This window comes from Armigeres subalbatus, chromosome 3 (assembly GCF_024139115.2).
Source record: "Armigeres subalbatus isolate Guangzhou_Male chromosome 3, GZ_Asu_2, whole genome shotgun sequence".
In the NCBI taxonomy this organism is placed as follows: Eukaryota; Metazoa; Arthropoda; class Insecta; order Diptera; family Culicidae; genus Armigeres; species Armigeres subalbatus.
In genome coordinates, this window is record NC_085141.1 from 308,529,592 (window position 1) to 308,582,265 (window position 52,674).

General features: G+C 38.9%; 1 protein-coding gene and 2 long non-coding RNA genes across 3 annotated transcripts; 2 read left to right on the forward strand and 1 right to left on the reverse strand.

Annotated features, from left to right (window-relative positions):
• Window positions 1–1,102: 1,102 nt before the first annotated feature.
• Window positions 1,103–37,738, reverse strand: LOC134225208 (uncharacterized). Its single transcript, XM_062705083.1, has 6 exons — window positions 37,057–37,738; window positions 35,370–35,771; window positions 22,024–22,262; window positions 20,759–20,999; window positions 1,906–2,194; window positions 1,103–1,840 (listed from the first exon to the last, which is right to left on the reverse strand). Exons 1-6 carry the CDS (start codon window positions 37,228–37,230, stop codon window positions 1,749–1,751), a joined length of 1,437 nt encoding a protein of 478 aa, XP_062561067.1. The 5' UTR covers window positions 37,231–37,738; the 3' UTR covers window positions 1,103–1,748.
• A 147-nt stretch (window positions 37,739–37,885) lies between these two features.
• On the forward strand, window positions 37,886–38,759 carry LOC134221031 (uncharacterized). Its single transcript, XR_009982175.1, has 3 exons — window positions 37,886–37,979; window positions 38,056–38,124; window positions 38,611–38,759. It is a non-coding gene; the product is annotated as an uncharacterized LOC134221031 (long non-coding RNA).
• A 1,469-nt stretch (window positions 38,760–40,228) lies between these two features.
• Window positions 40,229–40,977, forward strand: LOC134220701 (uncharacterized). The gene is made up of 3 exons (XR_009982009.1): window positions 40,229–40,358; window positions 40,414–40,520; window positions 40,586–40,977. It is a non-coding gene; the product is annotated as an uncharacterized LOC134220701 (long non-coding RNA).
• The last annotated feature ends 11,697 nt before the right edge of the window (window positions 40,978–52,674 follow it).

Below are 52,674 nucleotides of genomic sequence, written 5' to 3' on the forward strand. Positions count from 1 at the left end.
ACAAGAACTCAAGAACCTGCTCCAGGAGCTTGGAGTTGCATTCATTCAACCAATACCACTGTTCGAGGACAATCAAGCTTGCATCCGGATTGCTGAAGCACCAAGGGATCACAAACTAATGAACCATATCGACATTCGATCCAACTTTGTTCGAGAGAAAATTCATGAAGGTTTCTTCAAAATACTCTACAAGCCAACATCCGAGCAAGTCGCTGATCTTTTCACAAAGGGCTTAGCTAAAGGACCATTCGAATATCTACGGAACAAGCTGGGACTGGGACCAAACAAACAAAAAAGATCATTAGATATAAGGTTCAAGGAACATATGGCGGAAGTGAGTAAGGCGAAAAGAGAAAACGATAAGGGATTACATTACGAATTTAGATCTAAGGTAGCAGATGTGTATAAGGAAAATCACCCAATTACGGCATCAAATATTGAAATCTTAAGAAATGTCTCTTCCCCATGGAAACTCGATGTAGCTGAGAGTTTGGAAATCCACCGACAGGTACAAACAGCGCTGTTGAATAAGGATCAGGGAAATGGCAGCTCTTGGCTCTTCAAGTTTCTACCTAAACAATAAAGTAATTTACTGTATAGGTAAATAAAGTGGGCAAATAAGATTAGATTAGGTACCTAGCGTAGTATAAATAGTGTAAGTTGCGATTGTTTTCTTCAAGTCGAGTCAAGTACGAGACACTGAAGACGACCACACAGTTGTGGTCGAAATACGTATCTGCAAAGATAACGATAATTAACTGGTGGAATTAAATGGACAGTACTTAATTCGTCTTAGACGGTTTAATACATTCCACTAAAAGAGCTTAATATATTTTTCGGAAGCTGGGACTATTCGGTTGAGCGGAGGTATTGAGTTGGCAACCGATCATGTTTCTAATAGCAACTTAATTGTTATAAACGCAATATGCCATGATTAATAAAATTATAATTTCTGTTACTTCTACCTAATCTTCCGTACCGAGAATCGAACTCGTCCTCTCCGGATTGGCAATCCTACGCTTTTGTTCGCAGGGCTTACTGGAGATTTTCTGTTCATACATTTACTAAAGAAATTTCGGATAATTCAATGTTTGCACCGTGCTTGTTCAGTTGTGAGTAGAATTTATTCTAATTATTTTTTTCTAATCAAAGTAGCATAATACATACTCAGTGTATTCAGAGTTTCCCGTTAAACCATATCGCTCCTGTTATCTGTACACAAAATCGGATCAATTCGCGCATACGCACGACTGAATCACTTTCTCATCTGATGTCAATTTTGACTTGCAATTGGAATCCAATCAACAACATTCTCTTTTTCAATCATATACAAATGCGAAGCAGATGAAACCCAAAATCTTCTACTTTTGAAGCAAAAATTCTAACATCCATTATTCAACACTTTCGTAATGATATTTGATTGATTCTCGTACACAAACAGCCAGATTGTAGGATATAGAAAACTTTTTCAATTACATTTTGCGAGTTAATTTTTTACACAGTTGAGACCTAACCTTTCCTAAAGTTAAACTGATCAAAAAACCTAATATCATTTCTTACTTTCGGCTCGAAGATGGACTATTCACATTGAGGGTCTGGTGGATGAAAATAAACTTATCGCATAGAGGTACACTGTTGGTATGACGGTGGTTGTAAAAAAAAGTCCTAACTAAAGTAAATACATAGGCTAAGAATGGTCACAATCCTGTTTCCTTATGCGGGGGAGGTCGGGGGTCCTGATTTCCATTTTAAGGCGATACGTTGACAGGTTCTTCCTCCGGACTGAAGAACAATGCACTGACAGCGAATATTAGGAATACGACACCACCAATAAGGGTAACTGAAAAAAGAAAATAGAATTAGTCGAAAAGACAAAGCACAAATGGGTACCGTCGGTGCACCTACCAGTTCTGACGGAGATTTTCTGCGCGATCATACGGCCTCCTATCACGGCAAGCCCGGTGCAGATGGCGTGGCCAATCACGCCACCGATGATCACACCGTACACGTTTTCGCGGGCACTCAGGATGATGGTGGTCAGCTGGGACCGGTCGCCCCACTCAGCCAGGAATGTCATCGTGAAGGCCTGCATGAAGATTCTGAACAGAAGATTCCACGCACTGCGCTGTTTGTTCTTGCGGATGACGCCCGTTTCGGCGTCCTGGACGACGCTGGCCGTCGTTTCCCGCTCCAGCTGCGGCACGGAAATGGTGGGGGAAAAATTCAAGATTAGACGAGTAAGGAAATAAACAGCGGATGTTTATGGGACATTATTGGAAGCACTACGTGAAGCTTGCGGTTTTATAAAAAGCAAAAGCTAAAAACAAAAGGCAATTTACAACTAGTATAACACAGGACACAATACTAAGAATAGACGGAAAAAAGCACAGTTAAGAACAGTAACAGTATCCCCAACCGAATTGAAACCTGTGTTGTGTATTTGTGTCTGTGGACCATAAGAATGATTTAGACTGATAACATAATTTGTTTCAACATGGTAAAAATAAACCATTACACAATTATAAAAAAAATAAAACAATATTCTGATGATAGGAAAGATTTAATTAAAAAAAAAAACAAATTTAAAGGTAATATAAAGAGGATACTCATTCTTAATTTCATCGGACGTTTGCCAATTGTTTTCGGTTTAGTTAAAGTTAAATTATGATTGCGATGCTTGACACATTTGAAAACAGTGCACCGTCAAAATTCGGTGTCAATTTCTAGCTGAAGTTTCAATATGCAGGTTAATCGGAATAGGTTGCTCAAATTTATAAGAAAACTTATCTGATTTTTTCTTAGAAAATAATCATGAATTGCCATCGGAAATTATTCAGAGTTGCCATGGAAATTCTATTAATTTTCACGGAAGAATCTTCTGAATAGGTAATTTCGACAGAAATGGAAAGTAAACTATTTGAGGTCTCATACCTTGCGATTCAGAATGAAACTTTTTGAACCTCATTCTGAAATCTTGTTATTTTGAGAGACAAATCTTGGCATTCCAATAAAAAAAATATAGGTACAAGTCTAAAAAATAATACAAATAAAGATGATTTCATTTGCATGTGGCAAAAACGAAAACTTTGACCAAGGCCATACATAAGTTCGCCATGGATGTATTGTCGTATAACCGAAGGTATTTTATATTCATCCTTATGTATTGATCCAGGATTTAGAAGTAAAACCTACTATTAGGCCAAGGCTATGTGGATCATTATCGGTATAGGGTAACTGTCCTATTTTGGACCCCTAGAGGAAATGCATCTCAATATATGCTTATATGCCCAGTGGATTAAAATGTACTGTCTTGAACTGTAAATCTGTTGATGGTCACGTGCTGCATGTGTGACGGTCATGTAACACAAATTATTGTAGCATGACAGAAAAAAAAGTCATGAGCTACCGTGACATTTTTCTATGCGACATAATATGTGTCACAAATGAAACGAATGGAATATAATTTTGAAGGTGATGAATGCATTACCAATGGAGTTAAATATTTGAAAATAATACAGTTAATTATACGCTGAGCTCGCTGTTTGTGCTTTTTTTACGCGGATTGTGGGATTTATAAGTTTAATTTCCTATTTTCCGGGTATTGGCCACCCGAAATGAACAATAATTACAATATTATGAAAACTTGATTTGCATATACACCGCAAGTGAAAGATTTAAGAAAGATGAACGGTTTATGCTAATTAATTCGTTGAGCCATTTATTACGATTATTTTAAAATTCATTTTTCGGTGTGCATCTTTTTCAAAATCAATTAGGACCATTTGAAAAAAAAATCCAAGAAATATGACCATAAAATGTGTCCTCGAAAGTGTTTATGTTGATATTTTTTCAAGAAGTATGCTGTTTGTGCTGACGACGTTCGTTCTCACATTAAAAATTCTAAGCTGACATCCAGCGTTGACTACGACTTCAGCATATGTGACTACCATATTATCAATAAACGGATCGTTATCCTGAACTGCAATCAGGTTACCAATTATGCTTATATCAATCATTCCGTTATCACGATCTATTGTGCCGTGATCCGGGGGAACATTGATATTTTTTTAATTGTTTTGTACATATTTCCTCCGTAAGTGGCTTTTCTCATATTTTCAAAACGAGTACTGCTCTACATGTAGGGTATCTGTTCCCATATTAATAACAGCCCGTATATTAATCCCAACCGTCGATAAACCAAATAAAAAATCAATTTATTTACAATTTCTCACATCGTATGTACACAATAATGGATGGAACACGTTCTTGAATGTTTGGAATATTATTCAAGATTTTGTTTGAGTAATGTTTTAATTCACAAGAATCAAATTATTAAAATATAAAATTAGAAAGCACTTTTATTTGCATTTTCCTACCTTTGAACTGATGGTTTGATGCACTGCTCGATTGCTACTAGCAGATTCATCTGTTTTCACGCCGGTGTTTTCCACTCAATTTCGGGCTAAAACAATTCTATCCCTTCAAAATTCACTTCCCAGCACATAAAGCACATCACACTTTCACTATGAATATAATTATATTTTAAAAACCAACGCGATTTCCTATAGTTTGATATAGGTTTCTTTCGAACAACGTCTCATTTATCCTTGTCCGTATTCCAAACTGTTTACATGGCTGGCAGTATCTGCAAGGGTTGCCGACTAACATTTTTATTTAAAAAAACTTTCATTGTGAAATTCAACTCTTATGTTTGTGAAATAAATTATATTGAAAAGATAAATTATGACCAACACAAAATTGAACTGATAAGATATTAAACTGCAACAAAAACAGCAATTTTGTAATTATATTTCAACTCAAATACAAAATATTGAATAATTCGGCATCACTGCAATCATATCGTTACGTATACACACATGTAATAGTGTGCGTATTTTATGTTGGAAACAGTATTATTGATATAGGTACAGGCATAGGATTAACTGTTTTTGAATGTTATTGAAATAGGTGCATGGCGGTAATGATGTTTTTTAGCTAAATACTTCTACAATGTGATGAAAATTTCATTTTTGAAGCTACCAAATTGTTTTCAATTAAAAATTACATGAGCCGAGCATAATTATTCACATGTTTCTTGATTATTGGGTGAGAAATCAATGCATTTCATATGCGCATTGCCTTATTGTTATTGATATAGGAACAGATACCCTATAACGTATTAGGCAGTTGTTCTTGATTATTTTATAATTTTAAACTTGTTTTAAAAATCTTTTTTGTGGAGTTTTTTGACTCTATTGACTCTTGAAAGACTTGACTCTTGATTAACTTTGATCATCAAACGTTTCAATCATTTATCTATGTATAAAGCAAGCGTCGGTAAACGCCTTAAGGTAGGCAATTATAGTTGGAATGCATCGATTGTTTGTACAAATGCATCATCACCGCTAGTGGAATTAGGGGTAACTGGGGTATTATGCACCCCCGGGGCAAAACGACTTTATGGCATATTCGGCGATGTTCCAGGAATATTTTCATTAATGTTTACTACTGGATCGCTAGTTCGAGATCCGAACTACATGCGCTGTAGTAAATACTCTGGAAAAACTGCTGAAAATGTATTCAAAAATGCAAATGGGTCGTTTTGCCCCGAGGGTGCATATTACCCCAGTTTCCCCAACCTGGGTTTTCAAAAATAAAAATCAAAATTTTGAAATAAAAAATGTGGATCAACCAAGAAAAATCACTTATCACACTACTTATCAATTATAGATACGAGCCTATTTTTTTGGCCCCAAAGCAGCCAAACGAAACAAATTGTTTATTAATTTACTTTTTTCTATAAGCATCATAGCTTTTATGACTGCTCAGAACATTCATTTTGCACTACCATCATAATAGATAGCGATACATTCACAAGCGGCACGAATATTGTCACATGATACGAACGACTCGCGGGTAATACATTCATTGCCATGAATGGCATGTGTCTACAACACTATAATTTTTACAAGAAAATATTGTGCAACATTCTGTCCGGTACAAACAATGTGACATGATAATAGCAACAAAAATGTACTGTACGAATCACTGCTTATATCCATTGAAATATAGGTTTAATATGGGCGAAAATGACACCATTTCAAAGATGAAAGTCTTATTTATGAAATAGAAATTCGAAATGAGCTTCAGTTATTGATAAATCAGTGAAATTTTCCATTTTCCGAAATGAAAATATTCTTCGTTTTGGACAGTGCAACATATTTTGGACCCCCACCCCAAATGTACACATTTTAGACACCCAATTTCTCTTCAAAGTCAAATATCTAATTTACCCTGGTCAATTGAGTCGTAGCCAAGTCTTATATTTCTATTGGCATGCATCAATGAGAAGATTCCTACGTTTTGAATTCACAATTTCGACAAAAACTTATTGTATACGTTCTGAGATTTTCAGTGATGTATACTTTTAAGCGTAAAGCATTGTAACGCTCACCTTCTTGAACAAACTAATTTCTTTGAAATTTCATCTAAATATCGCTTTTTCGTACGGGAAACCAGTGAAATAGATGCTGAACAATGTTAATTTCCTGAAGCCAATGGAGGAATTAGCAGCGGCATTGTTTTTATTTCCGAAATCAGAAAAATGTCGCCAGGAGGGTCCAAAATGTGTAGGGGTCCAAATTATCTTTGAAATGGTGTCATTTTCGCCCATATCGAACCTATATTTGAATGGATATAAGCATATATTGAGATGCACTTCCTCTAGGGGTCCAAAATAGGACAGTTACCCTAATAGGCGTTGCTCGAATATTGATTGGCACAGGGTGGCCAACAAACGACGTAGGGGAGAATGTTCCCAAACCGACCCCCTAAATGGCAGAGGCCACGAAATTGCGAAAAATGAGTTTTTGGGCAAGTTAGTAAGTCCATATTGTAACGGGGACATTATTCTGTATTTCTGAGGCTTTATTGTGGGTGCAAATATGGAAAGTTAGGAGATACAGAGGGTAAAGTGGAAGTTTACGTTTTCGGCATTCTCAAAAATGGTGGTCCGAAACCGACCCCTCCTCATGCTCCGAAACCGACCCCTTTCCTGTAGTCCAGAACTGACCTATATTTCGCAAACAAACAGTTTGAGTAACGAAAAACGAGAGTGCAGACAGATTAACCGACAGCACCTCCTGCGAGAAAAACTGGAGAATCGGTACACTCCCCCCACAATTATGGAACACTTTTGCCAAAAAGTATTGTACGTGGATTTCCCTATTGGACCCGACCGTTCGAAATAGTCGCTCCTTGAACGGTCGTTGAAATCGCCGTTTTCACCTTCACACCCGTCTTCATAGTAAAATCTGTCAAAATTGACAAGTCTGCCACGTGCTTTTTGCTGTTTCCCTCGGACTTCTCTTTCTTTTTCCGATGTTTTGACATCTATTTTGATAGACAAGGAGCAAAAAACAAGGTAATCTACCAAACATTTATTGAGTTTGGCAAACCTTGCTGGAAAAGGGAACGTTGAAAATAGGCAAGTGAACCGACCTTCGAATCCATTAGTTTATTTTCAATGATTATTTTCAATGAAAAATGCTGATGGTAATATTAGATATCTAACTAGCAACCCATTATAATGTGAACTGCTTAAAATGCTTAAAAAGCTTTACAATCGATTTATTTTGTTCCATAGTGCTCCATAATTGTGACCACGACAAAATTTTACCACATTATGGAACAGCTTAGTTCTTCTTCTTCGTTGGCATTACATCCCTCACTGGGACAGAGCCAGTATTTCCTGTATAAATCGCTTCTTAATCATTTTTTTGTGTCGACATCCACACTCAAAACCAATATTTGTAGGTTATTTTTACATATTTGCATTAAAACGGCATTGTTTACATTCGCCGCAATCTTGGACACAAAGTGTTCCATAATAATGTTATTTGCAATCGATTGGATGTTCAGTAATTTTGTTCTAATTAAACCTATTTTACGAAATAACTCTTGGCGACTGTGGAATTTATAGGTAAATTAAATGACCGAAACCGTCGGATGCAGAAGTAAACTTCTTTTTGCTGCTTTACAAGACTGCAACGGCCGAAAACGACTTGATTTTCAATCGGACAGAAAGTTTAGATCCTAACGTTGGTTTTCATGTATTAATATCTACAACTGGTTGGTTTTATGGCGTGATACAAGTAATTGAATGTTGAAAAAGGCATTCAATAACTGTGGGGGTAGTATATAGGACCAACATTATTTCCTACTCACAATTGAATTGCACGTATGACGGACGATAATGTTCGTGGATCTGTTGTAGGGTAGGACTAGGGATCCTATAATGAGAGATATGCGAAAGCGGCCATTGTAAGCCAATCGAGCATTGAGAACTGTCAAAACGTGAGCCAAATGAACGTTGTTATTGTTGCAGATTGAGACGAGGTTGAGAGGTATTGAGATAGATTAAGAAAAATTTCATCGAATAAACAATTTGTTTTACTTTCGCGAGTAGAAGTAATCTATTTTATTTATCTTGTTTCGCCTATTTGTATTGCACTTTTATTTTAGAGATAATGCTTACTTAAACACTGTTAGTGGACAGACAAAAATATTCCAAATTGTTATCAAATACAGAGTCATATACAAGCTTCAACATTTTGCGCTGCGGCAAGTGCTGGAAGCGTTTGCTAACAAAAGTAACAGCGTTGCTAAATCGTCTGGAAAAGTATTTGCATATCTCTCATTATAGGATCCCTAGGTAGGATGGTATAATTGACGATGCCCCCTAGCCAAGACGCCCCTGTGAGATTTCTAGAAAACTAATACTAAGGTTTATTGAAGAAGGAACCCAATTCCCATGTGCCTTATTACAAATACGAATTAAGATGGAATAAGCAATCATTCACGTTCTGCATGATGCCAATAAAAGATCAACTCAACTTGCCTAAACGATTGGTTCGGGCATTTGATACAATTGGGCCAATGGTCTATTTGGGCGATTGATTTTTTCGAGCATCTAGTCTATTCGGGCGAAAGAAATTCGAGCGTTTGTCATTCGGCCGATTGGAATTCGGGCGTTTGTGATAGAACCACTCAAAATGCATGAATTGTCCGGAGTAACACACTTGTTGTGTTTCTGTTGATAATATATAACCAAATTTGGTTATACATTTGAGTTGCTCTAACCAAATTGATGGGAATAGTGCTGCTTATGGGGTCTTCGGTTTGATCACGGAACTCGGAAACCACGGTGTCGATGGATGCAAAAAGGCATCCACCAGATACTGTCCAAGCAGGAGTTCTCCCCGCTTAACGAGCGTAACTTTTCGGCAATTTTGCGTTCTCGAAAGAAAATGGTGGTCCCATGCCGCTATCTCGGCCAATCCCCAAGTTAGCTTCCATCAGTGAATAACTGTCGGCTCCTTCCCCTGGATTTCGCCGGCATAAAGACGAGAGACCTGCCCTCGGAGGATTCTCATCGCTCTACGCATCGGAGCAGTGAGCTTCGATTTCTAGCCAACTGGCGGCTCGTCTACGCAGCTGCAAATCCCATTTTGACCAGATCTATACTCTGGGCCGTCGATAAAAATATCAACTTACTAGGATGAGTCTGCCCTCCTTTGCCGTGCGGTAAAACGCGCGGCTATAAAGCAAGACCATGCTGAGGGTGGCTGGGTTCGATTCCCGGTGCCGGTCTAGGCAATTTTCAGATTGGAAATTGTCTCGACTTTCTTGGGCAGAAAAGTATCATCGTATTAGCCTCATGATATACGAATGCAGAAATGGTAACCTAGCTTAGAAACCTCGCAGTTAATAACTGTGGAAGTGCTTAATGAATACTAAGCTGCGAGGCGGCTCTGTCCCAATGTGGGGATGTAATGCCAATAAGAAGAAGAAGAAGAAGAAGAAGGATGAGTCTGGTCGATTGGAGCGATTGCTCTCTAAAGAACAAAATAATCGAGCTAATCAATTTTTTCAAGAAGAAGAAGATCTACGTGGCGTTCATCAACGAAACCCACCTAAATACCGAGGTAAGTGCAACAATTCTGGATTTCTGGCTGGTGAGGTTGGATTGGAGAAACTTCAGAGCGGGGAGAGGACATCGCTCTACACACTTAATTTTTTTAAACTGAGATCTCAGAAAAATGTTAAACTTTTACCGAGATCCGCATAGCCGTGCCCCAGCAAACGTATTTTTTGCCGAGATTTCTGTCACAGTTGCTGAAAATCAGCAAATAATTTGCCAAAAATCAGCCAAAAAGCGTCCTTTTTGCCGGAATATTCGTTTTTTGTTCTGCTGGCGCACGGCTGTGCGGATTTTTGCCGAGCTGCTGAAATTAAAACTAAGTGTGTACGAAGCAACATCACCAGCTGCCCAGCATCAAACTAAAGTTGAGAGGAAGTCGTCTTCACGTTCAATATGACTTATTTCACCATGCAAGCCAAAGTCGGCGATGGAAAAGCGGATGGTATGAGAAGATACATCGTCAAGCTTACCCGGCGGCGGGGCCGTTTATCATTGCAGAAACGCCAAACGTCAAGCGGGGGGCAACTCTCGCTCCAATCAAAATGTCGTGATCTGGTGCAACGATGAGCTGGAGGGCCATTTCACCATCCTGAGCCCTGATAGTACCACCTGGTTGACACGTCCGGGGCCCACGCTACACTTGACATCTTCATAACCAACAAGAACAACAACAGTAAGCTAGTCGATAATCCACCAGGAACTCAGCATGGACCTCTACCCTGTGGTGGCCGACGTTGGAACTTCGGTGAGTCGACGCCAGCTATCCCGGCGAAACTATCATCGAGTCGACTGGAGTCAGCTCCATAAGTGCGTGGACGACAACCTCGACTACCAGCGGCTCCCGGTCACACCTGAAGATGTCGACGATCAGCTCCTCGTCATCTAACAGGCACTTTCTCAGGCCCGTAAACAACATGTACCAACGGCTCGTCAGGTGAGTAACACCCGAATCGTTGATTCGGTTTTCAAAGCTTTGATTCGTTTGCGAAACATCACTCACAGGTAGTATCAACGTACTGTGAGCTGTCTGCGCTTACAACGCGTTACAATCGCATTGCTAAAATTATCTAGGTATGAGTAGTGGACCTCAAAAAAAGTGATAACATCCGCACTCTCCTAGATTATGATAAGCCGTTCTGGAAATTGATCAAAATTGTAAAACCCAAGCCTCTGCCCATTCCACCTTTGATATCAGTTATCATCAATGGCTCTACGAATCATCTCATAACTCCTGCGGAGAAGGTCGCCGAAATAGGTCGTCATTTCGTCAGCTCACACAATCTTGGACAAAACATCGTCAGTCCACATGAGGCAGCCATTATCGATCATTCGAACAACATCCATCTGGTTCTTAACAACTTCTCGGAGGAGTTGGAAATCTCAGCTGACGAACTGTCAAACTGTATCAAATCATCAAAAAACATAAAGACCCCAAGCTTAAGTGGACGATCACATCTCGATGTGAATACACCCGTTTATGTTCATTCGTCCGTTTTTGGTATTTCGTTCGATCGTAATAGGAGATCGTCAGTTGCATTCTACCAAAAAATCCGCTTGAGGCCCTTTCAAAACATGTTAACAACAGCCACTACACCTGATGGTATAATTGCAATATTTCCATTATCAGGCGACAGGTGGTGTTGCTGCGTGTTTGTATTAATGTAATATTGCATATACACTAGTGACATCTGCTGTTCGATATCGTAAGCTTCAATGTTCCTTCCACACACACGAGGTGGAGAACAGTCTTGAAGAAATTGAAAGTATACAGCTAGAATTTAGTATGGAAGTACAATGAAATCTCTTTTATTGTTTAGAACTGCAAAACAAGTCGTGGGTACAAAAAATCTAAAAATTATTTGTTGCTTTTTGACCTAGCTTTCATATTGATGCGATGCGTTGTTGATGAGAACAGATGATTTGTCCATACAAGGAAATTCATTTTACTTTAAATGTTGTGGCGCCATCTCGTTCAAACAGCACCTTTGTCTTTGCCCTATAGTTGCAACCGATGCGCTTCCCTACAGGGCTACAGATGTGGGCCAAACCCTAAAGTAGTATTTATTCGCTCTCTGAGAGAGAAACTCTCAACTGGGTTGCCGAAGATGGCCGATGGCGTTCGAATGTTTTTTATAACATTCATACACGCTAACTTTCATCTACTCAGTGACTGAGTAAAATTGTATTGCTCTCTCTTTCTATCCCACGGAAATTTTATTCAATTTCCGTCAAAAGCAGGACAACTCAAAACTATGAGTAATCCTGGTTTTGACGGAAATTGAGTAAAATTTCCGTGGGAAGAAAAGAGATGGCAATACAATTTTACTCAGTCACTGAGTATAGGTAAAAGTTAATGTGTAACGTTTCATTCCGCCGGCCACTGTGGGTGGCAATGTTTAAATTATTTTTTCGACTAATACAGACTTAAAGAATTTTGGCCCACTCATTTACTGAAGCACACAATGCAACGTTCAAGATGTGCAGTGAAACAACAGTTAAAAGTACGTTAGCTTTCCATTTCCTGAAAATGCCGTTGAGCCCACTCTGACCGATATGGTCCGCTATATCAAAGCGATAAATGGCAACCAAACGCAAATGGAAACTGCTTTTAAAATCTCAGATGAGAAATCTGTTTTTTATCCGTTTCAAAACTGAGGATGCCATGTCGTTTTCGCTAGAAAACGAAAACAAGTTTATTCTGTTCTATTACACCAATGAGAAAAAAGTAATGGTCCGCAAGGCCGAGGCTGGCGGGAATATTCGTTATGTTCGGATAAATGATCTTCAACCAGAGATATTTGAACAAGATGTTTCTGCCGTTATGTTAAAGTACGGTAAAATTAAACAAACCGTGCGCGAAAAAAGTCGAAAATTTTCACCAAAGTAGACGGACTCTATATGGATATGGGGAAGGAAATCCCAGAGTATCTGTACTTTCATCACCGCAAAGGAAGAATTCATTAGGATGGAATGAAAGCAACGGTTATCCAGAGCAGCATGAGCGGCGCAGTGGTAACCAACAAGAAGGTAACGATGGAGGTCGATACACAAACGCTGGGTGAAACAAAAGAAACGACAGCACCTCAAATCTCGAAGACAAACACATGACTGCTCCATTCTTCGAGCACCTTTCGCTGATCTTTAATCAACGCCTTTGTTTAAACATGCGATCTATCCTCGACTGCGACAACATCTTGCTCGAGGCATAGTTTGTTTTCCGACGCGGTCTATCAACCGTACATCAAATGACTCGAGTTACCAACATCTTCAGACGGGACAAGCTTGTCTCTAGCAGGCATTCATTCGACAATAATACATACATCGCTACAATATTCTCAGCTACCTGGTGAAAATCATCAACAACTATCTGTCACCGAGGACATTCCGGATCTCCAGTCAGCGGAGAAAGTTTCAATGCGCACAACATCATCGCAGGCGTCCCTCAGGGCAGTATCTTCGGGCCTCTGCTTCACTTTTTCACTTCTGACATGCAAGAGCCTCCAGAATCCTTCACTCTGTGTCTGTTCGCAGATGACACCTCTCTCATCTACAAAGGGGTAGTGTGATCAGAGCGTTAGTGGTCAAACTCCACCGAGGTCTGGATGTCTTGACAGAGAGTTTTAACAGATACCAGCTTTGCTGGTAACAACACAGCAAAGACCCAAACCATCATTTTCTACCACTCGAAATCTTCCAAACATGTTTCGCCTGAGGATTATAAATTCACCCTAAATCGTAGGACAGTGGAATAGGCCAATGAGACCGACTTCCACTACCTTGGATTGACTTTGGACAGCTAGTGGATCATGATCTGAAACAACTTCAACGAGTTCAAAACAAGTTCCTGAGGATGATACTCGACACCCTTCTCAGGACACGAACTTCTGAGGTACACCGTCTGGCCGGGATTAGTACATTACAAGAGCAGGGCTGGTAGCGACCGAAGCCACTCAAAATAGTGACTTTAGTGACCAAAGCTGACGAAAAAAGGGACCAAATAGTGACTTTCAGTTGCAGAAAAAGTGAACAAATAGTAACTTCCAATTTCAATTGCAAGTTCGATGAGACGAAATCAAGCGTTTTTGGGAGAATATTTTTTTCGTAATTTGTGGCGGAAAACATCTTTCACTCACCACTCTTTTCTCTTAGAGCGAACTCAGAAGAGAAACGAAAATCGTATTATCTACTTAGAGACTAAGTAAAATTATTGCCCTCTCTTTTAACCCCACGGAAAATTTAATCAAAATCAGTAAAAAGCAAGACAACTAGTTTTAAATCAAACTATGAGTAGTCGTCAAGCAAATCAAGTTTTATGCCAGTGGAAGTGAGCGAAATATGGTTATCACTCTTAAGGACACTCCTCACGAAATCAAAATTTGATTTCGTTTCCAAGTTTCCAAGTTTCCAGTTTCGCGTTTCCAAGGGCACACCACTCGATATGGAAGCAACACACAACTGTCATTTTTATAATTTCAGATTGGCTGCGTCGCAGCAGGCGTAAAATTATAAGAATGACAGTACTTTGAAATTTGGATTCCGTGATAAGGACAAACCTGTTTTTTTTTCCTAAAAATTATTTCTCGGCGAAAATCTGCTTGAATGAGCATTCTCTTCTCGTGAGAATGAGTGAAAATTACGATCATTGGATTAGCTGAACACCTACTTAAGAAAGATGCAGAGAACTATTTATCATAGGTTTCACGGATGTTTTTGGAATTTTTAGTAAGACAGGAACAACAGTAGGATCGTTTTGGCAGAAAAAGATACAAAAATTATGAAGATTCATGTACAACGAGCCTGAGATTGAACGCTCGACCTCTTGCTTGTAATGACGACCATGCTCTCTAAACTTTTAAATATTTTACTCCAAAATATGCAGATTTTCGGACTTGCTGTGCGTATTCATGAACGATTTTTGCTATGGAATTCGACAACGCATGCAATCTTCAAGATTGGGGAGACTTGATCGCCTTTCTATGATATTTACTCAATAAATATATATTTTCTTGAATTTTTTAGGCAAATTTTTATATGGATGCCAAATGAGGCATAAAGTCTCCTCGAATTGAGGCAACAACTCAAAATCCAAATATCCTGAAATTGTGGTGGAATGATGGCATTTTTTTCAGTGAACATCATTTAGCATATTTATGGATTTGTGCTGTGAAAAAATGATAGCATTTAATCATTATTGGGAGAAGTTGTTCTAATTTTGCGTGGCCACTAAAAAACATCTTCAGGAGGAACAAAACACAGTAAATAATAGAGTAAATAAGGTTGTCAATTAAAAAAATAACTCGCCACTAAAAATCATGAAATCATGAATCAGGTCAGTTCATGAAACCATGATTATAATTCATGATTTAAGGAACATTATTCATGGTACTAGGCAATCCTCATCAGTCGACAGTATGCATAACCGGTTATATTTCAAACACTTCATTCCCAAGAAGTAAGAACGACTGAGAGGTAGGACGCCGGACTCTCGCTCAGTGTACTCGAGTTCAAATTCCCTGTTGAACTTTTTTTATTCTGTCGATTTAAACAACCAAATTGTAACGCATTGGTTGCGTTACCCGAAAATATATCATGAAACCATGATTTATATTCATGGTGTATTTTCATAGCATGAAAACACGACGGATTCATGGAATCATAAATTACTTTCTCATTTCTGGGAACGGATTTTTACCCGTGATGATCGCATATTTGTGACATATATATTTTGGTTGATTTGTAAATCGTTTGTCAATCCTCCCCACAAACTCAATCATTTCCAGCTTACCACAGATAAGCAAGATAGTAAAGCCTATTTTACTGTTGTGGGATTAGATCCATTAAATTAAGCTTTGTGAACGATTCACAGACTTTTTACAAAATGAACAAAAATGTGAGTGTTACAAACATGCGATCATGGGCAGTTTAGTTCTTGGTAAAACAGGGGAGAATCAAGTCTCCCAAGGAATCAAGTCTCCCCACCTTCCCCTACTGCATAAAGTTTGAGTTTAAAAAAATCGAAACCGACAGGTCTCTTGCTTGCATAAATGTATACCAATTTATAAATTGTGAAGTAAAACACCTTCAATTAGCTACTGTTGAAATGGCAATAAGAGCGGCGAGTTAAATGGCTGGCGAAGTTTCAGAGAGATAATTTTTCCAAGATCCGTAATTTCAGTTTCGCCATGAACAAAGCATCTTCCGACGGATACATAAAGTTTTATTTAAAAAAAAGTTAGTCAATAGTTGAAAATAGTTATTTTTGCGAGAAAACGTGACTTTAGTGACTTGAGGTCGAAAAAAGAGACTTTTTAGTGACTAGCCCGAAAAAAGTGACCAAGTCACTTAAAAGTGACCCGCTACCAGGCCTGCAAGAGCACATTTCCGGACCAGTCAGCGATTAGGGTGTTTATTTCCATTTTGGTTATCAAATTTCGTAAGGTACACCGGGGCAAGTTGAAATGCGGGGTAAGTTGAAACGGAAGCTGTAATTTAGATCAGCAATGACCGAATGCCCTGATTATTTTTTTCAACAAATTACTCCCCTAAACGCACCTTCTGACTGCTATTCCCGGAAGATTGCAGCTACTAAAAGCAATCCCTGCCATTGTTTATTTTTCGCCCTTTGCAAAATTCGAAACAACTTTTGACGTGCCAATGAAACAAATCCCAAAATGATGTTTGGAAGTGTTTTTTCATCAAATTTTCACGGTAGGTAAGCATTCAATGTTGAATAAACATAATGATTATGAAAAATCGATGGAAGATACGTTTTAATTTTTGTATTTTGGTAGTTTGATATTGCTCCGCATTTTCAACCCATCGGGGCAAATAGAAATGCGTGGTGCGGGGCAAGTTGAAACAACGATTCAAAACATCACCCTCACAATTAAAATTTCCAGAATTCAACATGGTCCGTAAATGCATTCGGAAAACAAAAATTAATAGAAATTTGGACCTTGGACTCTGAAAATTAATTTAATAAATTTCTGCCCATTCCGACGTGAATGCAACCCCCTGAAGAATAGAATGAATGGGGGCGATGTTTAAGCTGCACGGTCTAGTTTTGAGATTCTTAATCTACTTTGCCGTGCTGTGAGCACTGGCTCTCAAAAAATAAATCATAGAGCATGTAAACATTTCGTTAACTCCATCTTTGACTTCCCCAGTCCCCCTTTATCCAATCGAGAGTCTGTGAGAGATACGCTGGTTAATTAATGTGAATTTATGAAGAGGCCACAGCCGAATTAATCAAAGAAAAGAGTATAGAGTAACAAAATCTGGAATGTGACTTTTATGCGAGTAAATATCAAGATGAGACAAGTGGGATTTGACTTTCAAATTTCTAGAACAAAGCCTACTATTTTATCAGGGTTCTAGGAGACAATTTTAAGCTAATTTAAGCAAAATCGTCAAAAATATACATAGGACTCTTATGCGAATCTTGGCAGTATAGTTCTTGGAGTCACACGGAGTACATATATTTTGTTTTGATACGGTACAGTAAGCTTATGTCTATATACAAGGCAGTGTTTCAACTTACCCCGATATGAGGGGCAAGTTGAAACGGAGCATACAAAAACATAATTTTAGTATGCAAAATATTTATTAAAAAGTTTGGTAAGGTTGCTTATTTTTTATGTATAATCTTTGGCCCGAACTAGCAAATACCGCAAACGGATTCAAAATTTATCAAAGGGTGATTTTTTTACAGCACTTCAAAGTTCAACTTTGAAAAAACCGTTTCAACTTGCCCCGGTGTACCTTAATGTAAATTGTCTAATTTTAGATGAACGCCAATTTTATTTGAAATGTTAAGCTCAGGCGAGTTTGGGCAGTTTTTGTCCTTGTGTACAACTTGGAAGTAGGAAGCTATATACTATTTCTGAGCAATTTTTCAGTAATGATAAGAAGCTAGGTGTGGGTGTGGCCAAAACAGAACAGAACAAGTGTTTTTTTTTTCTTTCGAAAAAGGCAACAGGCAACATTCTTTTACGTAGTTATTACGACAAATACAATTTTCAACCCACACGTTCAAATCACCTTTTAAACCAAATACTTTTGGCAAAAATGTACATCTTTCTTTGCTTAAATTGGAGAACTTCACCTTCTGTAGTAGCCGTGTACAACTTTTGAACTGAGAGCTGCGGCTTGAAATATGTTTCATCGTCCGTTAAAACGCCATTTTCAGAAATTCTGCCAAGCTTGCGTGGAAAAAATGGGATTTTGAATATGCGCGAGCAAAATTTTAATAACTTGTTTAATAAGTATTAAAAAAAACTCAATTCAAATCGACCAACTTTTTATCGTTCCACCCTTTATAAAGATCGGATAGCAGGTAAGGCGAGTTAGAACTGATAAGGTAAAAACTATAGATAGTGGAATATATAGATGAGCGAAGATAAATCCTCTGTCTCCAAACGAACTGTCAAACGTGTCTCCAAACGAGCATGACGTCACGATTTCAATGGAAATGTTAAGGGCTGTGACGTCATATGCGCGTGTGCACGGTAAAAAAGCGACTCAGCCATGCTTTCGCTCATCTATAGATTATACTATTTATAGTAGAAACCGATAAGAGGCTGCATCTCTTTATTGAGAATAAGGGGCAAATTCTTCAACTACAACCTTATTCACATCTACATATTATGTCCCAACGAACTACAAGCCTGTTGCCCTGCAAGATGCCTTCTATAAGAACCTTGTAAGTCCTACGGAGAGTGCCCAGATTGTCATTGAACATGCAATGCAAAAGCGCAGATCGGGAAAGAATACAAGCGGAGGATACAAGCGCAGCGAGCCTGCAGCAGTTGCTTTCAAATGATATGGAAAATATTGAAATGTGATTCACACCTGCTTGAATGGACTTCTGTTTTTTTTTTTTAATGTCAAACACATAAAATACTAATGAAGGGCTATGAAACGTCTTTGGTTACGGTGGGGCATTTCTGGGAACGGATTTTTACCGTGTTCTCAGTAAATTTTTATATTATACCTCCACAAGCATCCACTTCTTACCAGTACTGTAATATGTCGTGATCGTCATAAGACAGAGAGCAAAGCGCCTTTTTCTATTTCAGGCGACCAAATGAAAGAATCGTGGGTTCTTTGATCAATTTCGCATGAAAGGCAGCCATGAAAGGATGTTGTGCTTTATTTTAAAATTAAAATTTCTAAATAATTTTAATAGATATATGCGAATAATAGTGACTAGTCGATAAATTAATCATATTCCTTTAATTCACCGAGTTGAAAGTGGTAATAAACACAAACATAAAGCAGATATTGCACACTTTCATGCCCTGTCACGGGACAAGTATTTGTTGAGATTTTTGTAGCATGCCATTCATCCTTCGCGTTTCTATAGATATTGAAAGGGGCAGATATGTAAACATCGCGTGACATCTCTCATTGAAAATGAGAAATTCCAGTACTGCTTCTTACACTTATTCGATGTGATATACGATCTTGTGTTTGTTGGGTTCTTGACAGCTGAAGGAGTTGTTGAACAGTACCGCCAGAAACTGGACGAGAGGATACGATATGCGAACAGATCGCTCCAGCAACCAGCACTTTCTTTTATACTTGCACTAAGAACTTTTGAGATAAATTTTCTTTAGCAAACATTTTTGGCTTGCCTTCTGTTATGAAGATTTGCTGGAAAACCTGCTGGATTTATCTGTAGCTTCAAAAAAATCTATGCATTAGTTTCTGAATTTGCCTTTTCTTTCAGTTTTTTTAAATGAAATTGTTTGAGAACGCTTTTATTGAATTCCTGCAGGTAGTTCAAATTTGCCTAATTTTGTGAAGGAATTATCAAAGAAATTCTTGTATTGTCTGGACGAATTCCCGGAATGACTGCTGATTGTATTTTTTTTAATTGCGGAGGTTTTCCTGCTGATGTGTAGATTAATTTCGGATCATGATGTGAACCAGCTAAATTATAGATTAACAGAAATCGAATCGCTATAAATTGTAAAGCATCCAAGACTATTATACGAATATTTTACAGTTATGTTTCGTTGGTTGAGGTTTCAATACATAGATCGCTGATTGGCTAAACTAGCGGAACCCCTAGTTGCGACCAAATCACCGAACCACAAACGGTATCCGTATCTGTAACTGAATCGTTTCAAGAAAGCCAAATTATCTTATCTAAATCCATCTACAAGGTGTTTTGCTGTGTGTGCTATTATCACGTTAAAAAAAATCTGCATTTGGTTACTGAGTGCGTATTGTGTTTGCGACTAGATTAGCTCTCAATGCTGATGTCACTCAAAAGAAGCTTCGGTGTTGCGTGCACGCTGTTGCGTGCACGAGACTCCTTGCAGCACCTTATGAACAATATGGATTAAAAGAAGTTTGCTTTGAAAACATAGATAAGAACCGATGCCAAACTTAGCCGATGCTGTTAGCCAGTACAAAAGTCATGTGAGTTTCACGTGCATTATAAGGTAGGGTGATAGTCGATATTGTAACGTGTAAATATATCTAGAGAACAGCACGATGACGAATATGAAGCTAAAGGGCAATGGGCGACTAGGCTTTTGGTGGTGAAACCTGTGAACCGCATGTGAGGCATTCTATAGGGATGGAATAGAAGTTGATTCGGATTGTGGTGAGCGGTAAACAACAAACCCAAAATGAACGAATTAGAACATGATAATTGATAGGTATACTGAAATCAAGAAACCAAAACTCAGTCCCGTTGGTGTGGTGTTTGATCATAGTTATCACAATTTAGCTACACTAAAGCATAGTTGCAAGATTTTCGCTAACCCGTTTGCTTTGGCTGATGGACCCGGTCGAGCCGAGCGCAGTAATATCATTTCCATCGGCCAGTCCCGCAGCGAGGGTCCCATTGGCGACGGTGCCCGCACCGGTCGCGTTGATCCCTCCGTTGGCCACGATTCCCGATCGTGTTCGCTGGCGTTGCTCGTACTGCTCGCCCATCGTAACGGCAAGACTTTTCGACGAACCATGCTTACTTCTATTAATACTAGTACTACTATCGTTAAGGCTCAAGACTCCATCACAATGTTTTGAGAATTAATGACTGTATCGTTTGTTTGTAATAGTGAGGCAATTGGTACTGAAAAGTGCAGCAGCGATAAATAAATTTTGTTTACAACTGGGGTGGGTGGAAATGGGGTGTTAATAATATGCCAGCTGATGCATAATGTTGCCAGACTTGACGAAATGTTTATTCTATATTATAAACCATGTTCACGGTGTTTCAAATATATGGGTATTTATCGGTTTAAAATTTGTTATTCACCACTTGGAAATTAACAGAAGCGTACATAACATGTTTAAATATTTATTTCTGGTATATTTGTTCAATTCGACAAACAGCAATGATTTTTTTCCAATAAACAAATCTGGCAACAGTGAAGAGATGATTATTTTCTTTTGTATGCACACCTTTGTTTGCGTGTTGGCTGGCGTATACGTTGTATTGTTCGGATTGAATGAAGTTGCATCGCGTAGATTTTGTACTCACCATTTCACTTATTGCGCTAGTGAATTCGAGTCTTCCGCATTTTATTGCATTCACAATACGGTCGTCAAATTTGTTTCTCACTTCGATTTTTGGAAAGCAGTTTTCGACAGGTTTTGGACGCGAAGTGAATTAATTGGTAGTCAATATTGAAGAAAAATGTGAAACTCAGTTAGTGAATATGTTTTAGGACTGATTAAATCAAGAAAACAGTGGGAAAAGATCAAGTGAAAAATCAAGTGCGTGTGTATGTGTTTGCTCCGAACGTTCGGAGTTAGTATGCGTTCGATAAAAATACGAATGCCGGCCCAGGAAAAAAGGCAGTTTTCAGCGTTTTTCCTGCAATTCCACAGTAATTGTTAATTTGGATAAGTGAAAAATTTATATGAAAATGTGATGAATATGCAATGATGGAGGTAAGTCGACAAATAGCTCCAAAATATTGAATATAGCTCAAAACTTCGTTAGTATTAGTGCGGATTGGAATAAAATCATCGTCATTATCGGATTGATTACGGTTTATAGAGCCTTAAGGTGATGGAGATGATGGCTGGGGAGATGGTGATTCGATGCCTGCAGCTGCGTCGCCGATGCGGACATGCGAATCGTTTTGGACCCGGGCAGCTCGTGGTGGCCGTTCGAGACGAGCGAGTGGATCGATCCGTTCAAGGTGCTTCCGCCGACGGTGTTATCCGGCGACGAATGTACCTTGCTACTGTCATGGTCGTTGAGAGGGACCAGCTCGACCGTTTCCTTGCGGTTGCTGTTTCGCGAGCGCATCAACTGTAAACGGGGGGCACAGGGTACGTTGGGAGCGGGTGGATGCAGGAAAAAGTAACACAAGAATATAGGAGAATTGAATTGATTGTAAAACATGTTTATGCACAGGAATTTGCATATTTGTGTAGAGTGTAGGTGGTTTATTGTTTAGGTTGTTTTTATTATTTTCAAATTATCATTTTAAAGTTTTGTTTTGGAATTAAGACAGATCCTTTGCCCGTTACGCTGGGATATGGATACTCTGAAGTAGTGCGTAACGGTGTAAATTCGGTCATATTACCAGGCTCGGTACAACATTTAAGCTGACAATATGACGTCTCTAACCCCGAATCCCAAGGTGTCAGGCGACCCATTTCGAGGAGATGAATGACCTAGGGGGTGAAACAATTAGCCAGGCAGTTAACGGAGCCTGTAATGCTGGGTAGATATTTTTTCGAGATGCATTACGGAGTAAGATCTACCACACTGTGCTCTAGTTCTTACTATTTTTTAATACCTTTGTGATTTTAAACCTATGAGTGATGGTCGGAAGTCTCCAATAGCCTTGCGAGCAAAGGCGTAGGATTGCCAATCCGGAAGTGGCGAGTTAGATTCTCGTTCCGGTCTAGGATGTTTTCGGACTGGAAACTTTCTCGACACTTTGGGCATAGTGTATCCATTGAACTTGCCACACAAGATACATACTCATGCAATGGCGGGTATAGAAAAGCTTTCAATTAGAACTGAGGAAATGCTAATAGAATACAGTTGAAAGCAGGTCAAGTTCCAGTTGGAATGTAGAGCCATTGAATAAGAAGAAAAAGAAGAAGATGGTCGGAAGAGTATGGAACGACTATGTATTACTATCAACCCACTTACTGTAGTTCTCTTTTGATTGGGATCAGTTAAATACGGCGTGCGGACACAATCAAGTCCTTACATTGGCGATGCAGCCAGGAGCGTTCTTTTATTTATTTTTAGAACCAAAAGCTTTGAACGAATTTCAAACAGTTTTTATCTTGGACCACACGAGGGAAATCAAAAAAAGGTGAGTCAGTAGCTTTTTAGCATTAAAAAGTGCAACCAGAAATATGGAGTGCGGAGTGCTTCTGATTACTGAAAACTACGAGGTGTGGATTTGATACAATCAAGTTCTCGTTTCTCCGACGTCTGATGCAGATCCACTTTTCAGTATCATGCGCTCGACAAATCTACGTGCCGATTCCGCAATATGACCTTCCTTTGGGAATTCGGAACGCGCCGTTCGACCTCAACCCCTCCGATTCAGTCCAGCCTCTTGCCGTCTCCGCTCATCACAGGCGTTCCGACCCTGCTGTCGGAAGCGGAGAGAGGGTCTTCCAACAACTTGAATATGGCGAGTATACAGCTAGTCTAAATATCAATGCAGCATTGTCTGATGAATTCGCGTCTTACAGAGAACCTGTTTATCCGGCAGCTCTTCCGAGATATGATGTCGCACAACTTGCCTCTACATCCAGTATGCTACCGGGACGCACTTATGCTGCAAGCCATGAGGAAGCCCCTTATCCTTTCAACTCAGTCGTGCTATTATTGCCAGCGACCAGCAGACGTTTCGGTCCAGGAACTCCCTATGTCGGCAAGTACTCTCAGCCAATGAATCTTTCTCTGCCTGATAGTTATCCTATTTGCAGTGCTTCATCCGCTCCTCGCCGCATGCAGTCCGACATCTCCAACTACTAACAGAACGTTGTGGAAGTTAACGGATAAGATCTACGACGTCATTGTGTTTACTGAAACCTGGCTTGATTCTCGAACTATTTCGAACTACCGTTTTGAAGCCGGCTACGAAGTTTTTCGCTGTGATCGCCACACGACGAATAGTAGGAAAACTACCGGAGGTGGCGTTCTGGCTGCAGTTGAGTCCAGATTGAAAGCAAAAATGGTTGAGCTTGGTGACTGACAACTATTGCTCTGTGCTGTGTACATCCCTCCGGATCGGACTCGCGAATTGGATCACATTGACACACACTGCCGACCTGTCTTTTTTCAGATACGGCCGCGCCTTGTGATGAGGTTGTGATTTTGGGCGACTTCAACCTTACGAGCATTGCATGGACTCCTATTCACATAGGCTTCTTCCGTCCGGATCTTGAAAGCTCCACGTTCCATGCAGGTATGCCATTAAACTTCTGGATAACTACAGTCAACGCTATCTCAAGTCAACGGTGAGGTTAACGAGCATAATCGCTCTCTGAACCTCTGCTTCGTGAGTGGTCGTACCACGGCACCTTCCATCTGTTTGGCTCCTGCACTCTTAGTTAAGGATATTCCTCATCACCACCCTCTATTGATTGCCGTCGAAGATAATGTTATGCGTGATTTCTTCAAAACTCCATCAGCTGTGGTATCGTACGATTTCCATAAGGCGGACGATCGCAGTATTACCGAAGTGCTATCAAATATGGATTAGGACATTAATTCTGCTGCAGAAACTTTTTCGCACATCATGGTGTACATCATCGACAGGCATGTTTTAAAAAAAACCGTAAGATCTGACTCTTGGATCACGTGGATGCTCTCTGGTCACTGAAAAGGTGTGAGAGAGCCGCACTCAGAAGTTACACGAAATACAGTACGTTACCACTCAAATTCCATTATGCCAGACTCAACCACGAATATAAGCGGATCAGTCGTTATCATTTCCTACGCTACCAAAGAGGGATATAGCGACGACTAAGATCTCACCCAAAGCCCTTTTGGAACTACGTAAATGGACAGCGCAAAGAGACTACATTTCCATCGTCCATGGTAACCAATAGTGAACCTGCAAGCACCCAACAAGGTATATGCAACGTCCCATTAGCGCATCAATCGCTCGGTGATATCGAGTTGAATGTCGAAGGTATCTCAAGAGCGATATCTAAGCTAAAGATTTCATCTAAGCCTGGTCCTGACGGTTCTCCATCGATGACACTCAAAAAGAACATTACCTGTCTGCTAGAACACCTTCTCCAAAATGTTCGGTAATTACTTTTTCACGAAAGAAGGAGCCGATCCGGTTTAGTTACTCTCTTCTGAACACGACCATCAATCGAGTGCATTGCGTGAAATATTTGGGAGTTCTTCTGGATTCGCAACAAATGCAATTGCATTTTGCTCTAAGTGAGACGTCTGTTTCTCTGTGGTTTGGTGTTCCAGGTTGCGAAAAATTTCATCGATGTACAATTGCATGAAGGTACTCTACTGCTCTCTCGATCGATCGACGTTGGAATACTGCTCGGCGGTCTGGTGTCCTAATTACAACAACGGATTGGAGCGAATCGTATCAATACAACGCCGCTTCGTTCGTTTTGCATTACGTAAACTTCCATGCAGTAGAGACCCATTTCGCCTTCCTAGTTAGGAGGAACGCTGACAGCTGATCGACCCTCTTCCGTTTCGTATCAGTAGGAACGTAAGCAGAGCACTGACCGTCACCGATATTATACAAGGAAGGATCAAATCTCGGGTACTTATTCAAAAGGACGTATGTGATTTTGTAAACAAAGATTCAAACGTCGATTAGTCCGATCTGTTGGCACTCCCACGCAAACCTACACCACCAATAGGTAGCCGAAGCCTCCCCCTATCTGTCTATGGTGATGGTTTGCGTGGGAGGGCTATCAGATCGAACTAATCGACGTTTGAATCTTTGTTTACAAAATCACATACGTCCTTTTGAATAAGTACCCGAGAAATGTTCATACATTCTGCCATAAATTAACATTAACGTGCAACATCGAGCATTGCGGAATAGCATAATGTTGAGACTTCAGGTCTGAGCAGAATGGATACGTTTGCGTGCGTTTTGACAGTTTTGCCATGGGAAAACAGTGAAAACGCACGCAAACGTATCCATTCTGCTCCGCTCTTTCCCCTTCGCCGCACCTACTATGGTTTGAGCAACGCTCTGAACGGGCTACAGCTGGCAACCCTGCAATAATCGATTTTTTACTTTATTTCGAAGAAGTTGGTCATAAATCGGCACCCTGAACACGCAGAAAGCCTCCCCGGATGCGTACAAACAAAGCCGCAGTTGACCTCCTGGAGCCATTCCAAGACAAGGCAGAACAACCACAGAATCGACAACAACGATTCAAATCTCCACCCTCTGCGATCCATCGTCAGTAATAACACGGCACGGTAATGGCACACTACAGCATAAAGCTAATGTCAACGTGACCAACCAGTTTGAGATACTGCAGAACGAAGATATTTAGGATGAAATCGAAATGCCGACGCTAACTCCAAGCCCGATTACAACAATCCAGGTGCCCAAGGTAAAGAAAATTCGTATCCCTGCAATTTCGATTGTCAATAAGACCATCGGGCAGATATGAGAGCTGATGTCAAAAATCAGTATACCGAATACCAAATGAAGGCGACCAAAACGGGTGTATCACTACACTGCGCGTGGAAAGAAGGTTATCATAGCACCATCAAAGGGCTCCAGGAATGAGACATCCAGTTCCACACCTACACCCCTGCCGCTGAGCAGCCAGTGAAAGTTATTCTATCGGCCTGGAAGAAAGTGCGCTATATCTTCTCCACTTCGTAAAAGGAGCTGTTAAACTTTCGAAGCTGCGCAAAGCAAGATCAGTCTTGAACGTCATCGTGAAGTGGCGCTATTATGAACGTCGATCTACAGATGCTGTGCAATGTCACCGATGCCAGTGACTCGGGCATGTTATGCGAAATTGAAACCTTCGAACGCTATGGGTCTTGTGCGGCGAAAAACATCTTTCAACTGAGTGCCAACTTCCAAAGAAAGCAGATTTGCAGCATGTCGACAAAAACGAAACACGCAAATCGGTTAGATGTGCCAATGCAATACTGCAAACTTTCGCGGCTGCCCAACTCCAAAGAACTATGTTGGAAAATTGATCCAAATGTTCGACAACTGCTCCTTCGACGGGAATCTGCCCATGTGCTGCAAGGCCAAATAAACAACAGCAATCTATTCTCAATGTCAGAATTTCTCACCCTAGCGAGAGAAATGTTTGTCCGTCCTGCCAACTGTCAAACAAAGCAGCAACAACTTCTTACTCTATATTCGAGCTTACAGACAAGCATGTCTACAATAGAGGTTGCTGATGTTCAATCACCTCTCTCTTTCAAGCGCCTAGGAAGGATAGGGTTTGTTTTCATCGGGAAACGTTTCCCGATGAAAACAAACCACATCCTTTTTATGCGCTTGAAAGAGAAAGGTGATTGAACGTCAGCAACCCTTATGCACAATGGTCCCAGAGTCGAATCTAGCAAGACAAAAATGTTTGCGCCAGAACTATTAGTTTTATATATATAGTGTCTTTGGGAAAAAAATAATATTTTTTGACGATTTTTTCCATGTAGTGAAATTAGTGTGGTCCTTATTTATATGAAGTTCATAATATCAACTTTTTAATTTTTCGGTAAAGACTTGTACAATGTTCCACAAAGTTGTAGAGCAATTAATTTTTGAGCAACTTTGCCAAAGAAACCATTTTTCTATCACTTATGGTTCACAAGTTATGAGCTTTTTCAATAAATACGTTAGGGCGGTCCCTAAAAATCGGTATTCTTCACATATTCTTTTATACATTCGATTCTCGCATAAACTTTGTTTCGAGCACTTTTAGGACTTTTGAAGACGAACATTTTTGTTAAAGTTTTTTTTTCATATGCGTATATTTCAAAATGGAGCAAACCGATTTTCAATCTATTGGTTCTATTCGAAGGCTCACACTTTTCTGCGTTTATGGTGGGAAAACTGAGAAGTGGTTTTTTGTTTAAAGCGTTTTATTTCATTTTGAAAAAATATGTTTTTAATCGAAAAACGGCTATAAATTGATAAATAAACGAGATAGGTCAATGGGTCTTCAACAAAAAGATGTGCCTTTAGAAGTTCTGAATGTGGTCCATACAAAGTATCCCTCAAAAATTAATACTTAAAAATATTTGCAAAAAAACGGTTTATGCGAGAAATGAATGTATAAAAAGTTATGTGAAGAATACCGATTTTTAGGAACCGCCCTAACGTATTTATTGAAAAAGCTCATAAATTGTGAACCGTAAGTGATAGAAAAATGGTTTCTTCGGCAAAGTTGCTCAAAATTAATTGCTCTACAACTTTGTGGAACATTGCACAAGTATTTACCGAAAAATGTTTAAAAAAATATTATGAACTTCTGAAATATAAGGACCACCCTAATTTCACTACATGCAAAAATATAATATTTTTTTTTCCAAAGATACTATAGGCACATAACATATAGGCATCTTTGCCGTGGAATGTGGTCCTTCCATGAATTTGAAACGCTAGCGAACCTAGCGGTGGAAGTCAAGCTTTACTGAACAACGCGTATAAGACAGAGCAGCATCGCATGCTTTGCTGTCTCTTTCTTTTGCCTTGGATATACGGGAGTGCCGTTCGTCGATTGTTGATACACAAAGAGCCTACTTTGAAAATTGCAGTTTGCTCTATGATGTCTATCTGTTTTGTGCTATAGGGTAATTCGCTAAATGTTGAACGGCTAATTTCTTCGGCTATTGTTGAACGCACGTGCATTTCTTATGGGCGTTCAACAATAGGCAAGAATTTTAGCCGTTCAACATTTGGCGGTTTCCCCTATATCTAAAACTAATAGTTTTGGCGCAAACATTTTTGTCTTGCTAGATTCAACTCTTTTGACCATTGTGCAATGTCTAGTGTAGCCAACTTCGCGAGGAGTGTGACCAAGCCAACTTCAGCAAGTTCAAAGAAATCCTGAGCACACTGAACAACAACCGCGACACCCTCTGGCGAATTACTAAGGCGTTGCGGAAAACCTCTAAGTACAGTTCTCCCTTGAGACAAGGTGATAATATTATTGCCTCTTCGACTGAGAAAGCGCAGCTATTAGCCACAAGTTTTGCAAAAGTATTTTCCAATCGAATAACAGAAGATCCAGTAACTGTTACCGCGGTGAACGAGTCCATCGCATTTATCGACCAGACACAACCGGTGCTCATCCTTGGCTAAATCGTCCGAAGGAAGTTGCTCAAACCATACGGAGGCTCAAGTCCAAAAAGTCTCCAGGTCAAGATAACATCCGAAACTGTGTGCTCAAAAAAATTACCCCGAAAGGCACACATTTTGCTCGCCAAAATCTTCTCCGCTTGCATCAAACTGGGGTATTTTCCGAACGATTGGAAACACGCTGTTGTAGTTGCCATACCAAAGCCAACAAGGATTCCACGAACGTGTCCAACTATAGGCCAATAAATCTGTTGCCAAAATTCAGCAAACTGCTCGAACGAGAGCTTCTAAAACGTATGGAACAACAACTAAAAAAATCCCGCATTATTCCTGACCAACAGTTCGGCTTCAACAAAGGGCAATCCACTAACCATCAACTCGTACGTCTTGTAAAGGAGATACGCAACAGCTTCACGCGAGGAAAGTATTCAGGTGCTTTTGATGAGAGTCAGTACAAGACGTCTGCTTCGATTGAACGTTATTTATACTCCATTAATAAGTACTAATTAATATCATGTCCTAGCTTACTCCGGAAATACTCAAATTTTACAGGCCCAAGTGGTTTGGAAAAGATGTCAGCCACAATTCTGTTTGTTGGAATATTATATACAACATCGATAGTTCCATTTTGGTATAGATCTTTGACGAAGTGATATTTAGTATTCACATGCTTACGCTGTTGCTTAATAGAATCTTGTGTGAACTATTTGATGCAACTTTGATTGACTTCTCCTATTACCACCGGGTTTTTTACTTCTTGATAAATTGATTTAAAAAATTTCAAAATCCAGAATAGCTCTAATTCACTTTCCGCAAGAGAAATGTATTCCGCTTCTGTACTTAAAAGTGCTACACATGACTGCTTTCTCGCTGCCCAAGTAATTGGTGCTCCACCAAACAGGAAAATAAAGCCGGTATTAGACTTCCTGTCGTTTGCATTGCCTGCCCAATCTGCATCGGCATAACCAATCGATCGTTTGTCATTGGCACTTTCAAGTCGTATCTTCAGCTTGCATGTCGTACTTAAATAGCGCAACGTACGATTAGCTTCATTCCAATCCGCAATACGATCCAAAAATAGCTATGTCTGTCGAGTATTGACTGCGATGTACAGCAGACCACCAATCAAACTTTGGTATTTGTCTTTGGATGGTAATTGTTCGCTCACCTCCTACTGCTGAATAAAGCCAGGCTCCATCGGCACCTTCGAAGGTTTTGCATCATTTAAGCCGAAACAATTCGCTATTTTCTTTATATAGTTGTTCTCCTGGCTCAACGAAAAACCTCTTGCAGCGAATTGTATATCCTTGTGCCACTAAGCGCGCCTTATAACGTACGACTTCGCCTAGATCATTTTCCTTTGTTTTTAAAATCCTTTTGCACCCTACGACACCCAGCTGGCAGGTTCATCATACTCCAAGTCTTGTTACTTCTAGAGAGTTCATTTCATCCTCCATTACAGCTCTCCACTCCCTCCAATGTGGACTGTTCATAGCTTCCGTGATGGTAGTGGATCTTTCAAATGTGCTGCTAACGCCGCGTAACGGTATCGTGACGGCAGAATACCTTGCTCCTCAACGAACGCCTCAAACCGCTTTCCGGATTTTCTATTACAACCTCCGGCTCCTCCTGAATATCTCTCTGGACAGCAGTATCTTCTTCATCTGTTGTATCTTACATTGTTATTGTATTGTTTCCACTGGTAAGATCGAAATACTCTTCTTCTGGATCTGATATAACACTCTGAGATTCTTATTCAGTATTATCCGTGTATCGACTGAAATCATCTATCAGCGTTAAGAAATACCGGCATCCTCCAGGAGTTTGAATATTCACTGGGCCACATACATCGCTATGTATAACGTCCAAAATAGTCTTCGATTTACGCTTTGCTTTCATTGGAAACGGCAATCTCGTCATCTTTCCTTCAATACAACATTCCCACGTACTTCTGCTCGAATTACAATCACGAATTTTGATACCAGATGAAAGTTCGTACTTTTTCAGTTTCAGTATGGCCTTGTTATCTCGATGTCCTAACTTCCTATACCAACTATGCAAACAGTCAGACTGATGACAAACCTTCATGGCCTTCGCCGCTGTGTGAACGTTATTAACGTAATATAAACCGCCTCTCGTGGAAGCTGTTGCCGCAATCAAACCGCCTTTCTCGATGACACATCCATCGGGTAAAAAGATAACCTTGCCCCCTTTGCTTGTGAGCTTCAGTACTGACATCGAGTTGACTTCTAGGTCCGGCATTAACGAAGTTTCGCTTAGCTTTAGTGTGTTCGTGTTTTCTTTTTCATCTAGCAATTCCATCAAGCATGTCCTGATACCTTTCGATTTGATTTGCTTTCCATCAGCTAAAGTAACTTCTACGACAACACTTGAATCAATATCTAGAAACTTGGATTCTTCGTTACACATGTGGCAGAATGCTTCTTCTTCTTCTTCTTATTGGCATTACATCCCCACACTGGGACAGAGCCGCCTCGCAGCTTAGTGTTCATTAAGCACTTCCACAGTTATTAACTGCGAGGTTTCTAAGCCAAGTTACCATTTTTGCATTCGTATATCATGAGGCTAACACGATGATACATTTATGTCCAGGAATGTTGAGACAATTTGCATACCGAAAATTGTCTAGAACGGCGCCGGGAATCGAACCTAGCCACCCTCAGCATGGTCTTGCTGCAAAACTCTTTGCTACCTTTCTCTGCTACTTTGCTTTTTGCAGATTTATCGATTTCTGGACAAATCTCTCATTATTTTCCGCTATTTGCTGTTCCATCCACTGACGACAATCTTTGTGCTTGTGTCCAGGTTTCTGACAGAAATGGCATAATATTGGTTTTCTCTTAAACTCCGTTTTCAACGCTGATTCTGCTCTACTTGAGCTTCTTCGTCTAGTAGAGTCATCTACTAGCTTACCACGCACGAATTCCATCGTTAAATCGGCATCTGGACGACCCTCCAAAGCAGTGATCAGAGTAGCGAACGAATCCGGTAGACTACTGAGCACATTGTTCACCTTCAGATCCTTACCAAGCTCTTGACCAGAGATCGCAAGTTTCTCGAAATGATCTTCCAGTTTTTGTAGTTTTGCTTGTACATTGCCTTGAGCCGTCGCTGTCGTGGGTCGCTTCCCATGCTTCTCGCGGACAAGTAGAAGTTCCACTTCAAACTTTCAGTCAGAATAATTGGTGTCATTCTATTTTCACACTCCAATTTTCTCCATATTATTTTTGCCTGTCAATTTCTTTCAATGCAGACTTGATGCTTTCAGGTTCAGGCCCATAACCTGATGAGAGTTAGTAAAAGACGTCTGCTTCGATTGAACGTTAGACAAAAAATGATTTTATTATACTCCTAATAACTACTAACTAATATTATGGCATGCTACTTCCGTTGTTACTTAATCAGCTTTTGGATGATGATTCTGTATGGCAGGAACAAAATGCACAAAATTAAATTAGGAAACTTTCCACTCTACATCCTACCAACCGGCACAACGTACCATTTGGGGTTTCACAAGGTGCTGTCTTGAATCCGACGCTGTACAACATCTTTACTGCAGACCTGGTGATACTTGACGATGTTAAATACCTCCTCTTCACTGACGACACCACATTCGTTGCATCGGATTCCGACTAGATTGTTGTAACCTCTAAACTCCAATCTGCCCAAAACACGATCGAAAACTAACAAAACAAGTGAGAAATGAAGACCAAGCGCTGATAAGTCACAGGCAATCTTGTTTACTCGCAAACGCAGCCCACAAAGATTTCCACTAAGTGAAATTATTATATGCGGACGTCAACACACTTGGTCGGATGATACGAGATACCTAGGTCTTACTTTTGCCACCCATATCAAGAATACTCTGAATAAAGGCGACAAACTCACCAGATTACTGTACCCGCTGGTAAACAGGCACTCACATCTAGACGTCAATTCAAAATTGCTCATTCACAAGGCAGTGTCAAGGCGTGAATTATGCATTTCCCGCCTGGTATGATTGCGCAGAGAGCCACAAAAAGAAACTTCAGGTGAAGCAAACCCGAATTCTGAAGATAATGCTCACCTTGAACCTTTTCCATCGTACTGAACTGGATCGCACTGGATTTGCTTGACTCTTTGAGCCCATAGTTTGGTTAGTCTGTGATATTTGAATAGTTCAGCTTTCCCTTTCCTTTAACTATCCCTATCCCTCATAGCAATTACGAAAGTTTTTCAACAACTTTTTCAATCAACTTGTTCAATTTCCTCACTTTTAACCAAAATACCAGTATAGTTTGCTTCTGGAATTAATAAACTGCTTGAAAGGTAGTCCATAACTCAGAAGAATAACAAATGCACAAATGTATGAAATGCTAAAAAATAAATAAATTGAAATTGAACGGGCTACAGAGAGTTTTCAATAGGGTGGCATCAGTATTTGACTACCACTTGACAAGGGATGCGTTTCGCCGTAGTTTTGTAAATGTTTTTCGTTGTAGTAGCTGACGCGCATCTGCAAGGTAAGTGTATTTTAGTCCTAGACAGCAATTTGATTTTTCGTTGTGATACTGTTTTGTTAATTAGTTATTATTGTAGTGACTATACTAGTTTCAGAATCATTATTAGGATTACAAACAATTTGTTGATGTACACAATAAATAAACAAATAGAAATCTAAACGCATTTTTAGAGGCCACCAAAATTATTCCGCAAAAATAGATACTCTTACTACAATAACTGCGTACATGTATCGCATAGGAAAGCAAATACAATTAAATTTCCAGAAAAGACTGGAGCCAAAACAGCTGGAATGAATCTGAAACAAATGAGCAAATATTTGATGCAATAAATATGCACTTATCTTGTATTCCAAAAAGTCTATTTCTGTTCTGATTGTATATCACTAACATTTTTTTATTTGCTGGTAAACGTCTTTATTTTCAAACTTCATTCGGAAATCTTGCTCTGACTAATTTGTGACGACACTATCAATAAGGCCCGTGTCACATTATTGCTAGACTTTGTATTAGGTACTGCAATTGCCAATGGAAGTGTACGCAGTATACTTATTGTAAATGATAGATAAGAAAATAACGAACTACATGGCACTGGTTGGACATCGTGCACGGTATCGGACAGCGAACACTTAAAGGATTCTGAAATATTACTGATAACGTTGTATCCACAAGGTAATATCTACAAGGTTTGGATACAGGGTGACTGAACGTTGCCTTCCTACATTTTTGCCATCCTATAATAGGAACCGAAGATAAAATTCTGAATCATGTGTTTTCGGGAGGACACTCTCTTGATTCCAGTGACGGCGCACGCTCATTAAGTCACGTATGTTTGGAGATGAGAATGACATTAAAAGTCTTTGCCAGATACACGCTTCCCTATCTGGCATTAATGATTCCAGAATTAGCGCATGATCGTGCGATACATGAAAAATGAGTCTATTACCGGTGCGGTGATGACTGATATCACCCTTTCCAAAAATATACGTCACTTAGGGCGATAACAACCGTACTGCGGTGTTTTGGATTTATCACCACCCGACTCCTCCATTGTCTTCAGGGATAGATCGTTTGTGTCACTCAATAATGATACCGCCTACGATGTCACGTAAACTGATTAGAGCGAACCGATCATTTATGCTGGAAATTTTACGCTGTTACGCATGAATAGGTGATGCTGATGAAATCAGTTTTTTTTAATCGGTGTTATAATTGAAATAGGTTGAAAAAACGTATTGTGTAGCGGTACAATACCATCCAATTCTATAAAATAAAAACTGAACTTATAATTCCGGTGACTGATAAATTTTTCCTTTATCTCTACTAATTGAAAACATTATTCTATCAGAAGAAACAGCTATAAAACAGACGAAACCAACAGGGGGTTAGAACAGTGAAAAAAGAGTCAAACTTCAGCAAATAAAGAGAATAAAAAAAAAAAATCTTGTTAGTTACAAAACGGAACCAACTCAAAAGATTCCGATCACCTCCCAAACGAGGGAGGTGCCGAAACTACCAAAAGCACGCGAAATTGTGTTCGGGTCAGAAATGGTGCGATGAGGAAGCATGTTTGGAAAGCACGTGTGGACCTACCTCGTCCTCGCGCTTCCTAATGTCGGACTGCACCTCCTCCAGCTCCTCGGCCGCTTCGGTGGCCGACATGTAGTAGCCATCCCTGAGCATCTTCAGCCCGAACAGGGCGAACAGCGCCGTCGAGATGTAGTAGGTGTACACCCGGGGAATGATGGTGGCCGCCATGCCGAATACGGCCGACAGCACCGTCATCAGGGCCAGGGCGGCAATCGCACCGGTGAACACCGTCAGCCGGGGATGCCGCATGGCCATGATGGCCGCGATGAAGAACGTCTTGTCGCCCAGCTCCGACACGATGATGACCGAGAACGACGCGACGAAGGCGTGTACGAAGCCCACCTCGGAGTTGAAGAAACCGCCGGACTTTTCCGCGGGGAGGTCACTGCTGCCGATGTCTGCATTCTGAAATGGGGAGAGGGAAATAATGACATGATTAGTTTGGTATAGATTATTTGATTGCTTAGATTTATGGAACTTATAAAAAACAACTTTTCAAATAAGATGTGGAACTGTGAAAGACACTGACTTCTAAACATCGTAAGATTTTTTTCAATAAGCTTACACACATAAGACCGTTACAAATATTTAATTAAAATTATGTCCTACTGGTCTCCGAAAGGTTACCCCCCTTGCCCCCCTTAAAAAATGAAAAAAAAAATCGGAAAAACTCCTCGGATTTGTTAAAGAATGTTTTGAAAAAAAAATTGGGAGAAAAACCGGGAGGAGGTGGCGGGCATAATTTAATTTTCGTAACATAATTTTTAAATTGTGCTCCTCTCTTTGGTTTTCTTTCCCTGTCTTTTCTATCTTTTCCTTTTTATGTCCTCCCATGTTTTTCCCTCCCTCTGTCCTTTTTTTCCTATTGCTCTCTTTGTGCTTTCTGTCTTTTCCTTTTCTTAATTTTCCTTTTTCTGTTCATACTTCCTTTTCTCTAGTTGTCTTCTCTTCTTTTTTCCTCTCAATGTCCTTCCTTTCTTTATTTATTGCGAAAGGCATTATTGTGTGAGTTCTTCAGTTTAGAAAACTCAAACATGCGTTTATAAATAACATTCCTAAAAGGTAAAATAACCCCGGAAAGCTGGTACTTCTCAAGTATTAAATTCATTGACATAATTAGACGTAGAAGCAAAAGCAAACTCTTCGTGATTGACTGCACTTCAATTCAGTACAGAGTTAATGCGCCATAAATCAATCGGATGCCGACTTGTTCGCCCCGCTGTTTCAACACAGCACACAATACAGAACGCTCATTTACTTTCAGATAACAATTTTATCTCCTCTCTTTCTTCTTGCTGGCCTTCAAAATCCCCTAACAGGAACATTGCTGCCTCACAGATTAACATTCAATAAGCAATTCTTATCGAGATTTCCCACCCATACTGTTCTTGCATTCATATATTTATGTGGCCAAAACCGATATTCCCAGAGAAGTTGAGAAAGTTTTCCAACTTTTTTTTCGAACCCATCCATCCTCAGCCTGCTCTGCCTGTTGCCACGCGTTTGATCGTTGAGCTTGAACTACGGAAGGCACAGTTTTATCTCCGGCCATTACAAATGTCTGCTCTGTCGCCAGCTGATGTGTATCTGTGTCGCGACAACAAAGACTTCCCATGACGGCCAAGACCAACGTAATTTAGAAACAGGACTGCAGTTCAGCACTTATTAGATATCGAGCGGGAATACTTACGTTCACCTCCGTCACCATCGATACGTCCTCTTCGGGAAGTTTGTTCGCACCGACCCCCGCCGTGTCCAGCAAGCTCAGCAGCATCATATAGAACACGCAAATGTAGGAACAGTTGACCACCATTTGGACAATGTTCCGAATCATGAACTTGGCCATGTAACTTTTGCCGGACATTTTCCTTCTGTGTGACGTCTACAAAGCTGACAATCCTTCGGAAATTTCCGATACTTTGTATACCGACACTATGTACTTATATAACTAGGACTATCAATCAATAATTACCACAAGGGCGATTAGCTTAATAATTAAATCCAAACACAGAGCACCTTCGGGATAATTCCCAGAGCTGCACTTAGCACCAAGCGATTTGGTTGATTTACTTTCGCTTCTGTAGCGCTTCCTAACTGCACTTTATTTTTAGACAGCGACCGACGTGAAAATGCTGCCACAAACACCAGAACGGCCTTCCAAAATATCCACGGAATATTATCGCACTCAGTCGAAATTCAAACCGCGACGAATCACCGGAGACTACTACTGGCTTTTGCGTGGGCAGATGACGCGAATGAAGTGAATAAACTTTTACAAAAATCACTCCTTTTTGCTGTGCGGTGGATGCAAAAAGAGGGCAATAAAAAATGCGTCACCCGAGCCTGTCAAACACGGACGTCAAACTTCGAAGAAAAATCAGAGAAAAACACGCTCGTTCGGCTGAACTCAAATTTGGGTCGATTTAACTCAAATTAATAACTTCCTTCGAAACGTCAAACTCTGAGTAACCGAGTTTTATGAATTTGAGTGACTGTTACCCAAATAAATATAAATAAGTAGGAAACTCTAAATTGAGTTCACCTTGAAAATTTCTTTAAAATGGCGAAGTCCGGTTGCTGAAGATAATCAGAAATCATATTCAATTATAAAACGTGAGTTATACAATTCGTTTAAACGCTATAAACTTATAAATACCATTCTCTTCTTCTTTAAATATTAAATTTGCAGATATGTTGAACGATAAATAGCACAAAGATTGAAATGAAGACAAAACAATCTGGAGAGTGTTTCTTTTCGGTAAGTTTAGAAGTATTGTATAAATATACTCAATCAAGTTGGAACCTGGAATGAGGGACTGCAGTTCGATTTTTCTTGCAATCCATTAAACCGAACTTAATCTTAATCGAACGCAATCCATTAAACCTAACTTCGCTACTAGTGTGCTAATCTAATTAGGTGCGAAGAGAAGCTTAACATATGGATTATGAGAAAAATTCAATTTCGCTAGTCCCTCATTCCATTTTTCAACTTGATTGAATATATTTTGTATCACAAATATGTATTATGCAATAGGGGTATTCACTCAACGGCGTAGGTTGCTGCGTATCTGTTTATAGAAATGTTTCATAGGTGATTTCAAATATGTCCTTTGGGATCATGTATAAAACATTTCTATAAACAGATACGCAGTAACCTACGCCGTCGAGTGAATACCCCTAATATCTTTTCAGTGTGATTAAATAAACAACTTGATCCAAAGACTATCATATCTTTTCCTTGCAGCTACTTGTTGTATCGGAGTTCTATCTCGGCCTGAAATTCAGGCTCTGAAGGCTATGGGAAAGTGTGAGCTTCTGAGGAATGGTACACTTTTCGGAGCGACAAAAATCATGCCAGGCTACGATATTACGTGCTTCCTTGTACTTCTTACCAATAACAAAATTGAATTAATTTCTTTATATGTATTATATTATTGAAACAATGTACATAGCATTCGGTGTAAGAAATAAAATGTTTTTAAACTATCACCAGAACCATCTTTATTATAATTAAAAAAATATTGAAAACATTGTTTTTCTGGAATGACAAACGCAAACTCATAAATATGCGATTTTATGAAATTGGGTAAATGTAACTCAAAATAGAATATCTTCCAAGTATAGATAGTAGAATCTATAGATGAGCGAAAGCATGGCTGAGTCGATTTTTTTGCCCGTGCACACGCGCATATGACGTCACAGCCCTTAACGTTTCCATTGAAATCGTGACGTCATGCTCGTTTGGAGACACGTTTGACAGTTCGTTTGGAGACAGAGGATTTATCTTCGCTCATCTATATATTCCACTATCTATACTTCCAAGGTGACTCAAAATTGAGTTACAGCCCATTAACTCAATTTTGTCTTGAGCCAGTTTTTCCGATTTTGAGTTAAACTGACCCAGATTTGAGTTCAGCTGAACGAGCGTGAATGACATTTTGAACGTGTCATTTTTTCTCTAAACGCCGGGAGCTGGTGGATCAATTTGTAATACGTTACCGGGCGTTATGTGAGGGGTTCGTCATTTGGGTCAACAGATCCGTGCTGCCCGAGTAACGCAACGAAATATATCTCGGGAACTTTTTTCAAATCGGCGTATGTATATAACATTTTGATCAAGCTGAGAAAATGGGCTTGGAAATTTCAAGCTCTATCTGGAATAAGGGCGAATGTCGCAAGAGAGGATTCTCTTCGTCGACTTCCCCTCTTTTATATAAAAGTGACAAGCAGCGGATTTCCTTGTGCTTTATCACCTCAGAACGATAGAAAACAATGCGAACTTGCATTCTGAGGTTATAAACTGCAAAGAAATACCCTGATTGTCACTTTTATTCAAAAGAGGGGAAGTCGACGACTCGGTCGACGAAGAGAATTCTCTCTTGCGACATTCGCCCTTTTACCAGATAGAGCTTGATTTTTCAGATTTTCTTTTTATTCCTATTTAGAAACTAAATAACCCGGTAATAAGAATGGCTGCCCGCATAATAAAAAACCGTCGTGGATATGGCACTAACAGTAGGTTAACCTGATGATATGTGGTGATGGTTTGTCTGAACACCATTTAGCATTTGAACCTTAACCATTTTTGGTTTGTCCACCATTTGCAACATCAATTCCGTCATTTTGGTAATTGTTAACGTTTGCCTTATTGTTAGTTTAATGTTCATTACTGTAAAAAATAGTTATGTCAACAATAGAAAATTATATTATAGCAATTTGTAAAAAAGTTACAATTTGGAATAATGGCAAGTAAAAGTTTTTATCGTCGTTTAGTAATGTTGCATCAAATAATATAACACACACATTCAGGAAGAGTATATAATTCAATCGTTAATTTACTACATATATCCTTTAATGTTAAGCTCAAACTGTGTGTGTGGAGCATCAGACTAATTTTCAACTCCAGTTCGATCGCCGTGTTTTGTTTAGCAGTTTGAGATGTTTTTCTTTCTTCTCAAAATCTTGTGATTAGAATTAAAAAGCAGAAAAAGCGTAAGTATTATTGAATTGAATTGTTTCTTCCAGATAATGAATTCGCATTTTACAGAATAGTTCGAGATTTGATGATGGAAGGGATCCGGGTTATCTTTTGTGAGCCACCGACGGACGCACCGACTAGTTCAGCTGAAAAATATTACAATCTAAATAAAGAAGGTAAGAGAACTTTTCCAAATCGGATTGCTTTGGTCTTATAGGTATATAACTTCTGCATTGACTAGTATACAACAACAATGAATGATACCGAAAAGTGTCACCCTTTGACCGCTGCTTACAATTCGGAATTCAGTGCTTGTCGGCGGGCTGCTCAAAATGGGTTCAGTCTAGGCAACGGAGCGATCATGTGCAGTGAGGAATGTTGACATTCTGCATGTGGCACGAGCAGTGACATGAGGATCTGGACGAAGCATCTATCCCATTTGCATTTTAGAGGTTTTGAGGAATATTGAACGTATGTTTGAAACACTGGAATTAGCACTTGCCGAAGGGGCCTAAGACTTTGAAGGAAACTTTGTTCAATCATGACTGTGGAAAGGATCTCAACGAAGTGCAGGAATGGTGCAGTACTAGAAGAGCTTCGGTATTATACACGACTTGAATCAAGCCTGGAATTTATACATCGGCACCAACATTTCAAAAGGGCGAAACTGCTTTTGTAAACAAAAGCTTCTTACGTCGCTGGTGGCCTAATTTGAGCCCACCCACAACGTTCAGCACCATTGATTGAAAGAAGAGGATTCGCTGCTTCCATCAGTGGCGTTGGATTGGGTGGGTGAGCTCAAATTAGCCCACCAGCGACGTGAGAAGCTGTTGTTTACCAAAGCAGTTTCGCCCTTTTGAAATGTTGATGCCGATTTGTCAGATGTTCCGTTGAATTTCACGACAATGCTTACTTCGTTGGTACTCCAAAATTGTTAGCCTATCATGATCAGTAACGCACCGAAGCTATGCTCCCGGTGAGGAGCGAATCCGCATCGCTAGCATCCAATCGAACCACCAGGTGATCACTTTGAAACAGAGGCCTTTGCAACTTTGCATACGTGGCTCCACTGGAAAAGAGTAATGTTCAGATTCAAGGGTCACGAAGATGTGTGTTAACCGATCCGGATACGTTCAGGAGAAATTTACCGATCCAACGTTACGCAGTCATTAAGCATTAACTCCGGTTTGATTGGGTGGGTGCGGCACTGTAAACCGCTAATACGTGGTACGCACACGCTGACTCGATTCTATGATGTTGGATCACTTGAGTGGTAATATTCATCATATAAATTTTGGCGATTGTTTCGAGGTTGCAAATCGCTCGGGAAAAATGCCCCCGTTTGATACGAATGTTAATCAACGGGGTGGAAGTAATCGGCTTATAAGAAACATACCGCCGAATATGTGAAAGCGTCATGAACGTGCTTCGACGGACGCAAGAATGATCCATTGCTGAACGGGCGCCTGTTAGATGCGGATAAAAAACGGTGATCTAAGAATGCCACTGACGTTGATAGCGGAGAGCGTTGATGAGCCATAAGATCTTCAGGCGATCAATGCTCAACATTGGATAATGAATGCGGCTAACTGCCACTGACGTTGATAGCGGAGAGCGTTGATGAGCCATTCGATCTTCAGGCGATCAATGCTCAACATTGGATAATGAATGCGGCTAACTCAACCGCCGACGATGTGATATACTAGGAAATCAACTACATAACATACCCAGCGGACGGCACCAACAACAATGACGGGAAATTATTGATGAAGTGAACCAGATCGATTTGGTGATTCGGCAGGGAACGAATAATGAGAACCTATGTCAGTGCTACATCGGGTGGAGCACTTTCTGGTGAATGCAAAGAATCGTATTCGTCAAATACGATCAGCTTGTAATACTTGTGATTATGTGATTATGTGATTATGAATTGATAACATGTGATACCATTTTTGCTTGTCATATATCCCTCTATGGGGAATGTTTATTTTTATGTGAGGTATTCGATTTGTTTGGTAATTTCCCGTATTGAATTGATGAAAATTATTATTTAAACCTTCCAAGGGAAAGTCTTCACTTGTCATAAACCGAGTTAGTAATATTTCATTTAATTCCACCTCATGATAATACAAATAAGCCAAATGTAATAAATATCACCGTAGGTAGTAACATCTTGATAGTCAAACCCACAGTCTACTATTTTCTCGCATATAGCACGTAAGAACATAAATTTCAAACAATTGGTCAAATCGTTTTTAGAAGCTTTTAAGAAGCATAACGGTTTATTAGATTAGTTCAACAAAAATAGAAATAAATATAAAATAGTTTAACTTCATGTGTGTTTTAAATCAAAATTGAAAGATTTGCAAATATTCATATCAAGATTCAAATACTAATAAATAAAAGGGTACATTTCGCTTTTTTATATAAGGTTAAATTATTATCACACAATAAGCAATATTGTTATCTTTGAGAAACGTGGATTATACCCGAACATTATCCTTTATAATTCTTGAAAATTTTTGTTCTGGAAAACGACCAATTTTTTATTGTAACATAACTTAACCGCCCTTCCCACATAATGTATTTTGTCCAATTACCATAAGTCATACTGTTCAAACAATTCATGGTAGAGTTGGATTATTGTTACGATGCATGTTTTATAGCATGGTACAGGCATGGTAGCAAATGGTGAAGGATAATATAGGACATAGTAAGGATATTGTTCACAGCTATGCGGGTGGTGCTGCCCAGCAATTCCAATAAGACATCGATGCAAAATGATTCGATATCTGTCAAAAGTAATCTTGCACTGCGAGCAGGCATAATTAATGTAATGTCACTTTTAAGTTTAATTTCAGTTTAATTCTCCAAATGAGACAGACCCTTAGGGGTCCAAAATATATTGCACTGTCCAAAACGAAGAATATTTTCATTTCAGAAAATGGAAAATTTCACTGATTTATCAATAACTGAAGCTCATTTCGAATTTCCATTTCATAAATAAGACTTTCATCTATGAAATAGTGTCACTTCCTCCCATATCGAATCTGTATTTCAATAGATATAAGCATATATTGGGATGCTCTTCCTCTAGGGGTTCAAAATAGGACAGTTACCCTACTATCCATGTGGGTCATAGAATCCATGTGTGAATTTGTATGCAATTAAGTATGTGCCGACGCATGATATGCATAGGGATCGTTCAAAAATTACGTCCATCGTTTTTTGGCATTTTCAACCCCCCTCACCCCCTCCTGTCACAAACTGTCACAAATCATTGACTCCCCCCTCCCCCTGTACGTACATGTGTCATTTTTCTAATGGCAATTATTTTGGTTTTTCTTTTTCGTTGACTATTTTTACAATAACATAGTGAGTTTATGTCCCTTATTAACAGTTTGAATATGTTTTTAAAATGCAAGTTGTTCCTAAAATGCTTTCAGGATTTTTTCTTGTGGATGGATGTCACATAAGACGAACCCCCCTCCCTCCCCCTGTCACAAACTGTCACAAAACTCTGACCCCCCTCCCCCCCTCAAACCTTGGACGTAATTTTTGAACGGCCCCATATTTCAAAATACATGGATTTTTGCCATAAAGTATGTGTCGATTTTCCTGAGTGTTGGTTGCTGTATAGGCCTTTTCATGTGACACTGCCGGGACTGCACTTGTTTACAACCGCTGAACAGGCCTGCAAGTCCGAAGCTGTCACTTTCATAGAAGAACTGTCAATTGACGATGAAATCAGCTGTTTTTAAACGTCTCGTGAAAAGGCCCATTCCGTACCGGTGACGTTTGACAGTTGACAGTTTATCAACTAGCAGCGCTACCGCGCTACCAAATTTGGTGGCCTGTCAGTCGAGTTATTGTTATAGCAGCGCGTTTAGTAGCGACCGGTAAAGTGTCAAGTAATGATACTGCGCTGCCAAACGGCTAACACTCGCGCCCGGTATTGCGAGAAAAGAGAAAAATTCTAATTTTGCTGAGCAAAGAAGAAGAAGCAGACTGAGTGTCGGAAACTTCAAAATGGCATGCACTGTACGAAAAGTGTTGATATTTCTTGATATCAAGAATATTCGAGAAATCTAAAATGCTTCAAAATCACATAAATATATGACAAAATGCCTTCAAAGTATCATGAAACTTGTTTAAAAAATATAGCGGCATGTAACACTCGTTTAAAGTTGCATATTCCCGTTGATTTTATTAATCAACATTCACACCGAAAAAATAAACCAAAAATTTTTACCGTGCAACAAGTGATTTGACGTTTGCGGAACAGCTTTCCGACAGTCGACCGTCGGACCCCGGTTCGAATTTTTCAATCTTCTCGCAAAAATCTTGCTCTAATACGACCGTTTTTCAAAATTTGGTTGTTTGCCATATTTTCTTCTCCGTGTCCCAAATCTAGATTTCAATATAACCCAGCAAGGAATGTTACTCTAATAGCCTATTCAGATTACGCCATTAATGACATAATAATTGGCGTTTCATAGCCTATTCAGATTGGGCTATTTATGACTTTGTTAAGTGAGAGGGTATCCAATTATTACGAGGTGTTCAGACTGCAGCAAGATAATATATCTTGACGTTTCCATGTTTCCTCATTTGCACGCTAATACAGGGTTGAATTCAAGGAGAGTTTTAAAATTTAATTTGCGAAATCAAGCATTTGTGTGGCGACAATCGAACATTTTTTTCTGAACAAAGTTTCTACGAAAAAAAAAATATAAAAAAAATATGAAAAGGGATTTTCGAATAATATTTGAAGCTCTCATTAAGGATAATGAGCGAAGCTACATTCATTAGTTGGGTGCGCCGTTCTTCGGGGAATCAGCCTATTCATCAATTTATTTTTAAGTTTAAAAAGTATTTTGATTCTGTACTATGATCGAACGGAGATTTGATAGAAAAATTTAGATACTTTTTGGAATTCTCACAAATAAATAAAAAAAGGACGATTGGACCAATTTTCAAGAAATATTATCGAACTAAAATGTATTTCCACCAGTATCTCCATGTTTGAAGGGCAACTCAGCAATTTAATTTTTTTTTTCAAAAATGGAAACTGAACCATTGCGTTCTACTCGACAATCAATGATACAGCTTCTAACAAAATCGAATCGTGTGAATGTGATATAATTTAAACTGGATTTTGGATGAATTAATAATAGAGGTAATAAACTATAGAGGAAGATTGTCGCTGTCGTCACTAGCGAAACATCTTTTGCTGGCGAGGATAGGGCACTAAATGTCAACGAAGGAGAAATCAGTACGTTTTGACAGATAGGTACCCAACATGTTTGGGGACGATAACAAAGGGAACCGCAGCGACAATCGTCCTCTATAGTTTATTACCTCTATTATTAATTCATCCAAAATCCAGTTTAAATTATATCACATTCACACGATTCGATTTTGTTAGAAGCTGTATCATTGATTGTCGAGTAGAACGCAATGGTTCAGTTTCCATTTTTGAAAAAAAAAAAAATAAATTGCTGCATTAATTGCTGCATGCATTAATTACCAATCCATGTTTTATTTAAGGTACTTTATATATACATCCCATCAAATCGTACAGTTGTCCCACGTGAAAAATGTTGAAATCCAAAGTATATTAAGCCATTCAAGGAGCAGAATTGAAACAATTTATGAAATCATGTTTATTTATTAAATATATTCGTTTTACAACCATTCCTACGTTTTAAATTGTCTTCCGCATTGGCCCTTGAACTTTGAAAATTTATTCGATTTGTTCTATTAAATCTAGGTTTAAGTTAAATACTTCATGTTAATTCTAGAGAGCATCTGTTTTTTTTAAACAATTCATGTTGAATAAGTGGAGACTAAATAATTATCAACATTATTTTTCATCATATAAAATGCTTTCCACAAAACCATCACAATCCGAGTTATTCTTCAGCGCTCAGAAGATTTCCATCTAACATGCATTCGACCCTGCTGCGACAGAAAGAGCATGACTGTCAACTACGAAACGAAATGAAAACAGAGAGAATTTTCTCTCTGGCAAAAAAAAAGACGTGACGCTTGTCAGTTTTGTTTTGTTGAATTTCTCCCTGCATTCCAGTTAGAACGAAAGCTCTCTCGTAATAATTGTTCGTAATAAATTCTTCATGACTCTTTTTAGCGGGTATCTTTTGACAGCGCAAAATGTATGGAATATTACGTAAATAATGACATCATAAAGCGTATTTACCCTGAAACGCCAATTATTATGTCATTAATGGCGTAATCTGAATAGGCTATCAGGGTAAATACGCTTTATGATGTCATTATTTACGTAATATTCCATACATTTTGCGCTGTCAAAAGATACCCTCTAAAAAGAATTTATTACGAACAATTATTACGAGAGAGCTTCCGTTCTAACTGGAATGCAGGGAGAAATTCAACAAAACAAAACTGACAAGCGTCACGCTCTCTTTACCAGAGAGAAAATTCTCTCTGTTTTCATTTCTGTTTCAGTAGTTGACAGTCATGCTCTTTCTGTCGCACCAGGGTCGAATCCATGGTAGATGGAAATCTTCTGAGCGCTGAAGAATAACTCGGATTGTGATGGTTTTGTGGAAAGCATTTTATATGATGAAAAATAATGATGATAATTATTTATTCTCCACTTATTCAACATGAATTGTTTAAAAACAGATGCTCTCTAGAATTAACATGAAGTATTTAACTTAAACCTAGATTTAATAGAACAAATCGAATAAATTTTCAAAGTTCAAGGGCCAATGTGGAAGACAATTTAAAACGTAGGAAAGGTTGTAAAACGAATATGTTTCATGAATAAACATGATTTCATAAATTGTTTCAATTCTGCTCCTTGAATGGCTTAATATACCTTTGGATTTCAACATTTTTCACGTGGAACAACTGTACGATTTGAATGGGTTTATACATATAATTTATACATATTCATCCAACATCCAGTTTAAATTATATCACATTGACACGATTCGATTTTGTTAGAAGCTGTATCATTGATTGTCGAGTAGAACGCAATGGTTCAGTTTCCATTTTGAAAAAAAAAAAAATTGCTGAGTTGCCCTTCATACATGGAGATACTGGTGGAAATACATTTTAGTTCGATAATATTTCTTGAAAATTGGTCCAATCGTCCTTTTTAATTTATTTGTGAGAATTCCCAAAAGTATCTAAATTTTTCTATCAAATCTCCGTTCGATCATAGTACAGAATCAAAATATTTTTTAAACTTAAACATAAATTGAGGAATAGTCTGATTCCCCGAAGAACGGCACACCCAACTAATGAATGTAGCTTCGCTCATTATCCTTAATGAGAGCTTCAAATATTCTTCGAAAATCCCTTTTCATATTTTTTTTATATTTTTTTTCGTAGAAACTTTGTTCAGAGAAAAATGTTCGATTGTCGCCACACAAATGCTTGATTTCGCAAATTAAATTTTGAAACTCTCCTTGAATTCAACCCTGTATTAGCGTGCAAATGAGGAAGCATGGAAACGTCAAGATATATTATCTTGCTGCAGTCTGAACACCTCGTAATAATTGGATACCCTCTCACTTAACAAAGTCATAAATAGCCCAATCTGAATAGGCTATAACTTGAGCATAATGTGCATCTATCCTGTTAGATAGTTACACTAACATTCTCACTAACAGTTAGGGTAAAGTGAGGCTAAAGTTACGCTAGAATGACACACTTTTGTTAGGTATGTTCATGTTTGGTGCATATTTTCATCTAACCTGTTATTCTCACGTTACACTGCCAAAAATATCTATTTAAGATATATGTGTCGCCGTTATAAATTTTTGCAATAGCTCCACCCTAATATAATCGATATAGAACCACACATAAATTAAATAATTGCTAATTCGAGACCACACATAAAGTTTATTTGGATATATATTTTATAAGTAGTTTGCGTGGAGAATGGTTATGTGTGCGCTGATATACATCATAAGTTAAATCTATGGATTTTTGCCAATAAATATGTGTGGATTTTTAGTAGTGTAGGGAAACGTTAGATATGTTTCGCTTTGGGCTGTTAGGTAGCGGTTAGGTTCGTTCCAAAAGGGATTTTCATGCTGGGTTATTTACATCCAGCTGTCATTCAAGGCAGAATTATGTAAAGTATATACATATTTACTAGAGAAAGTATATAATTACATAACTGCCTCAAATGACAGTTAGATGTAAATACTTTATTAATAAAGATAGATCGTGGGAAATTATTTATTGTGCCAAATAAGTAATACGGAACGCCTGCATCTTTAGGAATTTTCGCCAGAACAGCCGTGCCGAAGCCAAGATCCGTTCCGGGTGCAGCTTATGGGCAGCGAGGCGGGCAGTAAGCAGGCTCTCCACGGATTGCCGCTGGAAAGTAGTGAGCAGTACATCTCGGATCATAGACCGTGCCGGCAGATCGGACATAGACCGTGCCGGCAGTGAAGACATGCGGCATAATCTGGTCCAATGAGCAACCGGCTGCTGTAGATGTTTTCGGCGGAACAAGAGAACCAATGGTCCGCTGCTGATTTGGGATGCCAAGATGCTCGCTTTTGTTCGTAGCAGAAATGCTGGGTGCTCGTCGCAACCAAGCTCGATATTCAGCCGAGGCAAAGATTAATGCACTGCCGATTAAACGATGGCGAAAATCCCGAGGATCCATACTTGAGAGCTGAAAAGATTTCCGTCGTTTTCGTACTGCAGTCTGAACTAATCTAACACCGGACGGGAGGGTTTTGGAGGGATCCAGTGGCGATGAACCGTACTTCGGACTGCATGAATGCGGTGGAGGTTCCTAATGTCCGCAACGGTCAAGTGTGTCGCCGGCGATTGGAGCTGCTTGCATAAGGTCGGATGTTAGGCGTGTCTCCCGAGTGATTGGTAGTCTGCGTATCCGAGTAGAAGCAGGTGTTGATCGAAACCGCTTCGTGAAAACCTTTGATATGATTGCGACATGGTAACACCGGTTCCGGCTGACATGCGTCGGTTGGCGCTTGGGTAGAACGCACCTTTTCGGCAAGACTATCTAGCGTGCCAGCTTTCTGATAGTACGAGTGCGAAGATTGGAAGCCCTGCGCTCTCTTCGGTTGTTCGGTGATGACTTACGGTGGTGGTGGAGGTTTATGGCTCCAGCTGAGTGTTTCCACTGACTGGCCCAGCCGGGGACCGCAATATAGATCCAGCTGTTTGCTCTGGGGACTGTAACTAGTGATGCCCAGTTTAATACGGGAGTGAGACTACTAAGAAATCCTTCTGAGTTACATACAAGAAATCCTTCTGAGGTTCCTTTAGGAAATCCTTCATAGATTTCTCCAAGAATTCTGTCGGAGATGCTTCCAGGAACTCCTTCGAAGATTCCTGCAGGAGTTCTTTCGGAGATAAATGCAGGATATTCCTCGGAGATTTTTCAAGGAATTCCTTCTACGATTTCTTTTGGAATTCTTTCTGTGATTCCAAGAGTTGCTTCAAATATTTCTCCGGAAGTACTTTTCGAGATCCCTACAAGAATTCGTTCAGTGATTTTTCCAGAAGTTTGTTCGGAGATTCATTCAGAATTCCTTCGAAGATTCCTCGATGAGTTCTGCCTACTGGAGTTCCTTCGGAAATTCCTCCGTAAGTTCGGGTGTTTCTTCGGAGATTTCTCCAGGAGTTCTTCCGGAGATTCCTCCAGAAGTTTCATTGGAGATTTCTCCAGGAGTTCCTTCGGAAATTCTAACACGATTTCCTTCCGAGATTCCTGTAAGAGTTCCTTTGGAGATTTCTCCAGGAATTCCTGGAAGATTTTTCTAGGAAATACTTCTGAGATTTCTGAGATTTTCTTCTGAGGAAGAAAATCCTTCAGGAGTCTTTTCGGCGATTCCTCCAAGATTTTTTTCGGAGCTGCATCCTGGCAATCTTGGGAGATTCCTTCTGAGGAAGAAAATCTTTTAGGAATTCCATCGAAGATTCGTCCAAGAATTGAGATATTCTTCTAGGAATCCCTTAATAGATCCCTCTAGGAGTTCCCTCGGAGATTCCCGCAGGAGTTTCTTCGGAGATTTCTCCATGAATTCCAGGAAATCCTTCTGAGGAAAAAATCCTTCAGGAGTTCCTTCTCAGATTCCTTCAAGGATTCTTTCGGAGCTGCATTAGGGAATTCCTTCGAAGATTCCCACAGAAATCCCTATTGAGATTTCTTAAAGAGTTCCTTGGTATATTTCTCTAGGAGTTCCTTCGGTGATTCCTCCAGGAATTCCTGGAAGATTTTCCCAGGAAATTCTTCTGAGATACCTCGACGGAACCCTTCTGAGAGCTCTCCAGCGAATCCTTCAGGAGTTCCTTTGGAGATTTCTCCGAGAATTCTTTCGTAGATGCATCCAGGAGTTCCTTGGGAGATTCCTGCATAACTTTCTTCGGAGGTTCCTCCAGGAGTTACTTTGGAAGATTCCTGCAGGAGTTCTTTCGGAGATTCAGCAGGAGTTTCTTCGGAGATTTCTCCGAGAGTTCCTTCGAAAGTCTCTCCAGGTGTTACTTTTGGAGTTGCACAAGTTCTTCTACTTCTATGGCTCAGTTATTAATTGAAAGCTTTCATTGCCCACCATTGCATGAGTATGTATCTTATGTGGAAGTCGAGAATGTTTCCCAACCGGAAACATAATAGACAGAATCAAGAATCGAACTTGCCATCTCCGGATTAGAAAATCTAACACTTTTGCACGCAAGGCATAGGTTTTCCAAGTTGGCACCAGTTATTACTTCAGGGATTCCTACAGGAGTTCCTTCGAAGATTAATCCAGAAGTTTTTCCGGAGATTCCTCTTGAAGTTCATTCGAAAATTCCTCCAGGAGCTCATTCGGAGATCCCACCAGAAGTTATTTTGGATATTTCTAGGAATCTCCTAAGGAACTTTTGGAGGAATCACCCAAGAAAATTTCTGGAGGAATATCAGGAAAACTTCTAGAAAATCTACTAAGTAACTCCTGGAGTATGTAAATCTATAGGAATGCCTGGAGGAATCTCCGAAGAAACTCGTGCAAGAATCTTCGCAGGAACTCCGAATGAATACCAGTTAAATCTCCAAAGAAACTCCTGCAGGAATCTCTAAAGGAACTCTTGCATAAATCTTCGAAGGAACTCCTGAAGGAATCTCCGAAAGGGACTATTGGAGAAATCTGTGAAGAAACTCCTGGAGGAATCACCGAACGAACTCCTGAAGGAATCTCCGAAGGTAACTCTAGGAGAATTCTTTGAAGCAACTCCTGGAGGAGTCTCCGAAGGAACTGCTGAAGGAATCTTCAAAGGAACTTTTGGATGAATCTTCGAAGCAACTATTAGAGAAATCTCAGTAGCAATTCCTTGAGGAATCTCCGAAGTAACTCCTAATTGCATCTCTGAAAAAAATCCTGTAGGAATTTCCAGAGAAAATCCTGGGGGAATCTTCGAGACTACTGTAGAAATCTCCTAAGGATTTTTTGGTGGAAGGAAGGATTTTTTGGTGGCTCTCAAGGAACTTCTGGAGGAATCTCCGAAAGAACTTCTAGAAAATTAAATTAAAATTAAATTAAAATTAAATTAAAATTAAATTAAAATTAAATTAAAATTAAATTAAAATTAAATTAAAATTAAATTAAAATTAAATTAAAATTAAATTAAAATTAAATTAAAATTAAATTAAAATTAAATTAAAATTAAATTAAAATTAAATTAAAATTAAATTAAAATTAAATTAAAATTAAATTAAAATTAAATTAAAATTAAATTAAAATTAAATTAAAATTAAATTAAAATTAAATTAAAATTAAATTAAAATTAAATTAAAATTAAATTAAAATTAAATTAAAATTAAATTAAAATTAAATTAAAATTAAATTAAAATTAAATTAAAATTAAATTAAAATTAAATTAAAATTAAATTAAAATTAAATTAAAATTAAATTAAAATTAAATTAAAATTAAATTAAAATTAAATTAAAATTAAATTAAAATTAAATTTAAAATTAAATTAAAATTAAATTAAAATTAAATTAAAATTAAATTAAAATTAAATTAAAATTAAATTAAAATTAAATTAAAATTAAATTAAAATTAAATTAAAATTAAATTAAAATTAAATTAAAATTAAATTAAAATTAAATTAAAATTAAATTAAAATTAAATTAAAAATTAAATTAAAATTAAATTAAAATTAAATTAAAATTAAATTAAAATTAAATTAAAATTAAATTAAAATTAAATTAAAATTAAATTAAAATTAAATTAAAATTAAATTAAAATTAAATTAAAATTAAATTAAATTAAAATTAAAATTAAATTAAAATTAAATTAAAATTAAATTAAAAT

Bases quoted from the DNA above. Each gene is read 5' to 3' on its own strand.
- LOC134225208 (XM_062705083.1), bottom strand. From the start codon at position 37,230: ATGTCCGGCAAAAGTTACATGGCCAAGTTCATGATTCGGAACATTGTC. The intron at 35,772-37,056 runs GTAAGTATTCCC...TCCCCATTTCAG, and splicing joins CGATGGTGACGGAGGTGAAC to AATGCAGACATCGGCAGCAG. The intron at 22,263-35,369 runs GTAGGTCCACAC...CCCCGTTTACAG, and splicing joins TTAGGAAGCGCGAGGACGAG to TTGATGCGCTCGCGAAACAG.